Source organism: Syngnathoides biaculeatus, chromosome 14, assembly GCF_019802595.1.
Source record: "Syngnathoides biaculeatus isolate LvHL_M chromosome 14, ASM1980259v1, whole genome shotgun sequence".
Classification (NCBI taxonomy): Eukaryota; Metazoa; Chordata; class Actinopteri; order Syngnathiformes; family Syngnathidae; genus Syngnathoides; species Syngnathoides biaculeatus.
The window spans coordinates 22,759,536-22,831,624 of NC_084653.1; the positions used below are offsets into that span (position 1 = coordinate 22,759,536).

At 45.3% G+C, this 72,089-nt stretch overlaps 2 protein-coding genes and 1 long non-coding RNA gene across 3 annotated transcripts in view; 2 read left to right on the forward strand and 1 right to left on the reverse strand.

The window, feature by feature from the left end:
* Positions 1-11,460: 11,460 nt before the first annotated feature.
* Positions 11,461-16,428, forward strand: pcdh8 (protocadherin 8). The gene is made up of 5 exons (XM_061842277.1): positions 11,461-11,537; positions 12,561-14,943; positions 15,028-15,098; positions 15,447-15,580; positions 16,088-16,428. The coding sequence occupies exons 1-5, from the start codon at positions 11,461-11,463 to the stop codon at positions 16,426-16,428; spliced, it is 3,006 nt and encodes a 1,001-aa protein (XP_061698261.1).
* Positions 16,429-22,158: 5,730 nt separating this feature from the next.
* On the reverse strand, positions 22,159-49,843 carry LOC133512234 (uncharacterized). The gene is made up of 5 exons (XR_009798139.1): positions 49,756-49,843; positions 46,294-46,430; positions 41,129-41,187; positions 34,188-34,361; positions 22,159-22,214 (listed from the first exon to the last, which is right to left on the reverse strand). It is a non-coding gene; the product is annotated as an uncharacterized LOC133512234 (long non-coding RNA).
* An 8,523-nt stretch (positions 49,844-58,366) lies between these two features.
* Positions 58,367-72,089, forward strand: part of LOC133512347 (protocadherin-17-like) — an 18,353-nt gene continuing 4,630 nt past the window's right edge. The window contains exons 1-3 of the mRNA XM_061841887.1: positions 58,367-60,838; positions 63,848-63,906; positions 64,076-64,245. Coding sequence (XP_061697871.1) covers positions 58,367-60,838; positions 63,848-63,906; positions 64,076-64,245 — 2,701 coding nt within the window. The remainder of the gene's footprint in view (positions 60,839-63,847; positions 63,907-64,075; positions 64,246-72,089) is intronic.

Genomic DNA, 72,089 nt, shown 5'->3' on the forward strand with positions numbered 1-72,089 from the left:
GAAATTCAATATGAGGCATGAAATGGGGAAGTAGTCATCCTAATTGTATTGAAAGCCGCGCCGGAGCGGGGAGGAAGTGGTACAAAGCGGGGGAGGGGAAAAGGGGTGGGGGGGGGATGCAATCATTTAAGTGCACAGTCTTCCCAATTTGTGTTCGGAATGTGCTTGTTTACATCTGCCGAGGCGCAAATGTAAACCGGTGATGCCGTTCAACTGTGAAATGCATTTTTTTTTTTTTTGGGGGGGGGGGGGCAACATGTTAAAAAAGGATGCTCTCTCTCTCTCTTTTGTGTGAATGTGTGTCACGTGACACGACAAAGCTTCAACCTGTAGATGGCACTCTCATCCCTGCTTTTGATTCGAAAAACCTCCAGGCGGTCACTCCACATTTAGAATAACAATTTAAAAAAAGGGGGGGAAAAAAAGCTCTCACTTACTAAACCTGTGTATAAAAAAAAAAAAAAAATGTGAGGGTTTTCATCTCCGAAGCGTACATTCAGCTCGGGCGAACGTATATTTGTTCATTTTGCGGTCAACGCTCGTTCCTTAATGTGTAAACATGAGTGAGTGTTGTTCCCCGGGCCTGCCGGCATTATTTGCACGGCGGGGAATGGCGGGGAGTGGAGTGCGAGGGGAGCAACCTGAGCCAAACGTGATTTGTCTGTGAATACTAATGCGGCTTTTCATCCGCCTCGGCCCCCTTTTGTGAGATTCAAACAACAAAATGGCGCTTCCTAAATGTCTTAATAGAGCCGGAGCCTTGTGCGGCCGTCATGTTAGGAAGGCGAGGAAACATGTTTACACGCCATCCATACTAATGTTCTGGTTTTGCTTAAAACATGCGAGCGTGGAGTCCGCGGAGATCTAATTACGGGGAAGCCTGTATTATTCATGCTCCTAATAGACTAATTAATTTATCATTCAAAAAAAAAAAAAACTTGGCTACTTTATGGTTAGACTCGGTCATATGTTATGCATTTATTTGCATAATTGATCATTCTTTTACAAATAGACATTTTTTAAGTACCTTTACATGACATTAACTAACTTAAGACCAAAAAAAGAAAAAAAATCCCACGTATTTTTGAATAAGACCTCCAAAAAGATGTAATATGCATGCAAGATCAGTACCTGTCACTTTCTAATAAAAACAATAAACAGGGATGGGAAGGACAAATTTGGAAAAACACTGAAAATGTCTTGGGGTGGGGGGTTGTCCGTTGAGGGTTCATATCCCACTGGGGCCTCCACTCCCTGAGAAGGGTTGTGTCAGGAAGGGCATCCGGCGTAAAAATTGTGCCAAACATATGTGCGTTCGTCTGAGACGACACGCTGTGGCGACCCCGAAAGGGACAAGCCGAAAGAAACACACACACAATGTTAAATCATCATATTTTGAAAACTTAAAATATGAGTCCATCCATCCATCCATCCATCCATCCATTTTCTTTGCCGCTTATCCTCATGAGGGCCGCGGGGAGTGCTGGAGCCTATCCCAGCTGTCAACAAGCCGGAGGCTGGGTGCACCCTGAACTGGTCGCCAGCCAATCGCAGGGCACATGGAGACAAACACTCACAATCACACCTAAGGAGAATTTAGAGTGTCCAATTAATGTTGCATGTTTTTGGGATGTGGGAGGAAACCAGAGTGCCCGGAGGAAACCCACGCAGGCACGGGGAGAACATGCAGACTCCACACAGGTGGGGCCGGGATCGAACCCGGGACCTCAGAACTGTGAGGCCAACCTCTTTACCAGCTGATTCGTTGTGCCGCCTTTCAAAAGTTCCCAAGATCTTAATTAATAATTTTGCCAAATGTCAGACATAATAATGTCAATCAAATCATAAATCAAATAGGCTACTGTGCTTTCAGGTTATACTTCAGACATTATACTATATATACATGAGAGAGAGAGAGCGAGAGAGATCGATCATGAAACATAAAAGTGAGCGATAAAATGCGTGATCTACAGGGCCATTGCTACAGATTGGCCTAATCGTATTAACAGTTGTCAATTATATAATATTTGAGAAATTTATGTCCAACTTCCCTTTGTGTTTCCAGGTTTGCATATGCTCAAGATATTTTTTACTCCTATCGGAACACGGAGTGCACAGCACTTTGTCGGGAACGTCCACTTTTTGTATGTGTTCGGTTAGACGTGTTGATACCGTTTTGGTTCCAATCTGCCCAGTGACACTTTTTTCAAGCCACGCCCATCTGAAACAGTTTTTTACCCCGCGGTTTTTATCATTTTCCCTGGCACGATCTTCATCTTTTCACTCCAAGACTTTCGCCATAGCGGCAAACGTGCGGAGCGCCCGATAACATATGCGTACATGTGTCTATAAGTTGTAACTATGCTGTAGTAAACAGAATGCATCTCTAAGAAATGTTAAGATCAGAGTGAAAATACTGATGAAATACCACCAAAATGCTGTCGGAAATCCGAATGTTGTCGTTATTCTACACATCAAATTTAATGTAAACAGATAGCAACGCCGTTTTCCGCTAATTTCACAACGAGCGTTGCCGATAGATGTTGGCGGCCGGTCTTGATCAGAGCCTCGCCCCACGTCAAGTCGTACACCTCCTCACCCTCAAATTTTCTCAACGAATTTACATGTTTCACAACAATGACATTTTCAGATGAAAAAATCTCAGAATTCCGCGAATCCGTGGAAAATTCTCATCCCTGAACAAAACAGTCTCCTTTCTATTCAAGGGACTTCTTCCACAGAGTGACAATCCACTAAAAACTGAAAGCGCCCCAAAAGGGATTTCATCCATTTCCATCCATTTTCTTGACCTTATGCGAGGTCAGGTCATGGGGGAGGTGGGGGTCAGTAACTTTAGCAGAGAATTCCAGACTCTTTAAAAAAATATCAGTTGCGCCAACAAGTGGCATGACGGCAATTTCCGTCATTTCTGCAGGTCCAAGTGAACAAATCTGTACATGAAACATCGAGTAAAACCAAATCTGATTTATCTTTTTTTTTTTTTTTTTTTTTTTTTTCCGACAAGGTCGGTGAGGTTCCTTCAGACCCGTTATCATATCTTTGCACTTCTAACCTTCCGGAATGCTGCTATCATGTAGAATAAATCCTCAAACGGCAACATTTTTATCAGTTCTTCCTTTGAAATTTGTAAACGGACCCTAAATTGGCCCTTACTTATCCAATAAATGTAACGTTCAAAGGATGCAAGTCTGAGTGCATCACAAGAGGAAGTACTTGATTAGGTGTGTGTGCGTGTAGTGGTGGTAGTGGTGGTGGGGGCGACTCAAAAGGAAGCCAAATCAATTAGGCCTAATAACATCAAGCCCGCACTGTGATTTATTTGGCCCTAAACACCGTTTAAGAGCATATTGTGACACAATCTTAAGTGTGATTAAGGCGAGGATGTTAAACATTTGGTTGTGTGGATGAGCTGTGATCATCGGAGGGTGGGGGGTGGGCTCGGGTGGAGGTGTCGGGGGTCTTATCTGGAACCTGTAGCGCCGCAGGAGGTGCCAAAAGCAACAGGGACCACCATCCCCGTCTGAGCATTTTACACCTCGCCAGCTGCCGCCACCGCCTCGCACGCCTCGACCGGGACCAGCAGCCAGCGCAGGATAATCTCGTTTTATCTGCCTTTCAGACGCCCCCGCACCCACAAATGGCTGAGATTAAACCCTCCGAGGGGTGACATGTACACCCCCAGTTTAGTCGAGCACGCCGGGTCAAAGCGAGACGCTGAAACTGATAACGGGGGTGACCCGAAAGGACCGCCGAAAGTTTGCTGGCTCTGCAAAGAGCCTAATTCCAAATTGAATAAAACGCCGGCGTTGTGCACGCGTGCGCACCCAGCTGTCGTCAAGGTTGTTGCGATGCTGTTGTTTGATATTCACCCGCGGGCGGTGCGCATAAATGTTTCAATGCCAGAATAGTTGATTTAAAAAAAAAAAAAAAAAATGGTGAGGTGGTCCTCCGAGCTCACAATCACGATAGAATGTTCTCGTTCAAGGACTGAAAAACTGCGGCTTCACTACGGAGTCGAGTGAACCTGCAGCAGATTGTCGCGTAATGCTGTGATGAGCCCTCTGAGAGTAAAATGTACAAACATCCTGGAGGGAAACGCCATCAACTGCATCTGCAACCGCAGACAATGTTTACACTCTTCATCTGTATCAAAATACACGTGTGGCTTTCAGGATCTGAGACGGTGCTTTGTTTTTTCTTTTTTTTTTTTCCAATTTCGCCTCATCTGTTGTTCTATTTATTAGTACAAGTGAGATGTTTAATTGCGCAGGAAATTGCACTCAAATGATTATAACTTCTTTTAGCATTATGTGCATTCCAGAAAATTGCTGCAACATATTATCATAGTGATGTTGAGCTTACTTGCATTTCGCAGGTCGCAAATAATGTGAGATTTAACAACATCTGAAAGTTGCTACTACTGTGGATAAATTTCAAACAAAATCCAACTAAATTCTTACAGTCTGCACATGAACGATAAGTGGCTGGTCGCCTAGATTGGCAGATTGATGGATCGATACAGTCCCGGTCTGCATCCCTACACCCCTATATCATTACATTTCTCCAATTAATATGCACCACAAGAGCGAAATCATGTCACAATATGCAGTGGAACAGTGGAATCCGCCTCTAATTGTGCAAACATAAAAATGAGCTTTTAGTAAAAGATGTAATACTACTCAGACGTTTGTATTATACCCTGATTTTTCACCAGTAAAGTATTTTATCGTTGATTCGCAGGCAAACAGTTCAGGGTGTACCTTGCCTCCACCCAGATGACAGCTGGGATTGGCTCCAGCAATCCCGCGACCCTTGTGAGGATAAGCGGCTCAGAAAATGCATGGATGGATGTTTTATTCCATCCATTCATCCATTGGCTACAGCTTTTCCGGGTCAAGTCGTAGGTTGTAGTCGAAGTAGGTTCAGATGGGATATCCAGACTTCTCTATCCCCAGCCACTTCATCCAGCTCTTCCAGAGGGATCCCAAGGCGTTCCCAACCAAGCCGAGAGGCATAGTCTCTCCAGCGTGTCCTGGATCGTCCTCGGGGTCTCTTTCCGGTGGGACATGCCCGGAACACCTCACCAGGGAGGCGTCCGGGAGGCATCCGAATGAGATGCCCCAGCCAGCCTCTCAATGCGGAGGAGTAGTGGCTCGATACTGAGCCCCTCCCGGATGACCGATCTTCTCACCCTATCTCTAAGGGAGAGCCCGAACACCCTGCGGAGGAAACTGGTTTCAGCCGCTTGTATCCGGGATCTTGTTCTTTCAGTCACGACCCGCAACTCATCCCCGTAGGTGAGGGTAGAAACGTGGATCGACTGGTTAGCCAGAACGGACCGATACAAAGTCCGCCTCACTGCAGACGCTGCACCGATCCGTCTCTATTCTTCACTCACTCGTGAACAAGACCCCAGGATACTTGAACTCCTCCACTTGGGGCAGGATCTCATCCCCGACCCGGAGAGGGCCCGCCACCCTTTTCCAACTGATGACCATAGCCTTGGATTTTGAGGTGCTGATTCTCATCCCAGCCGCTTCACACTCAGCTGCGAATCGCTCCAGTGAGAGCTGGAGATCAGGGCTTGATGAAGCCAACAGAACCACATCATCTGGAAAAAGGAGAGATCCGATGCTGAGGCCACCAAACCGGACACCCTCTACGCCTAGAATTTCTGTCCATAAAACTTATGAACAAAATCTGTGACAAAGGGCGGCCTTGACGGAGTCCAACTCTCACCGGAAATGAGTCCGACTTATTGCTATTTTATTGCTTTTACAGAATATTACGCTGCACACTTGTTAAGAATGTTAGAATACTACTTAAAACATGACTAGTAATATTATTGCTCGGTGTTTCCGAAAAATTCAACAGATTTGAACACATTATGAGCATTTCACTTGTTTTGGGTAGGAAAAATACCTTTCATATCAGTGCTACATCCACTCAGATAACATTTAATTTTCAAAATAACGTGTCAAATGTTGTAGATTTAATGTTTTTCAACCTAACCACAAGCCAAAATAAACGGATATCCTCAACTTGCTTGCAGAAAAGTCGAACATTTTTAAAAGATGGAAGGAGAAACCAACATCCCACCAAATTGCCCACATTTTATCTAAAATTATCCCGGAACGAGGGCAGGAAAACAAAATGGGGGTTGACAATTTGTCAGCAGTAGGTGTGACACGATGGGCCGCACTCCAAAAGGTGGGCTTTTGAGACATTTGCTCCCCGTGGCATATGCCAGGATTACGGCTTCCACAGTCAACAAATGCTTTCCCTCCCTTGCTGTCTGCCTGCTTGGTGAGTGAGCGAGTGGGTGGGTTGGCTGAGGAGGATGTGAAGGTCGCACAATTGGCCTTCAAAAAAAAAAACAAAATTGGGAAAAAATCTGACACTTGACAGGCTAATTTATAACCACCCGTCCCAACGTCAAAAGCAGTGTTCTTTTCATTAATTCGAATCACCTCGGCGAGAGGACAGATGGACCAAGCCGTTCATCCGCTGTAAGGTTCTTACTGTCACCACACACGCGTCTTAATCAAACTGTGATCTGCATTAATCACATGACTTAAAGTGGCAAACAGGTATCACTCCTGCGTTAGCCTGGCTTTGTTTGCCGGCAGACCTCTGCTGACCTTGTTGTGACGGGCAGCGAAGGGAGGATAAAAACAAAACAAAAAAAGAAAAACCCACGTGAGGCAAGGTGGTGGGTTTTTAATGGGGATGTCATTGCCTTAATCGAACTGAGAAATGGACACAACATGTTTTGACACGTTGCACGAATTAACCTTTTATGCTGCAGGGTACTTGCAATTCACACTTTTTATCTGGCGAAAGGTCGTAGCAACCCCGCACTGGTACTAGTGCCTGATTAGGAATGGGTAAAACTCTGCTTGTCTCTCATTTGTCGACTAGCTTTATATTTGGCGCGTGCACGTCGCAAAAAATGGAAAAAAGAAACAAACGTGCTAACGTTAGCTTACCCTGTCACATTCTCCTAACTCTGGACTGTATTAAAATATTAAAGTATTAAAACAACATTCTCCACTTTGTTTTCTGCCAGATTGTGACACAAAAAAGACAAATGCTAATGTGGACTCACCCCGTTAGTTTACCTCTTGAATGAAATCCAAAACGCTAAAAAAAAACCCACATGCTAATGTTAGCTTACCCTGTCGCATTCTCTTAACTCTGAACATTGAAGTATTAAAATTGACATTCTCCACTTTGTTTTCTGCCAGATTGTGACACAAAAAAATACAAATGCTAATGTTGACTCATCCCATTAGGTTACCTTTTGAATGAAATCCAAAATGCTAAACAGTAAAACACATGCTAATGTTGACTTACCTTGCCATTGGGCTTCTATTTCAGAGACTACAATATTTTGATCCACAGTCTCCACTTGGCTGCAGTGCCCCATTTCCTTTTGTTTCTTGGTCTCTGGAATTAAAAAAAAATAAATAACAAAATAAACATGCTAATGCTAGATTAGCCTGGTGCAGTGCACGCTACGCTGCAGTACAAGTATACGGTGTCTTTTTTTGTTTAATGTAATTAAAATGTGAAATTCTGTAAGCTACAGTATCTAATTTGTTACTGTGCCCTCAGTCTCCTCGTCTTCTTTTTATGACTAAATATATCAAGAACTAAAAATTCCTCCGTTGCTGTTTTGTTAGCCTGTCTTGTTCCAAAACGTGTGTTCAATGCAACATTTTTAGCAGTTACAAACTGCGATGTTTCGATGAGTCTTGACTTCCCCAAAAATAAATTCATCTACCTGACCAGAAAAGGCCAAACTGTTGTCCAAAAGCTGAAAACCTGGGACGTATTTTGACCACAGCGTGTATTGTTTTTAACGTCCAGCTGCCACTGTTGCTCTTGCACCATCGCAGCAGTGATTTGAGTGTGAGACATTTGATCAGATTAAAATGTGAATCCTCTTACTGGCAAACAACTCATTTGGCTAATAATTCTGCGCTAGCCACAGACTCATCGTAGCCACGAAATCCTGGCTTTTCAACACGCAGACAGCATCAGGCTGATATGCCCAAAGGCTCCACCTGTCTGGTCAAGGGGCGCGCAAGTCACTACAATGGCTCCAGGTTCGTACATTCAGCCGGATCTCGTTTCCAAAAAGAGGGAGCTCATGCGAAAAGTACTGAGATCGAAGAAAATGAGGAGACATTAGGGATCATGTCATTTCCTGATGTAGACCATTAACGTCGAGATTTCTGCTATTCTCAGTGCCACAGTTAATAATTTCAATACGATGCCATCCTTCCATGTATCACAAGTCATGCTTGTGTACTTGAATTAAAACAGCACTATGCAGTAATTTCACCTTCAAATAACAGTTTTACGCTGTCGGAATGGTTAGCCTAGATGTGACTTGTCCTACTATCTTTGATTCCAAAGGTAAACTTTGCCAAAAACCAACATTTTGTAGACATGATGTTGTAATAAAGAATCCAAACTTGAATCATGCTGACCCAGGTGTGTTAGCATTAGCGTCAACGCTAACATTAAACTTAAACACCGATGGTCAGACCAGCTTTACTTCGAGACATGATGGCATGACAAAGAATCCAAACATTATTCCTGTTGAGGTTGCATTTAGATCGTCAACTTTTTTATGACTTATGATTTATGTTTGAGGGTGTGCTGTGAAAATTATAAAATGTAAAATTTTTGCCTGGGCTAAACAATGCTTGTGAAACATTGGGTTAGACAATGTTTATTTCAAATATCTGTGTTGGCATTGGACATTATTCACCTAAAAGTGATTTTCAACACTATGTTGATGAAATGTTTGTTGTGATAACCAGCCACCTATGAATAAGTTTTTCAATGGTGCTGTAGCTGTTAGCATCATGCATAATGTTACACACTTTCTCTTGGGTTCTGGTTTAACGTTTAATGAGCTTTATTTTACATCAAATTTTGTACATTTATTCATGTCACTTTCAAGATATGACGTCATACAAAAACATTTTGATGCAGTTGTAACTGTTAACGTTACATATCAATAATTTGTGTTATTTTGTTACCACTAGCAGCAGTGCTAACAAGATCCTTCAGAGTATTTTGCACAAGAAATTAATATTTATTCCAAAACAGTATGATTATATACTGTAGGTGGATTTTGCTGCTGCGAAAATAGAAATATTCAACTGTTGCTTTTTTGCAGGAAATTAATTCAGTAATAATCTGTTTACTGCAAGATGGCGGTGGTTCAAAGTTGTTTGCGGTATGTGTACAAAACTGAGTTCTTTTTAATACCTTAATACATTTGCAGTGTAGCAATGATAATAACCAACATACATAATGTTGTGACATTTTCTAAGCGCAAACACAAATAGAATCAATACATTTATGTTTATGCATTTCCTGCTCTGTTAATTAGAAATAATGTACCGTTTTTGAATAAAGCGATAAAAAAATTTTAATCCGACACGGCGATTAAAGAAAAAAAAATCAAAGCTACAGATGAATCAATTCAAACAAGTGTTAGTTGCAAGCCCAAGTCAATACATTAGATTCGGCGCAGCTTTAAAAAAAAAAAAAAAAAACAAACAAACAATGCAAGACGTGTTCTCTTTTCACTTATCGCCTGAAAGAAGGAAATTAGATTTTCACATTTAGTGCATAATCGGCTCGTGTAGCACCTCTCACCTCGCTAGCACAACCGTTCCTTGCGCCGTCTGCGTCCCCCCCCCCCCCACACACTTTATTGTGTAATTTTTAACACCTTGCTTCCCCGTCGGGGGAGGCTCAGACAGATTTAACGCAAACATTTGCGAAGGCGTCGAGGGCCCTTTTGAACGGCCGAGGATGCTTTTTAATCAGCATGGGCTAATCAGCCATATGCTTGACAAAAGTCTGACTCGACTCGTGCTCTTTTGTGCGTCGACGTGTGTACCGGTGCATGCATCTGTGCGTTTGTGTGTGTGCGGTCGGAGGCTACATACACGGTTGGCTTTTTATCCGCTTGTCACCTCCAAAAGCCCCCCCCCCCCCCAACCCCCCTCCTCAACCTGTTTATAGAAGTACTGTTTGAAGGAAATGTTGATTTATTAAACCACGGATTAATTACAGGCCAATTAGCGTGATGTGTATCCCTGCAACAACGCGGCATGCACGACACGTTTGAGGTCGGCAGAGACGCATTAATATTCCTCCCGTCATTTGAAAGGGGAAGACAAAGACACATTCTTGCTCATCCTTTATATTGCTCTCACACTCTGTTTGCTCAGAATGATATGAGTCGCAGAGAGGCTGAACTCTTTATGAATGTCAAGAAGTGGATTTCGTCTTGTGTGCCTGAGAGATGATACAAAGGCGCATTTTTATGAGGAAGCCTCAACTTTCCTCTTTAGCTAATCGCCGAACTAAGCTTTCGAAAAGCCACTTTTTTTTTTTTTTTTTTTTTTTATTATTCTTGACGACACGTTGGGTTATTGAGGTGTATTGATTACTGCTGCTGCTGCTGCCGCCGGTGCTGATTTTTAGTGGTGAGGAATCACTGCGTGGCTTGATTACATGCAGGAGAGGTGGTGAATTATTCGTTTTTTAAATAATGAGGCCCAGTAGAACAGTGACAGATAGTGTCAGCTGAGTGGTCAACATGATCTTGAAACAAACATGAAGAGCATGAAACATGAAGAACAAGAAAATTCAAGAAATAATTGAAAAAGTAGCAGGAATATTTGATGAGTTAACCTTATAATTGCAATTTTTTTTTTACATGACAAGACATAGTAGAAACCCAAATTCTAAAGCCGTTAGGATATTTTTACATTTCAATAGGACGACTGATGGCTCTGTCCATCCACCTAATATAGTATAATGCGCACCCCCAAAGTTGACCTAAAAAAAAATCAGGAAAACCCTTCTACCAATGTACAATGCGCACCACCAATTTTCAGCTATCCATATGCCCAAAGTATTAGGAATTATCTGTATTTGTATTTTTTTTCTTTATTTTTTACATGACTAAACATAGAAGAAACCCCAATTCCAATGACGTTTGGATATTTTAACATTTAAATAGGAAAGTGACAGTGCCAGCCAATCGCAGGGCACATCGAGACAAACAGCCACACCTATGGGCAATTTAGAGTGTCCAATCAATGTTGCATGTTTTTGGGATGCGGGAGGAAATCGGAGTGCCCGGAGAAAACCCACGCTGACACAGGGAGAACATGCCAACTCCACACAGGCGGGTCCGGGATTGTGGAACTGTGAGGCCAACGCTTCACCAGCTGATCGACCGTGCTGCCGACGACACAATGTGATATTGTACCTATGCCTAAATATATTGAAAATATTTTTGGAAAAAATTGCACATTTTTTTTTTCAAGAAATTACGGTATGTTGTCCACCCACAAACAAATTGAAGTTAACTTTAAGGTTTCTCAAATTGCGCTCGTAATGCCTCAAACGGTGACGCTGGTGCCGTTTGACCACCCGCCCACCCGAAATGATATCTGGCCCAACAAAGGCTCGCTGTAGTCAAAAAGCTGTCATGCAGTTGTACTTTTACATCAGATAATTGTTGATTTGACCTGAAAGCTTCTTTGGCAGCCGCTGTTCCCTTTGGGTGGACCACTGCCAGGCCATCAATGGATGGGTCAGTGGGCATTTGAATAGCGGCCTCTAAAAAAAAAAAAAAACAATATCTGTGAGAGCATGTTTTCCATCCATGTTCGACAGCATAATAAAATGTCAGTGCATCTCGAATACATTTATTAGACACCTGCACATATGATGGAATGCAGTGATCAATAATCCTATATTCATGAAGATTATTCACATGCAGTAAAAATGTGTTTGTTATTGTAGCTGCAGTTTGGAGTGGTGTGGAATCGCACCGCACCACATTGGTGGATATTTATAATGCTGTATATCGTAACGCAGTGGGTACAGCCTTCGGTATGACGCAGTACAGCGAGCTCCAGCAATACCATCATGCCATATTTAATGTAATACGTACATCAATCAGTAAATGGCAGCAAAAATAAAGGCATAATTAATGATAGTCTTGCACTGGAACATAATTCTATTGTCATTTTTACTATTCAAGAATTGTCCGTGGTAGTTGATGTCACTTTACTGTAGCTATAAAACGCTGAAAATATGCATTTATTTATTCATTTGTGTCAAACCAATTAAAAATCACTATTTGTCATTTTCCTTTATTTTCCGTTTTTAACGATGTGACTTTTCTCTCAATTACATATATATTTCAATCCCCGCGAAACACGTTTCAAAGTGTTTTCAAATTAAAGTTTTATTTGTGAAGCTGATTTCTACTTAAGTCCACTTTGGGGCTGATAAGGTGCCAGAAGCGCACCATTTGCCCCGCAAACACTCCCGCAGCAGTTTGTCGCGATCCAAAATTCCCCCCTTTTGTTTGGCCTGTGGTGTCAGCCCATTGGTGGATGGGGTCAACTCATTTGCATGTGGCCCAGTTTATAGCCCGTCGCGAGCGCGAAGCCTGCACTCATCCGCAAGCTGAGGTCTGTGAGCAGAACTTTATTTTTTCTTCTTTTGTCCTTTTACAAGATGGCGACACTTGCTTGCCGCCGCTGCTTTGTGCTGGCTTTAATTATTCACTCAGTCCAGTGCACGACGACAAGATACTTCACCTACGAGGAGGACGCCCCCGGGACAGAAATAGGCAACTTGTCCAGAGACTTGAAGATCGACCCCTCCGAAAGCCACGACACGTCCTTCCGCTTCATGCAGGAGAACATTTTCACCGTGGTGCACATGCGGGAGGCCGACGGGCTCTTGACCGTGGCTGAGCTCATCGACCGCGAGTTGCTGTGTCCCCGCACCCCGCGGTGCTTCGTCACCTTCGACGTGGTGGCCCACTCCAGGGAAAAGTTCCAACTGATTCACGTTGAGATTGAAGTCCGGGACATCAATGACCACACGCCGGCGTTTCCCCGCAATGAGACCGCCGTGGAGATTGTGGAGAATGTCCCCCTGGACTCCCGCTTCCCACTGCCAATCGCCGTGGACCCAGACGTAGGCGACAACTACATACAAAGTTACAACATCTCCCCCAGCAGCCACTTCGCCGTGGAGATACGTCAGCGGGAGGATGGTGTCAGGTTTGCCGAGCTGGTCTTGGTGAAGGAGCTGGACCGGGAGATCGAGGACTCCTACCTGGTGGAGGTGACAGCTACCGATGGAGGCGTGCCTACAAAGTCGGGCTCCATGACAGTTCGCATCAAGGTGCTGGACTTCAACGACAACGGGCCCACTTTTGAACACGGCTCGTTAAAGGTGGAGCTCAACGAGGACGCGCCCGTGGGTCACCGCGTGGTGCGGGTGCACGCCTTCGACCCCGACGAGGGCGTCAACGGCCAAGTGATGTACGCCTTCGACGGCGTCTCGGCAGAGGCGGCCCGCGTCTTCCACGTCGACCCGCACACTGGTGACGTGACGCTGAGGGCCCGTGTGGACTTTGAGAGGAGGCGATCCTACGAGCTGCGTGTCAAGGCCTCTGACTTGGGCGCCGATCCCGCGTCGTCCAGCTGCAAGCTGTCCATTGAAGTGGTGGACGTGAACGACAATGCACCCGAGATCAACATAAAGCCCATGACTACCAGCGCGGACGACGTGGCCTACATCACAGAGGCCGCAGCCGCGGAGAGCTTCGTGGCCCTCATCAGCACCTCAGACCTGGACTCTGGCTCCAACGGCTATGTGCGAGTAAGCCTACTCGGCCCCGAACACTTCACCTTGCAGCAAGCCTATGGGGAGACCTTCATGATAATCACCACCTCCACGCTGGACCGCGAAAAGATCCCCGAATATAACCTCACTGTCGTCGCTGAGGACTTGGGCAGTCCACCGTTTAAAACGGTGAGGCAGTACACCATCAGGGTGACGGACGAGAATGACAACGCGCCTCTATTCAGTAAGTCAACGTATGAAGTCTCAGTCATAGAGAACAACATTCCAGGCTCTTACGTCACCACCGTGGTGGCCCGTGATGCCGACGTGGGCGAGAACGGCAAAGTCTCCTACAAGCTCCTGGAGTCTGAGGTGCAAGACGGGTCGCTGATTTCCACCTACGTTTCCGTAGATTCCCAGACAGGGTCTTTGTACACAGTCAGGTCCTTTGACTATGAGAGAATCCACGAAGTAAAGCTGGTTATCCAAGCTGAAGACAAAGGTTCCCCATCGCTTTCAAGCACGTCTATAATTAAAATCCAAGTGGTGGACCAGAATGACAACTACCCGTATTTCACTTTCCCCGTGCTGTTTAACGACTCCGCCGACATCCCGCTGCCCTTGAACGCCCCTGCTTCCTATCTGGCTCTGCGCCTCTCAGCTGAAGACGCAGATGACGGCGTGAACGCCGAGCTGTCCTACCACATGTTGCAAGGGGACCACAAGCTTTTCAGCGTCAGCAAAGACACCGGGGAGATCGTCCTCAAAAAAGGGCTGACGGCCCAAATCGGGGACATCCTGGAATTGGTCGTGGTTGCTAGCGACCGCGGCCGTTCGCCTCTCTCCGGCAGCGCCACCGTACGTTTCGTGGTCACCGATACTGAACCCGTCAAGGACCAGGCCGTGGTGGTCTTGCGTTCAAGTGAAGACGAGGGCCTTGTGGCGGGCTTGGATGGCTCCCTGGTTGTCATCATCCTGCTGAGCGGCGGCTGCGGGCTCCTGCTGGTGGCCATCGTGGCCGTGGCAGTCACATGCAAAGCGGGACGCGGCGGCGCCGGGCCCGCTAAAAGGGAGGCCCGCCTCGGCTTGTTTGACAGCGGGCCCCCTCTCGGGTCCACCCACGGCAACATATACACCGGACAGAGGGGCTTCTTCCTGGAGAGGACCTCCTCGAGCTTGGATGACTCCTGCTTTTACGAAGAGAAGAGCAGCGACTCGGAATCCAAGGTGAGTTTTCCACTTCAAGTGGCAAAGCCTCGACTTCCCTTGTCTCTAAAAGTGAAACAAAACTTTATTTGTTGTTGTTTTTAGACGTTCCTGCCCTCAAAGCACTTCCAACCGTCATCTATATGGCAAGCGGACAAGTATTGCTTGCAAGTGAGGTGAGCGTCACAGTGATCAAATCACATAAAGATACTGGACCCATTTTAATTCTCGGTACCAATCAAGTACAGTATGTAAGTTCATGTTCAAAAGTACTATGCCACAAAAAAAGTCATGTTTTTACCCAGACAAACTACCCCAACACTTGTTAGTTTAGAACGGAGTTACATTGTGGCAGCATGCCGTAGTCGTAGTTGTGTTTTTGTCAAGTTCCTGCTCTCAAAGTGTGCGTGCACGTCCCGGCTCACGCGGAATTAGGTTGTATGAGGATATACTAGGGAGGCATCGATAACCAAGCTAACGTGTTGCACTGGTGGCTCGCGGCGTCCCCCGTTGCTGATTCGCAGTGGCACGGGCAACACCGACCAGCTGAGCGTGAAGGACAGCGGCAAAGGGGACAGCGACTTCAACGACTCCGACTCGGACGTCAGCGGCGACGGCGGCAAGAGGAGCTTCAGCACCTTCCACCCGAGGCTAAAAAGTATGTCATGTGATCATCACCCACCCGACCCACCTCCTCAAAATAATGCTTGCTAACTGCAGAAATATATACAAAGTTTGCAGCACAGAACTGATCGGGTTCTACATTTTCAACAATTTTCCGGAGCTTAACACAGTAACTTCATAAAGTCAATGAAGAGGGTGGAAAAAAAGACTGCGAACCGCACTGTGACTAAAACCGACGACGACAAAGATTAAAGTACTGCAATAATAACCCTACTAGATCCATTTTGTAAGATGAGTTCAACCTTGCGCATTTATACTGGTGTAATTAAACACGGGCTAAGCGGGGATACTTGCGATGAAACGCTCACTTAATAGTCCTCGAAACTGAGCATTATTATTTCGTAAAGGGAAAAAAAATTGCCGTCGTGGATCTCATTAGATGACGACGCTGTCCCCAATGAGCTATTCAATTCCGGCGTTCTGTTTAATGTAACACACACACGTGCAAGAGCCAGTCTCATCCTTATTTATCTCGCTTCAGGTTCGTCCAGCGCCGCTAACAGCTTAGCGGGGGACTGCCAGAACACCTATTGCGCGATCCCGCCGCAGTGCTTCCGGAACACCCGAGACTTGGCGTACACCGTCGGCTTCTCCCCGGCGCCCTTCTTCAACGACTTGCACGGCTACGCCCACTCCTGGAAGGAGTCTGGTTACAATACCAACCCGAAGAAACCACGGAGCGGCGCCGTGCAGACGTACACGGGGAGAACCGGAACCCTCCCGCCTTATCTGTCCCAGTCGCAGAACGGGCCCCAAGTCCACAAGCACAGTCCAAATATTGTAACGGTGGCGACGGAATTAGAAGTGGCCACCATGTTTTGAGTTTTAACCTCATATAAAATTGTAAATACTTGTAAAAAATGATTATTTTTGTGAGCATTTGCTAATTCTGTTTGTATTATTATTTTTGGTCCGATGACTTGCTGCTTTCCCAATATTTGTGTACATGTAAAATCTCTTCACCTCCCATTCACAAACTTGGAAAATTCTCACTGTTACTTCTACCCAGAGTATTGAATTAAAATCAATTCATATTTAATGATGTGTTATAATATCACATACTTACAGAAGCTACACTTATTCCACATGGAGAGAGATTTTCCTCTGAATCTTTCGTCCTCAGACTGCAAGAGAAAAACAAATAGTGCATTTAAAACCACACCAATTGAACATTAATGCAGTGTGCGCCATAACTTTCCATGCATTTTACTACAGTTGCTCGACATGACTACCATCGTTTTGAAAACATATTTAAATGCGTGTCCGCAACGCAGCTGGAGTTACGCTTGTAAAGCCGTTAGCAATGCGTTCCTTGAGGTGATTTATGTTTTGTATCTTCGATAAACTATCACCTTCACATGCCCCCAAAAAAGATTAAAAAAAACAGCAAGATGGGTGAGATCTGTAAATAAACTGGATAATTACCATCCATCCATCCATTTTTTTTTTTGCCGAGGGTCACAGGGAGTGCTGGAGCCTATCCCAGCTGTCAACGGGCAGGAGGCGGGGGTACACCCAGAACTGGTCGCCAGCCGATCGCAGGGCACATGGAGACAAACACTCACAATCACACCTCGGGTCAATTTAGAGCGTCCAATTAATGTTTCATGTTTTTGGGATGTGGGAGGAAACCGGAGTGCCTGGAGAAAACCCACGCAGGCACGGGGAGAACATGCAATCTGCACACAGGCGGGGCTGGGATTGAACCCGTGACCTCAGATCTGTGAGGCCAACGCTTTACCATCTGATCTGCTGTGCTGCCAAGTCTAATGTAAACAAATTTAAATGTATTTGCCAAATTTTTTGCTTCGATTCAATGGCAATCGTGCTGCTCCTCCCTGGGTAGTTACCATCCTACCTTTAATAACAATAATATTAAATGATTTTATTGTACAACAGTCATAGTCATAGGATGCCACACATATAACGCACAACACTCATATTTCAAATAAACTTTACCTATTAAAATAAATTGAAATGCTGTTTCGGCAAGTCAAAAAGAGGTCAATTTTTTTTCTTTCAAGACAAAGTGAGTCAAGGTATGTCTTTATTGTATTTTTTTCACAATACAATATTTATTTTTATCGATTGGAAATGGGGCAGCACGGTGGCTCAGCTGGAAAGCGTCGGCCTCACAGTTCTGAGGTCCCGGTGTGACGGTCTCAGCGCTCCCCCGTGCTGAAAAATCTCCTTGTGAAGTTGTCAAATGGCACGTGTTGAACCATGGATGGGGATGTTTCAGACTGGCCGGAAGTTTACAAAATATACGTGCATGGCCATTAATTATTAATCATTAAGCATGAATAATTAATTAAGGAGACTTTTCAGCACCGGGAGCGCTCAGACTATCACACCGGGTTCGATCCCGGACCCGCCTGTGTGGAGTTTGCATTTTCTCCTCTGTGCCTGTGTGGGTTTCCTCCCACATCCCCAAAACATGCAACATTAATTGGACATTCTAAATTGACCGTAGGTGTTATTGTGAGTGTGGCTGTTTGTCTCCATGTGCCCTGTGATTGGCTGGCGACCAGTTCAGGGTGCACCCCGCCTCCTGCCCGTTGACAGCTAGGATAGGCTCCAGCATGCCCCGTAATCCTTGTGAGGATAAGCGGCAAGGAAATGGAAATGAGAAATTATAGAATACCTCAAAATGAAGCATTCAAGGTCCAATTTAAATTCCCAAGATGCTTCCTTGCCCCATTCGAGAAAAATGGCTTCCCATTTGCCTGCCCCGCACAACGTCCTGCCCCTTCGGCGAAAATAAAAAATAAAATATGGAATTGAAACAAGGGCCGCCGTTTACGCTCCCCTTGTCAAACACGAGCGAGTGACTCGTCCTCTGAAGCGAACGTCTTTTCCACACGAAACTCCTGCCGGAGTTTGCTAACATGCGGAACTCTTGTCCCAGTTGGAATCGACATGATCAAGACCGCAGTCAGCGATGATCAGATGTAAAATCTCACGCTGCTCCATTACCCGGGAGACGGCCTTTGAAGATTCCCAGGTTACTCGGATGAGCGTCTTGCATGGAAATGAGGCCGAGAAGCTCGAGAAGGAGCCATTATGTGCCAGCAGTGGAAAAAAAAAATAGAAGAAGAAGAAATAAAGCTGCAGGCTGCTGTCACTCCAGCTTGCCATCTTTTATGTCATTTACATTTGTGTACACAACTATGAGGCTGATGCCGCCGTGGAGGGCAAAAGTGTAAACCCGAGCGGCGGGTGTGCGGAAGTTTGCGCTTTCATTTGCACGAACGAGCAGTCGGCGGCGGCGGCGACGACGACGACGACGTACACAACGCACGGCGACGAGTGGCAGCCCTTAATCTGAATCATTCAAGGGGGCGGCGCCTGATCCCGCGGTTTACCGGCGCGATTTTATGCTTACAACTTTGTGACGTGCAGTTTTGGGAAAAGGTTTTATTTCAGTCATGGCAAGACTTTTTAGGCTTTTTTTTTCTGGGGTGGAGGGAGGGGGGCGGGATATCATTACCACAACAAAAATGCTAACTCTTCAGGAAAAAAAAAAAACAAGCTTCTTTTCATTTCCAGGAAATAACAATCTTATCATTCTTTTATGTATATCCATCCATCCATTTACGACATTTACGATTTAAACGCTTATCCTCACAAGGGTCGCGGGGAGTGCTGGAGGCCTATCCCAGCTGTCAACGGGTAGGAGGCGGGGTACACCCTGAACTGGTTGCCAGGACCCGCCTGGTTTTTAAAGATAGAGAGTCCAGGTGTTTACTAACAGGAATTCTCTTTTCTTTATTGCCAAAAACAATTTTGTTGTGATTTAAGAAAATTTTGGCTCATCTGATTTAGACAGTGGCACAAAACCTCAATGGAACTGTAGTCTTCTGGAGACACTGCTAAATATAACTGCGTGTCATCTGCATTGCTATGGTGGTTAAAATTAAAGTTTTGAAGAATTTGACCCCAGGGTAGCATATACAGGCTGAACAGGAGAGGTCCAAGAACTGACCCTTGAGGGACCCCATAGGTCTTTGCCATTTGCTGAGACCGAGCACCTCCAACAGTCACGAAGTAGCTCCTCTCCTCCAGGTAGGACCTAAACCATTTTAAGGACCGTTCCATTTCATCCTCCTCACGTTTCCAACCTCTTTAGCAGTATTTCGTGATCTCCCGTGTCAAAGGCCGCGCTGAGATCCATACATAGACTGACAACCTGGACTGGTTGCCAGCCAATCGAAGGGCACATAGAAACAAACAACCAGTCGCACTCGCAATCACACCTACGGGCAATTTAGCCTCTCCAACCCACGTTTTTAGGATGTGGGAGGAAACCGGAGTGCCCGGAGAAAACCCGCGCAGGCACGGGGGAGACACGTGCAAATCACCACACAGGCAGAGCCGGGATTTGAACCCTGGTCCTCTGAACTGCGCACCAACCAATTGTCCACTGTTGCACTAGTCGTGCAACTCATTTGAGAAAAACATCACACCTTCCTCATGAAAAAAAGCAGCCATTTTGTAGTACAATTACGAGGTGGGGGGGGGGGATCATATTCGAGCTGCCGCTTATCCCTTTTCTGATTATACGACGCGTTTCCCCTCCAAATTATCCTCTAAATGACGGTAAGATGATCAACCACAGCATTGTTCCGATTTCATTCAGCGCGCTCCGCGGGACGCGATCCGCCTGCTCGGGCGTACCTGACGCCGTGTCCGGCGAGCGCACGCGTACGCCGACTTAAAGACGCCGTCGGAAAAACCCCGCAGAGTGTGTCAGCGTGTCCCGTCCTCATTATCTTTTAAGGTCACTTCCAAAAGGCGCCCGGCGAGGATAACGAGCATCAGACGAGCGGCGTCACAAATGACATGATAGCTATCTGAGGGCCACTTCGAAAAGGAGATAATCATTTCCCAAAACTGCTGCCAAGGAGCTAAAAACTGATGACAGATAGAACCATTGTGCTTCTTTCCGGGAGGGTGGAGGGGGGGGGGGGGACTCAAATGGGCAAAGAGTTGTATTGCATTGGCATAAGCATAAATAAGCAGGAGGAAGCTGCTCCTCTATCTCGTGATAGCAGTGATAAAAACCCGGATGGGAGCGGATTAGTTGCCTTTTTTTTTGTGTGTGTGTGTTTGTGCATAAAGCCCCAAACAAAGCTCCCACGCATCAGCGCAATATGCTTCAAGGAAATATATATTTTACATCTTCTTCTTCATTTCCAGCATGCAGACTCGCTCAGTTATTAACTCTCGTCCAGTGCTTTGAAGGTGCATCCGCCCCATCCCCCCCCCATCCCCCACTCCCTCTCCCACACATGTACTGTACATCCATATGAAAATGGCAGACAATAAGGAAGGAGGTCATATTTGCGGCCTCGGTGACGTGCAGCCATCTGACAGCTCGCCGATTTCACGCGGAGGGGAAAAAATGCATTTATCAATCAATACGATGCGTGAGCTTTCATTATGCGCTCTTTGTAGGTCAAATCGTTGCGCGCTGACCTGTCAAATTGTGTCACGGCGGCCTGCGGTCTTCTAAACTTTTGCCGCATATTGTATGGTATTTTTTTTTTAATCGTGTGTGCGTCATTGAGTGCACCCACTAATATTAAAAAAAAAAAAAAGACTGGATAGCGCAGACCTTCGAGCGGTACGTCGATTGATTGAAGCCAATTGGCCGCCATCTTGGTACTCCCAAAATGTGTGGAAGACACAGTTCACAGCAATGGTGTCAAACTCAAGGCCCGGGGGCCTTATCTGGCCTACCACATGATTTTAGATGGCCCGCGAAGCTAACTCTAGAATGTCAATTTCCATAATTATTGTAAAAAATCTGTCCGAAAATTTCAAATTGTCATATATCATAAATGATAAAGTTAAGATATTCCAAGCAAACGTGAATAATTTGAAAAACATACCACCCTTGATTTCCCAATTCCAAAACTAGTTCATAAATTGATGACGTAAATATGACGAGGTGATTAAATAGTTTTGTTCCACAGTCATAATGGCCCTCTGAGGCAAACCGGAACAACAATGTGGCCCGCGAGAGAAATGAGTTTGACACCCCTGGTTTCCAGGTTTGATTATGGCGGGGTTTTTCCTCAAAATTTGGCATGTAAAATTATAACTGGTTGTGTGAGCTTGACATTTTTTTCAGTTCTGGTAACATGAAGTATTTTTTTAATTCGACTTGGTAAGCCAAAAAAGGTTAAGTGCAAAGGAAAGACCAAGACCAAGAAAGCTTGCATATTAGCTAGGGCCCGGTTTCCGTGACATGTAAAATTTTCCCAAAATACGCTGTGAAGCACTATCGTCATAACATAGAAAAAAACTAAGCATTTTTTTGTGATAAAAACATTAAATTTTAAGTCAATCAGTTAGTTATATTTTTGGAAATAAGGACTGGCAATGGGAAAATACATGCTAAACGCATTGTTCATTTGTTGCCTCTGTGACGTCCAATTTCAGATTTCAACTTGTTTCCTCGCATTTGAAAATCAAATTCAATTTGCAGAGTTCTGTATTATGAAATTCATAAAAAAAAGCTCACAGGAAATGTATTTTCTTGCTTACCCACGGATGAAGTTTGGGAAAATATTGACAACGCTTTTTCGGGAAAAACCGTCGGCCTATAAAGGTGAAGCAGAGAGTGAACGGTGAACAACAACAACAACTGTAAACACAACTTTGCTCAAGTGAATTAAGCTCATCAGAAAATAATAATAATAAAAAGAAAAACTTTTACAAACAAACTTTAACTGTGTCAAAGTAAATCTTTCTAACTTACCCGTGGAATGTTTTCTCACACCCACGAAACTGGCGATTAACGCACAGGTCGGCACGGTTGTTTTGGGAGTATCAAGATGGCGGAGGGCGACTTCAGTTTTGGTGGCCAATGAGCCATCCAGTCTTATTTTTTTTTATTATTATTATGTTTTTAGATCAGTGAGTGCACTTCACACGAATATATAAGAGCAGCGCCGGAGACGGTTTGGACGTGAGCGCCGGCATCCCGTCGATGCGGGTTTATTCACAATTAATTGTCACCAACGCGGTGTCATATTGCACGCACGCAGTCACTTGAAATGGAGTCGTTTGCTTTGCGTGCAGCAATGAGGCTCGGACGCCGAATTTAAACGGCACCGATGGTTCTAACAACACTTGGCAGTTTCCTTAATGCGAGTGAATATAAAAAAAAAAAGAATTTCAGTCTGCTTCATTCGTGGCGGCTCCACGGAGAGCAGGTCACCGCGGCTGTCTCAATTATGACGTAACGTAACGATGATATATGGATACTTTCTTGCTTGGAGCAAAGCGGAACGAGCTTGCGTCATGCGCGGCATTGTGCTGTGCCCTTTATTGTGGGCGGCCAAAGTCACTCCTGTGGAATAATCGTCTGGACTAATCGACATCTAGATATGGATCTGGATGTTAAAGGAGAAGGTGCTAGCTAAAAGATACATTTGTGAACGGTAATCGAGAGAAATAGGTACAGTACGCCTCGGTTCTCGACCACAATCCGTTCTAGAAAGCATTTCGAGAAGTGATTTGTTTGAAAACCAAATCGATATTTCCCATTAGAATGAATGGAAGAAGAAATAATTGGTTCCAAGCCTAAAAAATTAGGCTTGTATAGTTGAAATACTTCATATAATAAAATAATTTGAGAAATATATTTATTTTTTGCTTAAAATGTATGATTTACTAGTAGATTAGGCCAGGCTGGGAATGCATAGCCGTATCTGTGGCGATTCGGCCCCCAGCCTTGTAAACTTTTTTTTTTTTTTTTTTTTTAATCAACAAAAGTGCAGAATAACTTTAAACAAGCAATAACGAGGGGGGAAAAAAGCAACTTGTTTTTATTTTTACAAAAAGTAACACCCAAAAACGGGTCAGCTGGTAAAGCGCTGGCCTCACAGTTCTGAGGTCCCAGGTTCAATCCCGTACCCGCTTGTGTAGAGTTTGCATATTCTCCCAGTGCCTGCATGGCTTTCCACCGGGCACTCCGGTTTCCTCCCACACTCCAAAAAGATGCAACATTAATTGGACACTCTAAAATTGCCCCTAGGTGTGATTGTGAGTGCGACTGTTTGTTTCTATGTGCCCTCCGATTGGCTGGAAACCAGTTCAGGGTGTACCCCGCCTCCTGCTCGTTGACAGCTGGGCTCGGCTCCAGCGCTCCCTGCGACCCACGTGAGGATAAGCGGCGAAGAAAATGGATGGATGGTAACACCCAACAACAATCTTTGAAACAAAACAAAAATGCAGAAATGCTAATGGAACAGAGCATTGTTAAAGTTCACAAGAAAAAAAGCAATGCAAAACTGACTGCTCAAAAATGTAGTGGATAAACTGCGCTATGCACAAATATTTGGTGCAAAAAAACATTTAAGTTAAAAAGTGTTTAATAGTTCATTTATTTAAAACTGTAATATGTGTTATCAACAGGATTAATAAAATGTTATGCCATCGTTGAGCATTTATTTGAGTTGAGGGATTCTGTTCTGGCAATTGCAGGGACTTGTGGTCTGTTCCGAGATTATATTACCGCAACATTAGGACATGCACAATGATTATTATTAATGATTGCTGCACGGACATTTTTTTTTAATACAAGTACAACACTAACAAAATATAAATTCAGATTATTCCTAATTTTCTGGGCATATGGGTGGTGCGCATTGTACATTGGTAGAAGGGTTCTCCTGATTTTTTTTTTTTTTTTTAGGTTAACTTTGGGGGTGCGCATTATACATCAGAACGCATTATACTCGAGAAATTACGGTATTTCTTGCAAACTGTTATCCCTCTCTCAGTTCAACAAATAGTTCCACGGAACGCTTTTAATTGCGCTTGTTGCTGCAGGCCGCCGTGGTGCTACAGTGAAGCCGGAAACGTCTAAATTTCTAGACGGTGTACTTTCCGCTTCAGACACCATTAAAAAGTGAAAATAGAATCTTTAAAAATCTGAATGGAACATATGCAATGGATTCTCCCTCGGCCCGTGCACATAACTGCACACAGTCAACGGTTTACTGGTCAGACTACGTTAGAAAAAGTCATTTGAATCAAAAAAAAAGTTCAGACTTTTCTACAGTGTTGCACGCAACGTTTAGTAGGAGTTAAGGAGCGTGCGCAATCACCGCAGTGCTCAAACGCGCACGCTCGCTATCACCTGACCGGAGGCAATCTCCCTTCCAAGGCAGAGCAAACGTCCTAAATGAAACAGCAAGTCATTATTTAGTGCTGTGTGGCTCAGCAGCTTTGCAAAGCTTCGTACACAGACTGCCAAATGAGAGGGGAAACAGGTATCCGGCTGGCGCTCCGCCGCAGCGTTGCCCGGCAACCGCCACACAGATACTAGTGGTCAAGAGACACTTGTGTGGCATAACCTCTCTTAACAGCGCACGATGACATTTGCGCAACTCCGTTTTTTTTTGTTGTTGTTTTTTTTTGTTTTTTTATAACAAATTTGTCAAGTGGTGACTTATGTCACGCTGGCTTTAGATTCTGCTCGGGTTGCGTACTTTATTTTCACGGACAAAAATGCGAGTGAGCGCAAGTTCCAGTGACAGAGCAAATATTTGCCTTTCCTAAATATCACACTTGAAAACAATTTTTATTCAACAATCTTCTTCTCAAACACATATTTTTTTTTTTTTTTACAGCTCTCTATTTTATATCTCAGTGATAGCTATCTTATGAGCTGACTGTCAAATGAAACGACCAAATTGAATTCATATTCAACACATCAATGATTCTGTATGTTTTAAAATCTCCATGTCTTATATAGAGAAAATTATTTGAAAATAAAACATTACATTGGCACAGAAATACTGGACTGATACTACTTGAGGATCAACTAGTTACCTAACGATTCACCAAGCTTTCTGGCTAGTTAGCACACCACACAACAGCCAAGTGGAATTCATATTCAATTCACAATCATTGTTTTTTTTCTTAATAATCTATAATAATGCATTGTCACATATACGTTTATCGAGATATATTTAGCTAGCTATCAAGCCATTTAGTTTTATGGCTAGTTAGCATATTTCCAAAACATTTATTTATTCAACTTCCATGTTTTTGAGGACTATCTGCTAACTAGCACACCACACAACAGCCGAGTGGAATTCATATTCAAGTCACTATCATTGTTTGTTATAATTAATATATAATAATGCATTGTCACATATACATTTATAGAGATATATCAAGCTAGCTATCAATCATTTAGGTTGATAGCATATTTCCCGAAAATGTATTTATTCAACTTCCATGTTTTTGACGAGTATATGCTAACTAGCACAGCACACAACAGTCAAGCGGAATTCATATTCAAGTCACCATCATTGTTTTAATTAATATATAATAATGCATTGTCACATACATGTTTATGGAGATATATCAAGCTAGCTATCAAGCTATTTAGGTTGAGAGCTACGTGTATGGAGATATATTAAGCTAGCTATCAACCCATTTAGGTTGATGGCTAATTAGCATATTTCCAAAACATTTATTGATTCGACTTCCATGTTTTTGATAGGACTATATGCTAATTAGCACACCACACAACAGTGAAGTGGAATTCATATTGAAATCACTATCATTGTTTGTTTTAATTAATATGTAATAATAGATTGTCACATATACGTTTATGGAGACATATCAAGCTAGCTATCGAGCTTTTTAGGTTGATGACTAGTTAGCATATTTCCAAAACATTTATTCATACAACTTCCATGTTTTTGATAGAGAACTATATTAATATATGACTATTATTCCATTGAAGTATATGAAGATTCGTCCGTTTATTTATATATTGATCCATCTAGTGTGCTAGCTAGTTTACTGACATTTCCAACCCTGATAGATTAATTTATTTAACTCAATTTATTCAAGTTGTTTTTTTTCCCAATCATTCTTTAAAAACACGTGAAAGATTTGTTTGACATGCACTAAGGTAGAGTGCCTGTAGCGTTTTAATGGTTTCTAATTTATGGATTGTATCATACACAGTATTCTTCCTTTATAAAATTAATCATGCACGCTTAAAAATGAGATCAATATCAATGAATAAAAACGTATTTGGTAGTTTGCAATGGCGTAGAACTGCACCGCAACTGAGAGCGGTTTCTAATATAATGTTCCTTTTTATATGGATTCATAATTATGTACACACTTCGGTGTAAGGACAGTATTCATAATGCATATTGAAAGTGTGTTTGCTGTGTTTTTGCTGTCAAACAATGACCAAGGACATACAAAAAAAACACCAAGCAGAAAGAATAAAAACATTTGACTGCACTTATACAACTCAAGCATGCGGGCATCAGTCAATGCTATTTTTAAATAATTGCCAGGCGCATTAGTGGATTTTTATAAATGACTCAAACTGGGCCACAGGAGTGAAAATGTCAGCATTCATTAATTATGAATTCTCCAGGTGATTTAAAAGGGACAGTGCACCCCCCCCCAAAATAAATAATTAAAATACAAATTGCGCTAATATGCCCTTTGAAAAATCAATCTTCATTCATGAACTGTTTAGACTTGGACAGAGCATATAAAGGCTCGAGTGTACTGCAGAATTGAACAAAACACAGACTCCTTCTCAGGTGAGAAAGCTTCGGCTCTCTCGCCGCTAGGGGGCGCCGTTATGCTGTGAGCCCACTCCAGCCACGCACACGCCAGCACAAAGAAAGCACCTCAAGTCAATGCAATTTGAAGAATGTGATCAAAGAAACTAAATCGCAATTTATAGGGCATTTCATTAAAGTTCATTAGAAGAGGGACGTTTCTCCCTCTCTCCCGCAGATAAAAGTTATTTCATGAGTTCTTGCTATTACGCAGGGTCACTTTTTTTTTTTTTATTATTTTAATGGAGTTCTGTTAAACATCCCTGCGCTGCTACGTGCTCGCTATTTCAAACGGAGCTCCACATTGTGCTGCAAGTTCTCCACACGAGCTACCTCATCACACGCGCTAAAAGCGGCTGAATGCTGGAAAGTGGGTTTTGATTGCGGTTGGGTTTTTTTTTGCAGCCCTTGCATGTCTCGCGGCTGCCGGTCCAAGCCATTTTCCAAAGTGCTCGTTCTCGTCAGGGTTGAGGGTGAGCTGCAGCCTATCCCAGTTGACTTCGGGAGAGAAGCGGGTGGACCCTGGTTTTGGTTGCCTGACTGATAGTAGTCGGGTACCGGTAGAACACGCCCTTACAGCAGGGGCGTCAGACTCATTTTTGTCACGGGCCACGTTGTACTTGCGGTTTCCCCTCAAAGGGCCGTTACGGCTGTGAAACGATAAAAATCCTTAACCGCCTCATCATATTTACACGTGAAATTTATGAACTACTTTCCCACTCAGAAATCAAGGGTAATGGGGTTTTCCAACTATTGTTGTTTGGTAACACAAAAAAAATGTTTGTCATATCTCAACGTTATCATTTATGATAGGACAATTTGAAATTTTGGTACAGGTTTCAACAAAAAAAAAAATCATGGAAGTTGATACACAGATTTGCCTCTGCGGGCCACATAAAATTATCCGGCGGGCCAGATCTGGCCCCCGGGCCTTGAGTTTGACACCTGTGCCCTACAGTTTACAGATGGGAAAAGATGTGACTGCCACAAACACTAATCGTAACCCATCCAGAACCACCTTATAACCAGTCCTAGCCCTAAACATAAGCATAGTAAACTTCCATCCATCCATTTTCTTTGCCGCTTATCCTCACAAGGTTCGCGGGGAGTGCTGGAGCCTATCCCAGCTGGTCGCCAGCCAATCGCAGGGCACATAGAAACAAACAACCAGTCGCACTCATAATCGCAACAACGCTTTACCAGCTGCTCCACCGTGCCACCCCGTAGTAAACTTGATTTGTAATTTGTACAAATGTGCTAAAACATTTAAAAACGGAATTTCAATATATCTCCGTCGCCTCCCCTTCCCATGTTGCAGGGGCCAATCATGTCGCAGCGGGGGCGTGTCTTGTGCGATTCCTAATAACAGCTACAGGCAAAGCAAATGAATTAAAAGCTATTTCCATTTTTGTGATATTTTATTCGGAGGAGTGCTGAGAGATTTCTTTCTTTGTTTTGGGAAATACAGCCGAGTGTTAGCTAAAATGTTTGCAGGAAATGTAGCACACACCAACTGGGTTTATGACCGAGAGTGCGACGACACTACTGCAAACGTCGGGCCGGGGATATTTGGCCTTTGAGCCAAATTTCGGGATGAATTAAAAACGCACTGTAAATCTTTCCGGGTCAGGGCGAGATGGCTCACGCGGTCGAGCGGTTGTGGCTACAAACTTGTCGAACTGTGTCGAGCAAGACTGCGAACACCTCCTGCTGCTCCTGTTGCATCATCATCAGTCGCTGAATGAGGAGGAAAGGTTAAAGCACTTTAGTAGAAAAGCACAACACAAGTGGAAGCCCATTTACAAGGTGAACTTCATTTGACCTTCACGAAACCTTTGAATTCGCTTCACGAACAAGGAGCCGAACGGAAAAATTTGCAACCGTTGAGCAGTCAGTAAATGTACATTTTTAGCGGTAAATGTACCTCACAAAAGTTGTACGACCCAAACTCTACATATGTTCGTGGTATCGGGCATTACGCTGGGGCGCTGGGTGTGCTTTGGCACATACAGTGAAGAAAATAAGTATTTGAACACCCTGCTATATTGCAAGTTCACTTAGAAATCATGGAGGGGTCTGAAATTTCCATCATAGGTGCATGTCCACTGTGAGAGAGAGAATCTAAAATCAAAATTCCAGAAATCACAATGTATGATTCTTTAACGATTTATTTGTGTGATACAGCTGCAAATAAGTATTTGAACACCTGAGAAAAACAATGTTAATATTTGGTCCAGTAGCCTTTGTTTGCAATTACGGAGGTCAAATATTTCCTGTAGTTCTTCACCAGGATTGCACACACTGCAGGAGGGATGTTGGCCCACTCCTCCACACAGATCTTCGCTAGATCAGATAGGTTTTTGGGCTGTCGCTGAGAAACACGGGGTTTCAGCTCCCTCCAAAGATTTTCTATTGGGTTTAGGTCTGGAGACTGACTAGGCCACGCCAGAACCTTGATATGCTTCTTACGGAGCCACTCCCTGGTTTTCCTGGCTGTGTGCTTCGGGTCATTGTCATGTTGAAAGACCCAGCCACGACCAATCTTCAGGGAAAGAGGTTGTTCCCCAAAATCTCACAATACATGGCTGCGGTCATCTTCTCAATAATACAGTGCAGTCGTCCTGTCCCATGTGCATAAAAACACCCCCAAAGCCTGATGCTACCACCCCCATGTTTCACAGTAGGGATGGTGTTCTTGAGATGGAACTCATCATTCGTCTTCCTCTAAACACGGTTCGAGGAATTATGACCACAAAACTTTCTCCCATGACTCCTCTGTATCATCCAAATGGTCATTGGCAAACTTAAGACGGGCCTTGACGTGCCATGCATGATTTCAAATCATGACGTCTTTGAGGGACAGAATTCTAACTGATAGACAGGTGTTCAAATACTTGTTTGCAGCTTGATCACACAAATAAATGATTAAAAAAATCATACATTGTGATTTCTGGATTTTTCTTTTTAGATTCTCTCTGTCACAGTGGACATCCACCTCCGATGAGAATTTCAGACCCTTCCATGATTTCTAAGTGGGAGTACTTGCAATATAGCAGGGTGTTCAAATACTTATTTTATTCACTGTACAGTAATGATCAATACACAGATTTTTTTTTTTCGGGGGGAGTTTAGATCCATTTTGTTTTGGAAATGTAACCCCAGAGAAATGCTTGGATGGCACTGTGTTACTTTTCATGTTATCAATTTTTTTTTTTTTTTTTGTCACTGTGCTATATCGCGCACATAACTAATATTTTGACATCAGACACACGTTTACGCTATCGTGCATCACGCGGTCAATTTCCATCCAAGAGGGATTCTCGACTGTGGGGTGCAACCCTTGATGGTGTCGGTAATGTTCATGCATCGCTCAGTCCATCGTCATTCCATATCGTGTAGGGCTCTGTGCATGTGCGTTTGCGGGGGCTCGTAAATGTAACTCACAAAAATAATGTTTGGACGACAGACGACATCCGCGGCACACCTCCATTTGTTGTCCGCCATTTGACGTGTCGTTTGGATGACAGATTTTTCCTTTTGGAGTGACAACAACTTGACAAATTACACAGACTTCTGCAGCTGATGTTTTTTTTTTTTTTAGGGTTGGGGGGATGAAAGATTACCGCAGCCCTCAATTGCTCGGCACGACCGACGGGGACTTTTAATGAACGCAAGTGGAGAAGAGCGAGGAAGTCAACCTAACTAAAACTTGTCGAGAAAGCGACTTTATTTGTCACGCATTTAATATCGAGCCACGTTTCTTTGCGTTTCAAGCTATTGCCGAGGATCGGTGATCTGTGGCGGCATCACACCCCCGGGGGCCAAATTCAGAACCAAATGGAACTGTCATTGAACAACAAAGAGGTAAATTGAACCAAGGACCGACTGCCAAGTCTCGACTACTTTTTAAATATATTTTCTTATACCCGGCGGCGGGAGGCGCACTCGATACCTGGTCCCTCAGCGGGGATTTACCCAACTTAATCCACCTCTAAATACCACCGCTGTCATCTTGCGGTGATAGAAACCATCGATACCGTACAAAATGCAATACAACAGCACGCATCCTCATCGTCTAGCGACAGTTTACCAAATGATGACAAAACAATTACAAATACAGTGATGATAATAAAACACATAAGAGACACCAGCGATGCTGATGATTAAGGTCGCGTTAGATGTGTTTTGCTTATCAAACTTGGCTTGGCCAATCAGAGAACAGAAAAAAGGTGCCAAGTCCAGTCACAAAAACAGCTTGGTTGGTGCATGGAAATCATCCATCCATTTTCTTCGCCTCTTATCCTCACAAGGGTCGCAGAGAGTGCTGGAGCCTATCCCAGCGCTCAATGGGCAGGAGGTGGGGTACACCCTGAACTGGTTGCCAGCCAATCGCAGGGCACAAGGAGACAAACAGCCACACTCACAATCAGACATAGGGGCAATTTATCCATCCCTCCATACATTTTCTTTGCCGCTTATCCTCACGAGAGTCGTGGGGAGCGGTGGAGTCTATCACGCCTGTCAACGGGCAGGAGGCGGGTTACACCCTGAACTGGTTGCCAGCCAATCGGAGGGCACATGGAGACAAACAGCTGCCCTCACAATCACACCTAGGGGCAATTTATCCATCCCTCCATCCATTTTCTTTCTTTCTCAAACTTGGCTTGGTCAATCAGAGAAGAGAAAAAGCTGCCAAGTCCAGTCACAAAAACAGCTTGGTTGGTGGATGGAAATCATCCATCCATCCATCCATCCATCCATCCATCCATCCATCCATCCATCCATCCATCCATCCATTTTTTTTGTCGCTTAACCTCACGAGGGTCGCTGGGATTTCTGGAGCCTATCCCAGCATTCAACGGGCAGGCGGCGGGGTACACCCTGAACGGGTCACAAGCCAATCGCAGGGCACATCGAGACAAACAGCCGCACTCACAATCACACCTAGGGGCAATTTCGAGTGTCCAATTAATGTTGCATGTTTTTGGAGTGTGCCCGGAGAAAACCCATGCAGGCACGGGGAGAACATGCAAACTCCACACAGGCGGGTCGGGGATCGAACGCTTTCCAGCTGAACCACCATGTCGCCCTAATGAATATATTTGTCTTTTTTTTTTTTTAATTCCAGTACATTTTGATCGAGAGAACTAATCTGAGCGTCTGTATTCGATTTCAAACTAGCATTTGCAGCTTTTGTGCAAAACGAAGGCTACCGCTAATATTACATATATATGTAAGAAGAATATACATATATATATATATACATATAAAATGAGCCCCAGCGAGACACGCAACCTTTGTAACACGATGAGTAGCCGCTTCAAGTGTTGAACAGCTGACACTCAAGCTAGCGCTCGGTATCCACGCCGGTTTTGCCCCGAGGTGATAGCGAAAGGCTTGAAGTGCTCGGGAGATAAGCAAAAAGTCTTTGTTGCACAATTTGCCAACAACCATGCTCTTCTCCACGTCACTCAGCGTTATCACCGTGCCAGGAATTATGGCACCGAGAAAGGTTCTTTCTCGCTCGGAGTGCAGAAATAGAAAAGTCAGATTAAACGCCTTATTTCTTTTAAAACACTTTCCTCCCCTCCCTCCGCGCGATTAATTAATCGACATTAACGTACGACAATTAGCCTCGCGCGCCTTTGCATTCCTTCCTTATCGCCAACATGCTAACCCACGCTCACGGCCGAGGCAAATTAATATTCTCCCTCCCTATTTTTTCCCGTCGCTGTTGCAATTAATCATATTCACGAGGCGTGAGACGCGGGCGCCGCCTAATTCACATTCCTATTGAGCTTATTTACAATGGCGGCTGGCAAAAAAAAAAAAAAAATAATAATAATAAACAATAATAAAGCAGGACAATTCAGGATGATCTGTTATTACGACATCAACAACAAACACAACACCGGGTGTGTTTGCATGGTTGAGCGGGCGTGGCATTTTGGAGCGTTACAACGGTGGCGACGAGGGAGACATGAAATAATAATAATAATAAAACGGTTAGGATGCGGCGCGGTGGGTCAGCTGGTAAAGCGTTGGCCTCACAGTTCTGAGGACCTGGGTCCGATCCCAGTCCTGCCTGTGTGGAGTTTGCATGTTCTCCCCGTGCCTACGTGGGTTTTCTCTGGGTGGGCACTCCGGTTTCCTCCCACATCCCAAAAACATGCAACATTAATTGGACACTCTAAATTGCCCCTAGGTGTAATTGTGAGTGCGGCTGTTTGTCTTGATGTGACCTGCGATTGGCCGGCAATCAGTTCAAGGAGTACCCCGCCTCCTGCCCGTTGACAGCTGGGATAGGCTCCAAGCACTCCCCGCGACCCTCATGAGGATAAGCGGCAAAGAAAATGGATGGATGGATGGATGGATGGATGGATGATTTCCATGCACCAACCAAGCAGTTTTGTGATTGGACCTGGCAGCTTTTTCTGTTCTCTCATTGGCCAAGCCATGTTTGAGAACGAAAGAAAATGGATGGAGGAATGGATAAATTGCCCCTAGGTGTGATTCTGAGTGGGGCTGTTTGTCCCCATGAGCCCTACGATTGGCTGGCAGCCAGTTCAGGGTGTAACCCGCCTCCTGCTCATTGACAGCTGGGATAGGCTCCAGCACTCCCCGCGACCCTCGTGAAGATAAGCGGCAAAGAAAATGTATGGAGGGATGGATAAATTGCCCCTATGTCTGATTGTGAGTGTGGCTGTTTGTCTCCTTGTGCCCTGCGATTGGCTAGCAACCAGTTCAGGGTGTACCCCACCTCCTGCCCATTGAGCGCTGGGATAGGCTCCAGCACTCTCTGCGACCCTTGTGAGGATAAGAGGCGAAGAAAATGGATGGATGGACCCGAGCCAGTCTCCTGTTTTAGGACCCCCTTGTTATATGTGGCCCACGTGAAGTCACGGATGCATCACTGATGAATTTAGTTCATCAGGGCGCACGGCACCATTTGACCCCTACCTCGTCAGTGACTTCACACGGGAGCGTTTGGCTCCTGATGATGATCAATCGGCGTCGGGGGAGGGGTTGAGCGGTGCTGTGTGGCGGTGGCGGTGGTGGTGGGGGTTGGGGAGGGGGCGTCGTCTACGGGTCTCCTTGGCGGGGGCGCCTGCCAAATGAAGCCGCGTCCTTATCCTATATATGGAAAGAGCAAATTAGAGCGGGAGGACGGGACGGCGAGGCCAGCGAGAAGGCGAGCGGCGGGATAATAAGTTGCATCAATCAGTCTAAATGGCTTGCTTATGTAATTAGCGAACAATGTTTTGTTTCTCCAGTTCCCCAAAGTTATTAGTGGATCACAGTTAACCTTGAAGTAATTGGAGAGGCCCCGCGCCGACGCGGGCCCGTGCCGATCCGTTCGCCGATGACACTCCATTCCTCTTCTGTGGGTGGCTTCCCTCCTCTTTGGTGTCGCCGCAGTATTTAGGAATTAGTTCGCGTCACTTTCCTGTACGGCCCGAAGCTAATTGCTGCTGAGATATGTGGGTTAGTCGCGTCCCACTAGGTGGCATCCCGTCTTCCTCCCTCCCTTCCCTCCCTTCCCGCCCGCCGTTGACGTGACTGAGGGTTGTCAAAGTTAATAACACGCCGTTGCTGCGGCAACGGGGGCGGGGGGAGATCGCGCAAATTACGCCCCGGGTGGAAACGGCGCCCGCGACGACGGCGGCTGGCTGTTTCGGAGTCCGTGAATCATCTGCAATTACACGCGCTGCGCATTTGCATCCGCTTGGTTTTATTTAGTCCAGCTATCACTCTGACTCACTCCTGTTCAGAGAAGAGCTCGGCAGTCTTGGACCTTGTGTCTCGCAAGACAAAAAAAAAAATGATGACTAACCCAGATTTTGCGGGCTACTTAGCATGAAAGGCAAAAGTATTCTTCTCCCGATCTTTCTCGCGGTGAGTCAGTCCATCTGTCTTTTGCACCGCGCACTGAGACCACAAACAATGAATCGCAAAGCAGCTCGGATTTTTTTTCCCCTTTCTGACAGTTGCTAAGCAGGATTCATGGGGGGTCAACCACTACTGCCTTTGAGGTCACTCTCATGAGTATGGGATGCAATTTAATCACACATCTGTACAATGAAGCCAGTGAAGAAGTACACGCTGCCAGAAATGCAGATGAAGATTTGGTTCTCGTCACATGATGCGTGGCAGAATTCGTGGGGCAGCCCCACAACCGCCCCACAGGCCAGCAAAATAGTTCGTGTTTGAAAATTCTGACATTTATTTCCATTCCTAATTGAAGTTAAAAAAAAAAAACACAAGATAATTGAAATTTAAATTTAATCAAAGAACATAACTTCTGAAAGTCTGTGAGCTTAAAGCTAACATTCAATGCAAAGCGCCATATATGGGCTAATGAAACTAGCATTGATGTTGCTGTAGCTACAACCTACAGATACTTGAACACAAATGGTGCAGCAACACGTCAACAGACAGTATATTACACAAAAACCGGATCGTATCACTGCAGCTTACTGAGTCATGTAATTGTCTCCATTATACTGCCCCCTGGTGACCAAGGTGCTTACTTCCAAAGGAGGTGCACGATGGTCCTTTCCGACCAATCAGCCGCATTATCTTAACCCCTGGCTTGAAACGCCCCTCTCGCCGTATTGTCGCACAAGCAATGCTGGTTGTCGGTAGCGTGGGCTTGGAAAAGTTAATGTTACGAAGAAAATGGTCCTCAGATGCGCTTGTGGAACGTTTAATTCTGGTACGTAAATGCCCGATGTCATGCAAGAGAAATTTGTATCCTATTTGTATCACATCGGACTTTGAAGACAGAGCACTGGGTTCGATTCCGAGCCAAGCCAAATGAATACACCCACTTACTTATAAAGACTGCTATGATATTACTCGTGATCTTTCCAAGTAAAAAGTACTCACCCTGCTTTAAACGCGCAGTACGGTTCCACTATTTTATCCTGTCGGATTTCAATATGAAGTGAAAGTATGAAGTCAAACTTTTTTGCATCGATCGCCAACATTTCGCTGTCACTCAGACATTGCGTCCTGCTCCTTGTAAAATCTTAATACCGTGTACATATCCTTGCGTGAAATATTTGAGACCTCTCTGTAGAACTCTCTTGGACATGTCTGACGCATTTGGCAAAAAACATACCCCAATATTATCTGGAATACACGATAGAGAATCGACATGAAACCTGTTCTGTTCAGTCGCCATTTTGAAAGCTTGTGGGACGTGGCTAAGGGGGGCGGAGCTTAAGGTCCCCATCGGAAAGGTCCTGGAATCAACTTGCCTTGTAGGCATGTCAGCAAAGTTACACCAAATTCCATCTCTGGCACGTCACATCACCACGATTGATATGTGGAATCGTCACGCAAGTAAACGTAAGATCCCTTGGAATCAAATAACTGGAAACCAGTTCCCAAAAAGAACCAGTTTTTTGATTCCCATAACCTATATACCAGTGTGCTATCATTATCTTTCACTGTATTTCAATATTTGTAAAGTGATGGTTGGCACGTTTGCCTAACATTTCTGTCATTCAGGATTTCAGGATCTGTTGGATTTCAATATGAAGTTTGTGAGCCGTCAAACTTTTTTGCATCGATGGCCAACGTTTCACATATCCTTGGGTGACGTAGTTGAGACCTCTCTGAGTCTGATGCATTTGACAAAAAAAAAAAAAAAATACCCCAATATTATGTGGAATATGCGATAGAGAATCAACTTGAAACATGTTCTGGAAGCTTGTGGGACATGGCAACTGTAGCTAAGGGGGGCGGAGCCATCGGAAAGCTCCATTGAATTCATTCTGCAATCTGATTTACATACCACGAAACCTCTCGGGGCGACCTTTGATTTGTTTGAATTACAAAAAAAAATCGTGAATAATGACGGAAATAGAACGAATCCAATCAAGCAAAGTGAGACCACGCACGACGACGGTCCAAACGCCGACGTGCGGTTCTGCACGAATGACTGACGGTTTCGAGGTCGCGTCCACCACGGCGCACGAAAAAGAGTTTCGGTTGACGGAGCTCGCCGCCCTCGCCATTGAATTAACGAGGAGCGTTGAAGCATCCAATAAGACCCCAAATAATGAAATTAATAAAACACAGTCAATAAAAATATAAGCCCAATCTGTTGGGGAACATCTCGGGAGTGTTTCATTTTGTCCCATTTCAATTTGACGCGCCTCCCTCAAAACGGTTCATTTTCTGATAGTCTGTCGCGTGTTTGCCACTTTGCTGGATACATATCTCCCAAGAAAGTTCATTGCAATACATTTTCCGACGGCTGATTGGGCCGTCGCCCACTAAAGCAACGTTTTTGGGCGCAGATAAGAAAGAATCGGGAAAAGGATTGACGAACGTTCGGCGCTTTACTGTCGCTATCGCACCTTCGAGTAATTAAACACACATGAGAATAAAACAGTTTGCAAATATGAAAGTGAATCAGAGCACGCTGAAAAGAAAATGTATTATCGCATTATTGAGGAATTTTTTAAAAGATATAAGACATTGTTATAAAACATTATAAAATGCCATTTCGAGACATGTCTAAAAAGAACAATTCTTCTAATATCACACCTTTAATTTCTAATAACTTTTTAAAGATGCGCTTTCTTGTTGTAATATTTTTTGCATTCATTTATGGTATTTTCCTAAATAGAATTGTTTTAATTATCCTCCTTTTTTTTCCACAAAAAGCATAACTTTGGGCTTGTAATAATCAGATATTAATAAATTGTATTTTATTGCATTGGTAATATTTTGACTCTTTTTAGATTTTCTTGCAACATTATGACTATCATTCAAATGTTATGAACATTTTTGCAAAAAACTTTTTTTGTGTAATAATAAAACCATTCTAGACTTGGATAACTTTTTTTTTTCTTGGCAAATTTGAACTTTAATCCACCCAAAAACGTTTTATTTTTTTGCAATATTTCATCTTTTTTTAATGAAAAAAAATCTTGTAACATTCTAACGTTAATATATTGTATCATTGGAACATTAATATAAATTCCCTGATTCCGAGTGTAACATTACAACTTTTTTCTTTTTCTTAATCTATTTTATTGGTAATATTTTGACTCCTATTCGAATGTCATGATTGCTTTTGCAAAACAAACTTTTGTTGCATAATAATAAAACCACGTGAAATTTGGGTAACTTCCTTTTCAGGTATGATTTTTGGATCTTTTTTTTCTTGGCAAATTTTGACTTTAATCCACCCCAGAATTTTTTTTTTTGCAAAATTTCATCTTTTTGTTAATGAAACATCCCGACATTAATATATTGTACAATTGGAACTTTAACAAAATATCCATGGTTGTTAGTGTAACGGTACAACTTTTTCCTTAGAATTTATTTTATTGGTGGCAGGCCACATAGAGACAAACAGTCGCACTCACAATCACACCTATGGGCAATTTAGAGTGTCCAGTTCATGTTGCATGTTTTAGGATGCGGGAGGAAACCGGAGCGCCCAGAGAAAACCCCACGCAGGCACGGGGAGAACATGCAAACTCCACACAGGCGGGGCCGGGATTGAACCCGGGTCCTCAGAACTGTGAGGCCAACGCTTTTCCACCGCACCGCCCATCTTTATATATTGTTGTTGTTGTTTGTTTATTTTTTTCTGAAGGATTAGAGGCTTGATTCTCATAACATTCTGAATTGATTCCACACCTTTATTCTCAAAGTGCTCCGATTTTATCCTCATTATTGTGCCATTTGCTATTTCACCATTTTCCTGCTCTTTTTGGATGGAAGTCTCTCAGATCACAAATAAAGTCCAAACCAGCATTTTAAAATGCTTATTAAAGAAAGCAAAAAAAGAAAAAAAAAAAAATCACACTACATTAGAAAATTCTCCATGCACACGGCTGAACAAAACTGTCACGCAAAGAATGAATTGTGAAATTCTGACCTCGTCTTAATCCACTCCCAAATGCACTTAATGTGAAACGCGGGGCCCGTTTAATTGAACATAATCGGATCTACTCGCGGGATATGTGACGGTAACCTGGGTCGGTGAGCTCCTTTCTTATGCTTCGTGTTATTCCCCCCAAAAGTGCTCTGTTTGTTGTTTTCTTGATGGGGGGGTCAGAGGCCGCGCAGGCTTTGTTTACCCGCAGACGACCACAGTCTGGGGTCACGCTACACACGTGGACTCCTTCTGTCAGAGGATGAAGTTGTAAATTTGAGCTCGCAGGAAATGAAAGGTGTGGCGGCACGCTGAGAGCAGACGGCGCCGTGATGTCACCTTGAGTGAGCGCTCCTCGCGTCTAGACTGGCAGCTGATATCGCAGGATAAACTCCATTTTGACCTTGCGTCACAATAAAAACACGGCGGGGGAACAGCTTGAAGAAAACAGAGGGGGAGGAAAAAAAAAATCTAAAAAGCATTTCAAATATTATTGCTCCAGTCAGCTGATAACACCTCACCGATAACTGCGGCTGCACTTCATTGCGCCGGGGGGATAATGGATGGCCCCGTCGCCGTTTGAGCGCTGTTATTTAAAAAAACAAATAACAAACAAAAAAAAAAAAAATCGGCCTTAAACGCGTCGTTATTTAGATTCAGAAAGTAACATGCGCAAATATGATTGATTCCCAGTTGTTTTGGTGGCCGGCGCAGGAGCATCAGACAACGTGACCTCCATTATTTCCACCTTTGAAATTGCATTCACTTTGCTCTACCCTGCCTGCATTCATTTCTCCCGGGAGGAGATTTTATTTATTTTATTTTTAGTTTTTGCCCCTCAATCACCCCCCCCCCCACCACCACCACCACCCTTCGCATCTCGTCTCCCAACCTCCTCCTTCAGTTTTGTGGCTCTCTTCAACTCCGTGTGGGACAAAAGAAGCACCCACCCAAGACAGAAAGTGGAACACATGATATATTTATCTTAATAATATATGGGTCTATGGAGGCGCAAATCAAGTTGCCTCCACAATAAACAGTTTATATATGTTCATGTAAAAAAAACTTTCAACATATATATATATACATATGTATGTAAAATTTTACGCTGAACTTATGAACTTGTGTATTTGGTTGACACAATTTCTATTCAACAACTATGTTTATTATTGCTGTTTTTTCTAATATTTGTGTTATTTACGGTACCAAGAGAGGAAACATTATTGACAACCAGGAAAGATGTTTGACGCATCTCTTGTTTTGGAATTAATTATTATGCAATTATCCAATTAACTAATGTTGTGGGCGGGGAAAACGTCTGCCAAAAAGTTAAAGCAAATTATGATGTTAAATGCTGTAAATGTCTGAAATGATATCAGACAGTTCAAACCACACAGCAGCGTACTCTACTTCAAATTTCATATTTTTTGCCACAAAATTCAGAGTTCACGTGTTCCATCCATCCATTTCCTGAGCCGCTGATCCTCACGAGGGTCGCAGGGAGTGCTGGAGCCTATCCCAGGTGTGAACGGGCAGGAGGCAGGGTACACCCTGAACTGGTGGCCAGCCAATCGCAGGGCACATTCAAACCAACCATTCGCACTCACAATCACACCTATGGGCAATTTAGAGTATCCAATCCATGTTGCATGTTTTTGGCATGTGGGAGGAAACTGGAGTGCCCAGAGGAAACCCACACAGGTGGGGCCGGGATTGAACCCGGGACCTCAAAAGTGTGAGGCCAACGCTCTCCAGCTGATCCACCGTGCCGCCGAGTTCAGTGCCCCCCCCCACCCCCCAAAAAATAATGGAGCTACTAAATGAAACCGCAATTGGAACATGCCGTCGTCTTCCACTAACCTACGCTAATGGAATGGAGAAGTCATAGTAAATATCCATCCATCCATTTTCCGATCCCATCTTTATAAAAAAAAAAAATGAAGGCCATAATCGTGGGGGGGGGGGGAGAAAAAGCAAAAATAAAAATAAAAATCCTTACCTTGACTCCTTGTGGTTGTCTTGTACACCGGATGGGAAGTTTCTCAAGACAGTCGTAAACTGTGGACACGATGCACGAGAAAAAAAAGAAATCAATAAAACATGAAACAATTTGAATATAAAAGTTAATAAAACTATCAACTTGACTATGATGAGCAACGTTTTAAGGTTCCTTTGTGCAAGCTGTAAAAACCACAAGTGGCTACCTTGATAAGGTGGCAAATTTGGAGTTTTACAGCTTGAAATTGAATTCACCTTTGTTGGATACATTTTCCTACTCAATTCTCACAATATTTTCTCTTATTGCTCTTCGCCGGGCTCCTCCTCCTTCACTGCCACTAAAAAAGTCAAAGAAAAAGCCAAACCTAAACAGCGTTAATCCTTTGACACAGAGGTCTCGTGCAATATGTTGACATCCTACGTGACGTAATCCACGACGGCGGTCCTGAGAGCTTTTGTGGCACATTTCTTTTCTGAGAAATCTTGGCAGATTTCAGGCTTGCATGTCAATTTTTTTTTTTTTAGATTTTGAAAGTCCATCCATCCATTTTTGTACTGTGTAGCGCTCGTCCTCATTAGGGCTTGTGGGTGAGCCGGAGCTTATCTCGGCTCTCTTTGGGGGAAAAAGGTCGTCAGCCAGTATGCAGCGCATGTATTAAAAACACCGCACGCTCACGTTCACACCTACGGACAATTTAATCCCTGCACGACCTCTCGACTGCGAGGCCGACATGCTAACTGCTAGTTCCCTTTGCTGTCCCCTTGTTAAAAATCCCTATAAATACCGTCTTGGAACAATTTTAGATTTTTAACTAATTACGCTGCTCCTTTTTGTGTCAAAAGCTACTAAATCCTCACGAGAGCAGACATAAGGCTGTCAAAATGTATTAAACGCCCACGCAGGCACTAAACCGTGGCATGAGCCTTTTTTCTCCTATAACAGAGAATTTGTGGGTCTGAAACAATCTGAGTCTCGCCGTTGAAAAATAAGCTCGCGGAGAGGAGAGAGCCGTCCTGAGGAGATGGACGTTTCTCGATCGTCGTATTGAGGCAGAAGAATGCAAGTTTGCGCGGAGCTCGACTTTGTCCAAGGGAGCTGCTCACTAAATTGCATCCTTCATTTTTTTTCCTCCCCGTTTCTCCTCCAGCCGTCCACTGACTCCGGGTCAATGACTTTGACAACTTCCAAGTCGATGCCGTGATTGCTTTTGTCTCCTGTTTTGTGTCCCTGCCATCTCATCAATGCACCAGTCTCCCCCCCACCCACACAGCCGATGTGCATGCCCCTCCTCCGAAACGTGAAAATCCTCAGTGGGAAGCACCAACGAAAAGCTCATCTGGACGAACATGTAACGTGTTTATTTATGAACGTGCGTTGTAAAAAGTGGGTGTGAAATGTGTCGGAGGCCGGGTGACAGGCTGATGGGCACCGGAGTCTAACAGGCCGAGACATGAGGTCATTACCGAGATGAATAATCAATGAAACTCTCGGAGGGTGAGTCTTCCTTACGGCTGCACAAACGCCGGTTTTCCAGCTCAGGCCATTTACAATTATATGACTAATTTGCAAAGCAGGCGCCAACTTCTTTAATAAAACTCACTCTGTTGGTAAATAGTATGGATTTGTAGCTACGCTGGCTCGGTTCCTCCTCCAACAGCTCTCACTTGGAACTTATCTGACGGAAAACACTGATGGCCCGCTTGATAGTAATCTAGCGTTGTGTCAATCTGTTTGGTTTCAGTTAACAACCAAAGTGCAGCGACGTGTCGTGTTCAATGTAAAGATAGCTTCTTTCATATCGGGCCCAAAGAGAAATGTTTTGTTTATGAGACGAGGCTACCGTGTTGGAGAGTCTGGCTCTTTGGTGTTGTGCTCAACGGTGTCAGAAGAGGGACGGCGGGGGAGGTGGCGGGACGGAACACGTCGTCACCCCGGCTGTGTGAGCAATCTGGCTACGTTGCTGAATGGCCCGGTTCTTTGATGTCATGGTCAGTGTACACGATTTTCAAGCCAACAGACTTTGGCTCCAATGCCGGTCCGGGGTTGTCATTGTCAAGAGTTCTGTGACGAACTGGCATCACAGGTGGGATGGTTAGATGTCACGCCATGGGCGGTTTGGTAGGACCCTTGGGACGGGTGACCCCATTTGTCGTACAAAAAAGCAGAGATGGGTGATGCACTGTGATATTCCAAATATGGCACCCACACGGAACGTGGGCCCGACTCCAGAATTGTGTGAGGGGCGCTATGCCAAAGACTCCAGTCCTTCTGTGTCGTGTTCGGTGTCCAGACTTTTCAAAACCAATAGACCCCTGCTGAAATTGAAGTTGAGGGTACTCCTCTTCCTGATGAATTTGGCAAATAGGCATCAGAAGTAGGGGTGGATATCTGTGATGCCATCTGTGGTGTGGAAGGATCCTCTGGGATGGGGACTCCTGTTTGATACGACCCAGAGATGGATGACGCGCTACAATCAGGGGAACGGGTTATCTATGTGGGCGACATTAGGGTTGTGTGGCTCTACTGGTACTACCAATCTTCCAACCCAAAAGTTGTGGGTTCAAACCTCTGCCCCTTGTAACCTTGCTGAAGTATCAGGGAGCAAGATACTGAACCCCCCACTTGCCCCTGACTCTGCATCCTCTGTAGCCAAATGATGAGTCACTTCCTTGTAGGTCGAAATGAGCCATGAAGAAGTTTACAAGCTTGTTACTATGTTAAAGAGCTTGTGGCCAGTGGAAAATGTGTTTTGGACCCAACGGGCCCCAGATCAAATTGTAATTCAGGGTACATGTGCTTGGAGTTCCGTGACAAATTGTCGTGAAAAGAGGGATGCTATCTGTTGATGCTATCTGTGGTGCGGACGAACCCTTGGTACTCACTCCCGTTTGATAGAAACCAGAGATGGATGATTCGCTACGACAATCGGGAACGGGGTAATATTCACTACATGTAGTCACTGCAGTTTTGTACGCAATCTGGTTTCCATGGTAATGACCCAAACGCAATAGTATTGTAGTCAGAGGAAAGTGTTTTTTTTTTTTTTTTTTAAAACCAATAGACCCCTGCTGAAATTGAAACTGAAGAGAACCTTCCTTATAGACAGAAATGGAATTAATATCCGTGATACCATCTGTGATATGGAAGAACACTGACGACCGGTGACCCCTGTGTGCAATAGATCCAGGACTTGGGATTTCCTACAGAAGGTGACAAATGAGTTGCTACAGTTGAGTAAGCACCACGGCTACCATGCTAAAGACCTCAGCTCCTCGGCGGCGCGGTCAGTGGAGTGTTTGGGGTTTTCAAGCCGACAGAAATCTGGATTTAGGATTGTTGGGGACAAAAGAGACCTGGGGTGTTATCATCACTGGGATGAGTGAATCCTCAAGCCTGGTGACCTTTGTTGGATAGAACCCAGAGATGGAGGATGCATTATTCAAGAATGGGGTGCCCACGAGGGACAGGCTTTCCTCCGGAAGGGAAGTGGACTCACTAAATGCTCTAATCAGGGGCACCCTGGGAAGGAGTCTGGCTCTTTGGTGGTTAAGGAAAGGTAAGATTAGGTAAGGTAAGGTAAGGTAAGGTAAGGTAAGGTACGTGCCTTCCCCCACGACAATGTATGGATAATTCAACCCGGCAGCTCACATTCGGGTTGTGGACTTCGACCTCGCCGACAGTCCTGCGTGATTTTACGGTTGTCCACTCCAAGATCCCTGTTCCTGTTTCAGTACTTAGCCCCAGTTTAGTACTGACCTTCTACAGACCTTCAAACCGGAGTTGTTTGTGTTAATTGTGCTGTGTTTGAAGCGGCATCTGTTGTTTTCCAATTTTGAATGACCCTCAAGACCTTTAAGCAGAGCAGAGGGACCTCGGGAAGTTGAGAGCATTCGGAAGCGACAGAATTAGAAACATTTTTGCTCCACGGGTAAATTTATCGCCTCTTTTCGATATTAAATTGATTTTTTGTGACTTAGAATCACAACTGTGGACTTGCACAATGTTTGAAAACCACGCTTGTGCATGTTAGTGCCGTCCGTGGGTTCGGTCAGAAATTCAGGGTTGGGGGATTTATGAACTGAGACTACATTCAAAAGCTGTTCGTAGTTTTTTAATAATGCTCACTCCCTTTGATGTTGAATGATAAGAAACTTAGTTTGGTACTGAATGTGTTCATTTCTGAGACATAACAACTCACAGCTCTGCTCCACATGAATTGTTGTCCTGTATCCCAAAGAACAAACCTTTGTATTTCAATGTCTGAGGTAAACAGTGCTGGGATTATTTTCTTTCCTTAGAAACTCACTCCCGAGTGCACCATGTGAGCCCAAAAAGGTTCTAAATGTCACCGGACCACCCGCGTTCTCTTGAGCGCTCGCCCACCCGCCACAATTTTTTTTTTTTTTGACCAGTCTTTCCAAAACATTGTGCTGTTACCATCTGACGGCATGCCAAAAATCACATTGCTTTCTTTCACGCTATACGACCACTGCAATTATTTGCATATTTTTCCTCAGCGCTGGTGATTCCGTTGACTTTGATGACACACAATGCGCCACAATACTTTCTTCCCCCCCTCTCCTTTCTTCACCCTCCGTAGCAAATTTAGAAATGTCTTTTGCTAACCTTGAGCTTCAGATCGTGTGCGTCGCCCCTCGCAACATTCCCCGAGATCGTCTGTTGCCACCGGTGTCTGATGTGAATAGCATGTGAACTGTTGAGATGATGCAAGCGGACTGTTGAGCATGTACCTTGGTGCAAATTTGCATAACTCATTTATAAGGTGCGTCCTTAACGGCGAGTGACACTAGTTATGTGCTCAAAAATGCAAATTAGGCTGCACATGGTTGAGTTTAACCAACCAAACGAAAAAAAAAAAAAAAACATCTTAAAACAATCACACACAGAAACATCAAATCTCTTCCGCATATACTGGCAAGTGCGAATTTTTGACTCCGAATTGAAACGTTGGAGAAATGGCGTTTCGACCCTTGAGGATTGGAATTTGCATGCAAATCCACAGCTGGTCGCTAACAAAAATAATTTATTCTACACGTCTCCTGATAACAAGGCTTATGAGATGCATGAGGCCTCTTTTGTTAGATGCACCGTCGGGCCTGCAGCTCTGCCTGTGGATGTGCTCGAGCGACATGACAAGTGTTCACCTCTGAGAATGCACTGAGCAACTGCCGCTGGTGGAAAGCCAAGGTCTGGTCCTGCGGTGCCACCAGGAATGTCACGAGAAAGTACATCTTGGTCCGATATGCAATATCCTTCCTCGAACAGGCAGCTAAATTTGACGCTGAAATAGACAAGACGAATAAGATACACGGTCAATGAGACGAGTCCAGAAATAAAAAGTCTGCAAATACAATCCTCATCAAAGCCGACTGCAGGTGCGCAAATGATTTCAAGGTTGTTCAAGGTGGCGGGATTTTAATTTGCTCAACCGAACAAACCCCTAAAAAAAACGTCTACTTCTGCAATCCCAAACACAAAGCGAAACGCTATTTATTTCCATTGCATCGGGAGCACAGATAACCTGACACACCAGATGGTTTGTTTCGCAAAAGACTTTCGCAAATCCATCTGGGGAGGTGCTGATAGAAACTGTTGGGAAAAGGGGTTAGTCCTTTGGAAGAAAACAAAAAAATAAAACAAATACGAGGAAGGCGATGGGATGAAAATTCTGCCTGTCACATCCATTACGGGCCAATCGGATCAACGAGCGGAGAAGCAGTTGGGAGCCATCGACGTTTTCGGCGAAAAAAAACAAGAGGGAGTTTGTTTTCCTCAAAGGGAAAATCAAACTTTTGAAAATGTGCCTCAAAGTTAATGTTTTGAAAACACCTTAGCGCTGTAAAATGCTCAGCACAAGGTTTTTGTGATCAAAGAAAATATTTTCAAAACTATTTACACCGTTAATTGGAACATAGTTTTCAGATGGGAAATAAATATAAACTGAAATAATGTGGTTGTGCTATTGTACACTTGTCCAACTAGAATGTGACGTTTCAGAACTAACCAAAAACATTAAAACCCATTAAATGGGAGTAATGATACACCGGCTACCATTTCAAGTGCCTCTGACACCCCCCCCCCAATAAGGTTCGAATGTTCTAGTTGGCTTTCTACCTGATGCCTTACACTTTTGAGTTAAGACTGGCTCTTATTCCAAAATGTTTGTAATGCCTTCCACCTTGACTGAGGCCAGAAGGAAAAACAACATTCACACTCACATCTTTACAGTTTCTTCTTCTTCTTTTCCTTTCGGCTTGTCCCGATTAAGGGTTGCCACAGCGTGTCATTTTTTTCCATCCAAGCCCATCTCGTGCATCTTCCTCACTAACGCCCACATTCTTCATGTCCTCCCTTGCAACATCCATCAACCTTTTCTTTGGTCTTCCTGTCGTTCTTTTGCCTGGCTGCTCCATCCTCAGCACCCTTCTACCAATATACTCACTCACTCGCGTCTGGACATGTCCAAACCATCGAAGTCTGCTCTCTCGAACCTTGTCTCCAAAACGCCCAACTTTGGCTATCGCTCTATTGACCTCATTTCTAATCGTATCCAACCTGCTAACTCCGAGGGAGAACCTCAACATCTTCATTTCTGCCACCTCCAGTTCTGCTTACTGTTGTTTCTTCAGTGCCACCGTCTCTAATCCGTACATCATGGCCGGCCTCACCACTGTTTTATAAACTTTGCCCTTAATCCTAGCAGAGACTCTTCTGTCACATAGAACACCGGACACCTTCCCCCAACTCTTCGACCCCGCTTGGACCCGTTTCTTCACTTCCTTGCCACCCTTTCCATTGCTCTGGATTGTTGACCCCAAGTATTTGAAGTCTTCCACCCTCGCTATCTGTTCTCCCTGGAGCTTCACTCTTCCTCCTCCCCCCATCTCATTCACGCACATAAATTCTGTTTTACTTCAGCTAATATTCATTCCTCTCCTTTCTAGTGTCTACCTCCATCTTTCTAATTGTTCCTCCACCTGTTCCCTGCTTTCACGGCATATCACAATATCATCTGCGAGCATCATGGTCCAGTCCAGTCTAACCTCGTCTGTCAGCCTATTCATTACTACCGCAAACAGGAAGGGGCTCAGCACGGAACACTCATGCAGTCCCACCTCCACCTTAAATTCTTCTGACACACCACTGGCACATCTCACCGCTGTTCTGCTGCCCTCATACATGTCCCGTACTATTCTAACATATTTCTCCGCCACACCAGACTTGGGCATACAGTACCTCTCTTGGTACGCTTTTATTAACGATACATGTATATATTTGAAGTATGTGAACAATCCACAGTACCTGTAGAAAATCCATGTTGAGGACAGAGAGAAAATGCAGAGTTCAGAGACGGAGGCCTGAGTCAAGATAGGAATCCCAAACTTCTTGGCCAGATATGTGATAGACGGTAGATGTGATAACCACTACACAACCGAAATAGCATGTACACCTGGTAAAGTATTCAAAATACAGTACAGTGTGTTTTGAGATGAATCTGGCAACAAGCAGTTAGTGCACATGTACAGTATGCTGCCATATTTGTTATGTAAAATAAAGTTTTTTTTACGTATCTGGGCCAGGGTGTACCCCGCCTCTCGCTCAAAGTCAGCTGTTGCCTGCTCCAGCTCACCTGTGACAAATAATGACGACTTGCGCTATGGAAAACGGTTGAATGGATGGGTGAAATTCTGACAAAAGTGCTGCGGCGGCAATACCACCGCGTCGCTCTCTCCGGGGGACCCTCGTTGTTTACAAGCAATCAAGTTCTCCCTTTTTTGGGCCCATTTAAAGCAAGCTTCCATCACCTTAATCTCTATAAAGAACTGCGACTGGTTGTGTACAGTTTGAAGTTGGCCAAGATGGATTTGCGAGATTACATCGCCTCTTTCTGCTCGACCCATCCGACCTCTCAAGGATAGATAGCTCCAAGTGGCTGGAGAGGGAGAGACGGAGAGGGAGTAAAAATTGTGCACTTTCTCCTTTTGCCAGTCAAATTTGAACACTGGAAGTCCTGCGCAGAATCTCAATGCGTGCAATTCCCTCAGAAAGAGGGACGCTGTCACCCAGCTGAAAAGGAGAAATGATTCGGGGACAATCTCATACATCACACGCCGCGTGTCGTAACTCCTGTTTCCATATAGTACATCGTGGTTCTGGCTCGGTTTCCAGTGCAAGTCATGCAAATAGTTTGACATTAAAGCAGTGCGACGCCGCATAAATTGACAATCAATCACACGGATAAGATAAACTCGACACTCTCGTGTGTGCTGACATTACCCCAAAACAAAAGAAGAACACAAACAGACTCAGATTCTCTTATTTGCTAATCCACGCAGTTGTTGTTTTTTTTTTTTCAAACATGAGTTTTCTCTTTTTAACATTACACAATCAATAAAATAAAGTCCCTGTTCAAAAAGACTGCATTGTCAGTGGCGCCTTGAGAGTTTAATTCATTCCGTGACCTCGCTTGTATCTCAAAACGCTTGCCTCTCCCTCCCCACAGAAATGAATGGAAATGCCACTAATGTGTTCCAGCCCTCCAAATAAACCCCCAGCAAAAATTCATTTTTTGAAATGCACTTTAAAGGCAACTTAATCCACTCAACGGCATTGTGCTCGATGCAAACGCGTTCGCTCTCCGCGTAACCTCCAAAGCACAACTCACTGCTGCACACGTTTCGTCCTTCCTTGTTCTTCTTCTTTTGTCAAATTTAATGATGCAACGGCGCCACCAACTGATATCGCCCTACCATTGCGTGATGGTGCTAAATATTACATTTCCCGCCGCCATCTAGTGGTGGGGGTCTGAAGCGCAATCGGTATTTCAAGATGAGATATCAAGCAATGATTGGTTCCTATCTTGGAAGACTTCTATGTTATTTCAAGGCACTACTGTAGTATCAACCAATGCATCCATCCATTCAATTTCTACCAATTCTCCGGGTCGGGTCGCGAGGGAAGTAGCTTCAGCTCGGATACCCAGACATCCCTTACCCCAGCCACTTCTTCCAGCTCTTCCGGAGGGATCCCGAGGCATTCCCAGGCCAGCAGAGAGACGTAGTCTCTCCACCGTGTCCTGGGTCGTCCCCAAGGTCTCTTTCCGGTGGGACATGCCAGGGAGGCGTCCGAATCAGTTGTCCCAGCCACCTCATCTGGTTCCTCTCAATGCGGAGGAGCATTGATATCATTAACACTGACATTTAAATGCTAACACTATTGTTTCTAATAACTTCAACTGTTTTGAAATGTGCTTGTTTGTTGTTTTAGTCTAAATTTCAGTAATGTAAATAAATCTCCATCCATTTTCTATTCTGCTCAAGGGTCTCGGGAAGCGAGAGGCTGCAGTATCACAGTCCACGTAGCCCAAAAAGGCAGACTACAATCTGGACTGCCTTCCAGTTAATCAGGAAAACATGGCAGTTTCTTTTTTTTTTTTTTTTTTTAATCAATTTAGAGCATATTCCGAACCTCCCCCTCTTCGCCACCTTTGAAACTGCACCGTCAGCACAGTTGTGACAATCCCGTCAACTAATCAAGGGACAGGCAGCTCGTCTAATGAACGTTAGGTATCCATTTTTTCCATTGTTTCCGATACAAAAGCATCCTTTCGTCACCCCTGAACAATTGAGGCGGAAAAAAAAAAAAGACTAACGGCGTATTGTTTGACGGAAATAGGCCAGACACCAAGTAGAAGTACCAACCGGAGGCTGTGATAGGGCATCACAGCGATTCTGTTGGACACTTGCTATATGCTTTCAGGCAATGGCGTCATTGCGTTAGCAGAGACAAATCCACTATTTTGAAAGCGTTTTATTCACAGTCGAGAGATTCTGGGTTGGCGCCTCGAGTCGAGCCCGCCGGGTGCGGCGTTTGCACGCTGTCCCCCCCGTGCTCGGATGGGTTTTCCGCGGGTGCGACAGCTTCTTTCGCGTTCCAAAAAAAACGCGCAAGTTCGGTACAACAAAAGCTGGAAATTATGTGTGAATGTTATTATGGATTGTTTGTTTTCGTGTGCCCTGCGACTGACTGGCAACCAGTCCGGAATGTGTCCTACCCCCCCCCTCGTGCCCAAAGTCAGCTACCCGTGACAGCAATGAGGGAAAAACTGTGCAAGAAAATGGATGAAAGTTATAGCCCACGTGTCCTTAAATTACAAAATCATTGTTGTGATCTCATTTCACAATATATAGTTATTTCTTTATTTATTTGTACAACTGTCCGACTTTAGATTGTGTTATTTGTCTGCTTTTCAGCCTGGCCCTAATATTGTCATCTGGAGCCGATCCAGGTTGTTCTTTCCGGCAGCTCATTTCGGTATAATGTGGAAAATCCCATTTGACATCATCAAAAGCTCAACTGTATTCTTCTGAATGTTTTAAGCCCAGTTGTTTAGATATCTGTGGTCTTTCAATTCCAATCCGGTTAACCTTTTCTTTTCTTTTTTTTTTTTTTTAAATGACACTGATGGACCTTTCCTTTGTTTGTATGGGGAAGCATATTTTTCCCAGTTGGGAAATGAAAATAATCTCTTCCAGGTCATGAGTGAAATTATTTTCGAAAGCTAAGTATACAAGCAAGTCACATTTATATTGTAACTATTCTTGTAAATGTTTTTTAACCTCACAATATTACCTTGTAAGAGCCATCCATCCATTTCCTTTGCCGCTTATCCTCACAAGGGTCGCGGGGAGTGCTGGAGTCTACGCCAGCTGTCAACGGGCAGGAGGAGGGGTACACCCTGAACTGGTTGCCAGCCAATCGCAGGGCACATAAAGACAAACAGTTGCACTCACAATCACACCTAGGGGCAATTTATTGTCTCTAATTAATGTTGCATGATTTTGGGATGTGGGAGGAAACCGGAGTGCCCAGAGAAAACCCCTCATCAACCCACACCCCCATCATTCCCCTAATTTTACCCCAAGTGCTAACCACACTTGTGGGCATTCATTGCATTTAGTGTTGTAGTCACAATCCATTACGAACAAGACGCTTTTCCCACGAATGATTGACACCTTGTCAGTCATTCCTTCTGATTGGTTGTTTTTTTTTCCTCAGGTGCGGTGATTTCTTGGATATGAAATTTGAGGCACAAGATGAGTCCAGAGATGCTTGATATTTTCAGAGATCATATTTATGATGGTGGAACGGTGGATCAGCTGGTAAAGTGTTGGCGTCACAGTTCTGAGGAACCGGGTTCGATCCCGGACCCGCCTGTGTGAAATTTGCATGTTCTCCCCGTGCCTCTGTGGGGTTTTCCTTTCCTCCCACATCCCCAAAACATGCAACATTAATTGGACGCTCTAAATTGCCCCTAGGTGTGATTGTGAGTACGACTGTTTGTCTCGATGTGCCCTGCGATTGGTAGGCAACCAGTTCAGGGTGTACCCCGCCTCCTGCCCGTCGACAGCTGGGACATGTTCCAGAACTTCCTGCAACTCTCGTGAGAATAGGCGGCAAAAGAAAATGGATGGATGGATATTTATCATGCACTACCATCAAGTCAAAGTGAGTGTTTTACCAAATGTGACTCACGTTTTTTCTTTAACGCCAACTCCACATCAATTCTTGTAATTCTCCAACCTGACCGGGTCTCCGACCTGACTTGTGAACTGACGTCCAGGGTCCACTGACAGGGTCGCACGCTACGGCCGTGTCGCTCCTCCTTCCTGCCGACAACCATCAGTATTCCACCGTCGACGGCGCAACCAGTCGCCGGAGCAAAACCCCAAACGATAAACGAGTTCATCTCTCCCGCAATCAGGCCGAGCGAATCGGCGGGGAAAGATGAGCCGAGATGTTAAGTCGACTCCGCCTTCCGCGACCCGGTCCATTACGACAGGTACGACGTTACCCGCTGCGGGAATAATGCGCTTTCCGGTAGAATTCAATTTGCGGTGAAACGAGCGGAGCGTCCCGGCGTTTTACTGGCAACAACCCCGCTATTCATTTGAGGGCGGCGGCCTCATTAGAGAGCTCGCTTTTAGACGAGTACAACAGTCAAAGTCTTACATTAAAGATCTGGTCTATTTATTACGGCCACGAAGCAAAGTTTGGAGTTCAGATCCTATTAAATAGTTGGCCTGTGTCAGTACAGACGCGGCTGTTGATAGCCGCCCTTTCTCCGGGTCTTAACACGCGCCGAATGATAATTAGCTTCTCCTTCGGGCCTTATCTCTTACCTGCAGAAATGGACATTTTATGCAGTCTGCACCCCCAGCCAGGCAAAGTTGACGCTCCCGAGAGGAGTGCGGCGGCCATGTTGCAGACAATGCAAATGAACTCTGAGACAAAGGCAAGGCGGGGGGCGGGGGGGTTGATTTAGACGGAGGCCGACACCAAATTAAACGAAGATCCGGGCCAGACGGGGCTCGCTCTTTGGCCCCGCAGACTCGCGATGACGCTCGCGAGGAAACCCCCAGCGCCGAATCCGCTGAAGAAAAAGAGAGAGAGAGGGGAATGCAAATGTCATATTGTTGAGATGCTGAGAGCAAAATGTCAGTCCATCTTTTCAACGTTGGATATGAGCTTGACGCGGGCGTGTGAGGGGGTGGGGGGATATTGACGTTTGATAGCGGGCAAAAAGGCGGGTTATGCTAACATGCGTGATATTTGAGTAGAGAAGAAGCATTTGGAATCTCCTCCGACTGAACGCATCCTGCCTCGCAAACCTTTCACCGTAGCTTTCGAAAAAGGACACGCGCGTAACGCCACAGTCGCCGGACACCCGACATCCAACACGAGAGGAACGCCGGCCTTATTTTCACACCGATAATGTTGCTGTTTTTGAAGGGCCGCAGTATGAATACAGAGAGTCAAGGACCTCATTAGTTATTCTATAAACGCATTTGTAGTGCGCATAAAAGCACTATCGCTCAAGGATTGGAACAAAAAAAAAAAAAAAAAAAGTGCCTCGGATGAGGTATTGCGCTTTTCGCACCAAACACTTAACGCGCCTAAAATATTGCAAAGATTAAAAGGTGACATCCAGCGCGGGAAAGCGGCGACGTCGACGCGTTCGCTCAAAGCGACTGTTGCAGATTGTTGTGACGTCACGCAGTTCAAATGTTGACATCTATTCCAAGTTGGGTTTATTTGATTTTTTTTTTTTGTGGGGGGGTGTGTGGGAACATTTCTACAGTTCTTGATATAGCATCCTCCATTTTTTAAGGACGTGTTGCCGCGCACAGCCCTTATGGCAACGTTATCGTCGTGTACTCTTCCACCCTTTCATATTTCGCACCCTCACATGATGTGTTCTTAAGTCGGCAACGCCATTAAAATTCCTAAAATTCCAAAAATTGGCTATATTTTGATTTCACACGAGGGGTGTATGAAGTTCTACGGCCACACTGAAGAGAAAAAGCACAATTATGAGAAATGAATGTGACAAAAGAATCATCAGGTGAAATTCAGGTTGTAATATTATATAGTTTATATAATAAGTATTTTATTTAAAGTCAGGAAATGTGTAATATTTTCGCAAAAATTGAAAATTACAAGAAATTGACAGTATCCAATAAAATTTGTTGAAAAATTTGAAAAGTTGGAAAAAAAAGGGAAATAAAAAAAGGGGAAAAAAGGAAAAATACGAAAAAAAGGGAATAATACCGGTCACAAAATTGCACATTTTTCTGACAATATTTTAATATTATTCTATTTAATCATTTGGAAATTTGTAATCAATTTGTTGTAGGAGAAAAGCTTTATTCTCATAAAATTAAAAACATTTCCCAGGAAAAAATTCTTGAGGGATAAAAATCCAGAATGATATTTCTTAAAATTTGTGACTTTTGTAATGTTACAACTCGATTATTGTACACGTTTGAATTATCCCTTAATAATTTCAATTTATTCTCTTAAAATTCTTCCTTTTCTCCTTGTAATATTTTGACTTCATCTCACGAAAAATTGATTTTTCTCCTAGGACTAGTCATATCACTTTTTTAGGTACTGCTTTGTGAATCACCTTTTATTTCTTTAATAATATCATGACTTGATTCTCATTCAGAATTATGACTTTCTTTCCCGTTCATATATTTTAAATACTGCCCTTTTTTTCCCCATGCAATTAAAATCTCTCTCTAGGTAAAACTCCATCCTTATTCTTGTAATTCTTTGACCTGACACTATATTGTTTGTCTTCTTTATTCTTTTTAATCCACGTTTCCAAGTGTGCACACGTAAGGTCAAACACGTGTCACTCGGCTGCGATCCAGGTTGCGCATCCCTGCCAGCGATTTTAATAGACCGCGGAAAATCCCATTTGACATGATCACAAGCTTTATATGTATACATCTGAATATTTTAAGCCCTGGTGGAGGGCTTTGCGCTCCGGTTATCTTTGATGCGGCTCTCGTATTGGATTGCATTGTGCATAAGGAAGTGAATATTAAAAAAAATGTATCTTGATTAGATCCATTTTTGTATCTTAACCGGTGTAAACGCATGCCGGTTTAACGTCGTATCTGATTTTTAAAATGTGAGAGAAGACGTCGAGGAAAAAAAACAATCGACATCGCGGACCGCACTTGATGATGATCGACAATTACGAAACCAGCCGTAGTACTAATGGCGACCTGTGGGAGGCAGGATGGGCCCACAGGGCATAAAACACTACTGAGAATTAAAAGAAGAAGAGAAGTAGAAGAAAAAAATAAAAGCTAACAACACGACTTGTGAGGCACATTATAAAAAATGCTCAAACAACCAGTTGCGGGCGGCACGGTGCCTCAGCTGGTAGAGCGTTGGCCTCACAGTTCTGAGGACCTGGGTTCGATCCCGGCCCCGCCTTTGTGGAGTTTGCATGTTCTCCCCGTGCCTGGATGGGTTTCCTCCGGGCACTCGGCTTTCCTCCCACATCCCAAAAAACATCCATCCATTTTTCTTAGCCGCTTATCCTCACGAGGGTCGCGGGGAGTGTTGGAGCCTATCCCAGCTGGGATGTGGGAGGAAATCGGAGTACCCAGAGAAAGCCCACGCAGGCATGGGAAGAACATGCAAACTCCACACAGGCGGGTCCAGGATTGAACCCGGGACCTCAGAACTGTGAGGCCAACTCTTTTCAGCTGAACCACCGTGCTGTGCCGCCTCCCAAAAACACGCAATATTAATCAGACACTCTAAATTGCCCCTTGGTGTGATTGCGAGTGCGGCTGTTTGTCTCCATGTGCCCTGCGATTGGCTGGCGACCAGTCCAGGGTGTGCCCCGCCTCCTGCCCGTTGACAGCTGGGATAGGCTCCGGCCCTCCCCGTGACCCTCGTGAGGATAAGCGATGAAGAAAATGGATGGATGGAGGGGAGGGACAACCAGTAGCTTTTTTTTTTATTAGCGTCTAGCAACAGCGCAAGCTTCAGGTGGCGTCCTAACCGGCTGTCGTTCCATTTTAAGTCAGCGTCACGGTCCGCGGCGTCGACCGCACACGTGCCGTCGGAAATATTGAACGAGTTTCATATTTGTGACTCTCGCGGAGAGCCGGATCACACGCACCCAGAAGAAAGCAGTTAAACAGGGCTGGTGGTGAATATGCCTTGCTCAAGGGCACCTTGGCAGGAGCCAGACAGCAAACTGCTATCATCATTTTTTTTTTTTTTTACATCGATTCTTTTACTCGTCATATTTTTGTTGTTGTTGTTGTTCTGAAGTATCAAGTGTGACTCCATTTTCCGTGGCTGTCAGTCACTCAGTGCCAACAGGTGAGAGGGAAAACTCCACGGCCGGAACATTTGTTACGCCCGCGCAACCTAACGACGTCCATCCGAAATACGGAGCCGAGCTTTAAACGATCAATCTTTTTAATATTGTGGTTTTTACCCGGCTGCACTGCATTTTGTCATGTTTTGAAATGGGAGGGGGTGGGGGGTGGGATTTAACGAGATCCATTTTAATTTCACATCTTATCCCGGCTCTTCACTGGAGTGACCGCATGTAGCGTTCACTGATCCAGTCTTAATACCCCGACCCGACCCACCACCCCCACCTCAGTTTTTTTTTTTTTTTTTTTTTGCATTCCCTCCCCGCCCATCAGTAAATGAATCACGTAGTACTAGTGCTGCCTTTCTTCCCCCCCCCCCCCCCCCGCCATCCATGTGCTCCACCTGAGACGGCGCGATATCTGTCACCGCGCTCGCTCGCCGCGCCTGCGAAGGGAGCACTAAAGTGCGCGCACGCAACGCGCGGGAGTGTGCTGCAAAAGAGGAGGGAGGGACGAGCAAGAAGAAGAGGAGGGGAGCAGCTTTCAACAGTTGAGGAGGAGACGCGACTCATTCTGATTATCTTCAATCATCTCGCACCTTATTTCTCCCTCTCTCTCTCTCTCTCGCTCGCTCTCTCGTCTTCTGCCGCTGTGCAACAGATAAGCGCGGCGCCTGATGGATGCAAACAGAAGCGCCTTCGAATCGGACTGGATTACGGGATTAGCGGACTGATTAGTGGAGCACAAAAAAAGGAGGAGAAAAAAGGGAGGAGGAGAAAAAAGTAACCGCTGTGAATGCTCCTCGGCGAAAGGAGCACACAAAAGGTTGCGCCGGAGGAAGGGGAGGGCGAAGCGAGCGGCTGCAGCCACGCTCGTTGGCTCAGTGCACTTTACTGGAGGAGGCTCACACAGGCAGGCAAGGCAGGCAAGGCAGGCAGCCCCCCCGATGCAACAGTGTGCCGCACCGGAGACTAAAGTCGCACAATGCACCGGCGGTGGTAACGCGGAGCGATGGTGCAATTTGGAGCTTTGCAGCGTGCAGATGTCGCATGAGGGCAATGCGCCTGCTTTGCCTTTTTTTTTTCTCTTCACCTCCTCCTTTTTCTTCTTCTTCCTACTGAAAGGCAAGCTCTAACCTTCACCATGCTTTAACCTTGGACGCAGAGGGGAATATTAATACTTTATTCTCATCGATTATTCATTGCGGGAGCCCCACAGACCGCGTGGGGAAACAAAGCATTCCAATGTTGAATTTGATCTTTAATTCATGCATGGGGTGTCGTCGGGCGGTCATCTTTGTTTACAGAAAGAGTTCATCATCGCGGAGCGGCATGTGAGAGAGAGAGCTAATGCCCATTAAAGAGGGTTCACAAATCGATTTGATGTCCAATTAGCAGGGCAGGAACATGCCTGCTTTGGGTTTTGTCCTCTAAAGGTTTTGTGGAATAATCAACAGGTTGAAAGTCAGCTTTTCTTTTTGCTTTTTCTCCCGTGTGCCAGTACCGCATATCCAACAGAAGGGATGCGTCTCTCTGTTCCCATCTTCCTTTTGCTGTGGGTTAAAGCCCTGACATTGAAAAACCTCAGTTATTCCGTCCCGGAGGAGCAAGGACCCGGCACCGTCATAGGTAATATCGCGAAAGACGGCGGATATGAGACCCTGGAAAGAGGGAAAAAATCCAACTTCAGAGTGTTGGAGAATTCTGCACCACACCTGGTGGACGTCGACCCGGAGAGTGGACTTATTTTCACCAAACAAAGGATTGACAGGGAGACGTTATGCAGGCGGAACCCAAAGTGCCAGCTCTCCATGGAAGTGTTTGCCAATGACAAAGAAATATGCATGATCAAGATCGACATACAGGACATCAATGACAACTCGCCCAATTTCCCCTCGGATCACGTTAACATCGATATCTCGGAGAACGCGGCCGCGGGCACGCGCTTCCCGCTGACTATTGCACATGACTCGGATACCGGGGAGAACGGCATCAAGACTTATCAGGTCACCAGAGATGATTACAATACATTCTCGCTGGATTTAAAAGTACGAGGCGACGGGACTATCTATCCGGAGCTGGTGGTTCAGCGACCTTTGGATAGGGAAGACCAGAGCCATCACACCCTCCTGCTCACTGCCATAGATGGCGGCGAGTACCCGAGATCAGGCTCCATGCAAATCAATGTCAGGGTGACGGATTCCAATGACAATAGCCCCGTTTTTGAGAAATCCTCCTATACGCTGGAACTCCCGGAGAATTCCCCGCCCGGAAAAGTACTCATAGATTTGAACGCCACCGATCATGACGAAGGGAGCAACGGACAGGTGGTTTACTCCTTCACAGGATACGCATCTGAGCGAGTGCAGGATTTGTTCTCCATTGATCCCAATACTGGAGTCATCAAGGTCCAGGGTGAAATTGACTATGAAGAGAATCCAATTATAGAATTTGATGTGCAGGCCAAGGATCTTGGGCCGAACCCCATACCGGGCCATGTGAAAATTACTGTCAAAGTGCTTGACAAAAACGACAACTCGCCAATAATCAGTTTTGTTTCTGTGCGGCAGGGTGCCATCAGCGAGGCGGCACCCTCCGAATCTGTCATCGCGCTTGTCAGAGTGACGGATAAAGATTCCGGACGAAACGGTCAGCTCCAGTGCCGCGTTCTGGGAAATGTTCCTTTTCGGCTGCAGGAGAACAATGACAATTTTTACACGTTACTCACCGACAGACCTTTGGATCGGGAAACCAAGGACGAATACAACGTCACCATCGTGGCCAGAGACAACGGCATCCCCTCTTTGAACTACACCAAGTCGTTCACTGTGAAAATCCTGGACGAGAACGACAACGCACCCCGTTTCACGAAAGTCGTTAATGTGCTACAGGTGCCCGAGAACAACATCCCGGGCGAGTATCTGGGCTCCGTGCTGGCCCACGATCCGGATGTAGGCCGCAACGGCACGGTGACCTACTCCATTTTGCCGTCGCACATCGGCGAAGTGTCCGTTTATACGTACGTGTCTGTCAACCCCACCAACGGAGCCATATACGCGTCGCGCTCTTTTAACTACGAGCAAACGAAGTCCTTCGAGTTCAAAGTTCAGGCTAAGGACGGAGGCACCCCTCACATGGAGAGCACCTCCACCGTCAGGGTCAACATCCTTGACGTAAACGACAATCTCCCGGTGATCATTTTACCGCTCCTTCAAAACGACACGGCCGAAATCCCAGTGCCTCGGAACGTGGGTATCGGCTACATCGTGGCCACGGTGAAGGCGGTGGACCACGATCACGGAGAGAGCGGCCACTTGACATACGAGATCACGGAAGGGAACGACGACCACCTGTTTGACATGGATCCGATAGGTGGGGAGGTCCGGACCACTCACGCCCTGTGGGAAGAGGTCTCGCCCGTGGTGGAGCTGGTAGTTAAGGTAACCGACCACGGGAAGCCGCCCTTGTCCGCCGTGGCTAAACTGGTCATCAAGGCGAGCGCGGAAGTGGCAGCAGGTGGCGGGGGCTCTGGCATGAGCGGCGAGCGGCAGCACTGGGACGTATCCCTACCTCTCATCGTTACCCTCTGCATTATCTCTGTCATGCTCTTAGCCGTCATGACCGCCATCGCCGTCAAGTCCAAGCATCAAGATAAAGAGAGCGGGAATTATAACTGCCGCATGCCCGAGTACTCCAATCCTCCGGTGGGGAAGGGCAAGAAGAAGCGGATCAACAAGAGTGACATCATGCTGGTGCAGAGCGAGATGGAGGAGAGAGATTCGGCTAGCCGCATGAACGTGGTGAGCAGCCCCTCGCTCATTACCTCGCCTATTTGCTTCGACTACCAGAGCCCCCTGCCGCTCACGCTGCCCAGGTCCGAGGTCATGTACCTGAAAACCACCCCTAACAGCCTGACGGTACCCAGGGCAGGTTGCCACTCCAGCTTTGCCGGGCTGAGCACGGACACTCCGGCAAACAGGATGTCGGTGATCCAGGTAAGACGCTGTGTGCTCACGTGGTGGCCTCCGTTTGGCTGTAGAACTCTTGGGGGTTGGGGATGGGGGAGGGGGGGCAATCTCACATCATTATCACTTCAGCTTGCTAGCTTAAGGCAAACACTTTGCAAATGAAGCATGATATGAGAACTTTGTTTTGGGTGGCATTTTATTAATAAGGTTAATTTTTTATCCACATTTGTTCTCGCGCAAAGTGCTGTGCCTGCAGGCCACCTAATGAGGAAGTGCTCTCTCTATCTCTCTCTCTCTCGCTCTCTCTTTTTCTGTGTGGGAAAGGCAAACAGCGTGAGTCTTGAACAAGGCCGCTGTGACCCCCAGCAGATCCCGGGTTGTGGAGAGAAAACAAAACCTAGCCGGAGATGTTGGCGCAGACAGGTGTTTGAGCAGCTTGTCCGATCGCATTACCCAACCGGCGCGCGCCAGACAGCGCGACGCACGCGGCGCAACCCCGACAATCGCAAATTTTTTTTCCATCCCAAATATGGGTCAGATCCACCCAGCCTGATCCAAAGTTGTCACAAAGCGGCCCTTGACGGGGTCCGTTTCGAGAACTCGCCAGCTAACATGCTAATTGGCCAGCGCGGGCTTGTAGCGCCGCCTGGAATTTTGTGTCCGTACACGATGTAAATATCTGGGTCAGTCTCACATTTGGAGATGCTAGCACAGATGACAAGGCCTGGCGCTGTCACCAGTCGCCGTGCTAAGTGGGTGTGATCAACACAAACACATTATTCTCAAGATGAAGGGAAAAGGGCAATAATGAAAGCGGCTAATGCTTTCCCTTGCATGCCTTGCCAAAGAGGCGCATATGGCCACAATGGCGCCGCCGCGTTCTAATCACATCCTCATCTCTGCCAGGTGATGCAAAATACACAAACCCATTTTGACGCAGAGATCGTGCAAAATAACCGGCATCAGAAGACCTGCTAAAAAGCCAACTTTGCTTCTTCATGTAATTTTTTTTTCTTTTTAACGCAGTGACAGGGCATCTAGTGTTGGCAATCGCTGAACTCTTCCTTTGAAAGAAGAATCGGGCCCGTAACAGACACAGTACAAAAGGCGGGACGGGGATTGTTAAGTCTGACAGCTGACATTCATTTTTTTTTCCCTGCCCTCTTACATTGCAAACAGTGTGTCAGTCCAACAAGTGTTCTCGCGCCAGACGCTGGGGCTGATTTCAATCGCTGAAGCATTTGATGCGAGGTTGCTGTATCGGTGCGCAAAAGTGCACGTAGTTGCTGCAATATCCCGCTTCGCTGGGTTCTGTGTAAAAAGCGAAAGCGGCTTAATGTCAAATTTTCCGTTTTGGCCCAGGTTGTGGCCTTTCTTTATAACGGGCTTATAACTGATACCGTCGTGTGTCACTAAAGACGCCTTTCACCACAACACAGCGCTCACAGAATAGACGTGGTATCTGTAAAGCTGCAGGTTACAGGGAGTTTAAGGAGAGAAGAACGCCGGAGAAAGTGATGATACACGTATTGTGGAGAAAGCATTTTAACCTTCACTTACAAATAGCGGTGTAAAAGTAATTTATGAGTGATAATGATACTTCAATTACGCAGTAATAAAGTGAAGTATTGGAGGAAACCCCGGTCTGGTGCATCAGTTTCTTAGCAACTGATGACGGTAAAACTTAGCGGATTAAAAGATCAAACAGGTGGTTTTAACAGCGTTAAAAGTCCCTCCATGCATTTTTTTACACCTAGATTTCGTCACGTGGCACAGGAAGGCACACATGCACTTAACTACTATAATTTCAGTTTTTTTTTATTTGATAATTTTACATTTATAGCCTATAACTGTTTTTCATATGAACATCTGGAATGCCTCCGTTAACCGAGGTCCCCAAAAAGTAACATCAATCCATTCATTTTCTTAGCCGCTTATCCTCACAAGGGTCACGGGAATGCTGGAGCCTATCCCAGCTGTCAACAGGCAGGAGGCGGGGTACACCCTCAACTGGTCGCCAGCCAATCGTAGGGCACACGGAGACAGACAAACAGCCGGACTCACAATCACCCCTAGGGGCAATTTAGAGTGTCCAATTTATGGTGCATGTTTTTGGGGATGTGGGAGGAAACGGGAGTACCCGGAGAAAACCCATGAAGGCACGGGGGAGAACATGCAAACTCTGCACAGGCGGGTCCGGGATTGAACCCGGGACCTCAGAACTGTGAGGCCAACGCTTTCCAGCTGAGCCCACCGTGTAAGTAATATTTAAAAGTAAATGTAGGAATTAGGGGCTTTATAACATAATAACAACTACAACACTAATATGCAGTTTAGTTGTATCAATAACATATACTACGATATCCATATTTTGTCTACATCACAATCAGTGGTTGAATGTCACAAAGAACCATAATTTCTGCAAACATTTTGCGTTTTTTGAGTTTTGCATACAGGTGATTAAAAAACAACATTCCCACCGAGCTCTCGTATTCAATTATGTATTTTGAATATGCTATGATCTGAATATTTGGGTTGGCAATTAAGCTTGCGGGACTCAAATGTCATAGCTCATGTAGTACCAAGCTCGTTATCACGAACAAGTCAAAAGACGTGCCCTTGTTCTGTGTTTAAAAAAAATGTCTTTCACCAAGATTTTTAAAAAGCGTGAAAAACAATTAACGTTTGCAAAAGTTTGCCTTTTTTTCCTCTCGTCGTGCAAAGCGGGTGGCCTGCGTGACGTCGGAGAGCGCAGTTGCTTTTAACACAACGGGGGGAGGCAGGAGTGAGTGTCAGGTCTGAAACTTCACTGATAGCATCTCGAAAGTCATTTAACGTCGTTTTACACAGCGCAGCGACCCGGGAGGGGGGAAAAAAAAGCCGGCTAAGTCCACGGCTTGAACAGGCTGCGTCAAAGAGGCTTCGCGGATCATTTCAATTCACGCCTGTGTCTAATGTCATCACTGAACAGTGTGAAGCGCTTTTTTTTTAATAAAAAAAAAAAAAAAAAAACACAATTTTCATTGTCATTTTCAGACAGAAAACTTCCCCTCTGAGCCTAATTACGGTGGCAGCAGGCAGCCGTTTGTTCAAAGGTAAGAGCTCGCGTGCAGACAGTTCCTGACCGGGGTCTTTTGTAGCTCCTTCATCCCAGTATCGAGCTTACCCGGCTATCAAACAGCGGAGCTCGCACAGTGAGAATGGCAACTTATATGTGTGTTCCCCCCCACCCCCTCCCCGCCCCACTGTCTTTTCCCGCCGCAGCTCTACATTTAAGGATGCAGAACGGGCGAGCCTCCGAGACAGTGGCCATGGTGATAGCGACCAGGCCGATAGTGACCAGGATACTAATCGAGGCTCCCAGTGCGACGCGTCTGCCAGGGAGGCCCTCAAGATGAAAGCCACATCGGTTAACGGGCAGCCTTTCGAGCAGGGTGAGTGGACTCTTCCCGACGTCGGCAAGATGCCGCGTCGCTTTCTCTCCCCCCCGCGGCGCCACGTTGTTTACGTTTTTACGCCTTTTAAGTGCGGCTTCACCTGGGCGAGGTAGACAAACGTTTACCGTGCAGGTGGTAAATCGGTATTACATGTTTGGGTTTTTTTTTTGTGTGTGTGTGTGGCTGGGATTGCGACTGCTTGCTTGCTTTACATGGCAGGCGCCTTGAGCCGGTGTTGCTGAGTGCCAGGTAGAAAGCGGGCTTTTAAGGGGGTACTTTGAAAGGATAAAAGGGTCCGCTGCGTGAAGGTGGAACGTTCAAACATCCCGCGTCTGATTTGGGCATCAAACAAACGCGCGTTCGAGGCAAAGTGTACGTCGTCTTGCGTCTGTTTTGATCAGGCCTCCATTTGAACGCGCTTCACGCGTGCCTTGACTTAACATGACAGCGCGACAGACGCTCACAGATATTTGTGGCAGCTGTGCTTCCACCTATCACCCCCCACCCCCAACCTCCAAAGTACTTCTAAGTTATTATTGGTGGGGTTTACAACTAAAAATAGGAATCTAAAAGTTTAATTATGACTGAAATGACTGCCAAGAGTGCAATCACAGATGATTGCCAAGCTGCTGCGAACCCCCCCCCCCCGACCTCCTCGGGATTGATATATTTAGCGGCGTCGGAGACAAAACAGAAAATATGGAAGCCAGCCTCACAGGTGAGATAAAGGCTAACGGCGGGCTCGAGCAGGGGAAGGCCGTGGCTTTCATTTTTGCCCGTACGAGCCTTGGAGGAGAAGGGCTCCGGTCATCAGCTCCCTACGCGCTACTTTCCGCACCATTTGCATCGCTATGAACTGCCTCGCACGCGGCCGGGCTCGGGAGGGGACGGACGGAAACGCTCCGGTGGCTGCCGGAGGGAGAGAACCGGAGAGCGAGCGCGAGCGTGAATCCATCCCTCCTCCCTCGTGCGCGCGCTGCGGGGAATTATAGCGGGCCGCGCTCCGTAGGAGGTGTAAATTCAATCACGATTTTTGCAGCACGTCGCTTCAACGCGACTCAGTGTCGACGTCTGAGGCCAACCGCGCAGGGAGATATTGAAAGAGATGTCTTGCGCCGTTGGTGCCGGCCGAATATTTCCACGCACTACGGTGCCGCTCGAGGAATTTTCATTTATCCGTCTGTATGTGCAAGATAAGTGCAATGCAAAGAAGGTGGCGAATTGGCGTTTAGAAATGGGGGGCCGGGATCCCTCTTTTCCTTTTGGCTGGGGGGTGGGGGGAGGTCGGGGGTTGAAAAGGTAAACCTTGATCAGATTACCGTTTAGGTGCTGGGAAAGGAAGAATCTAGCGGTAAGGCAAAACCTCTGAACCCGAACACAATCCAATTTGTCCGAGTCGCGAATCCATTATTCCCGTCGAACGTCACAAAAATGGAATTCATCAATCCCTGGGTCAAACGGCATCTATCCATCCATCCATCCATGATAGTGCTTGTCCCCATGAGAGCAACAAACCATATTTAATAACTTAAGATGAAATGAGGCCATGCTTTTGGGTTGTGGGAGGGAGAAACCCCGTGCAAGTACCAGGAAAAAATGCCAACTCCTCACAAGGAGTGCCAAGATTCAAATCCTGAATGACAGAAATGTTAGGCAAACGTGCCAACCATCACTTTACAAATATTGAAATAGAGTGAAAGATAATGATAGCACACTGGTATATAGGTTATGGGAATCGAAAAACTGGTTCTTTTTGGGAACTGGTTTCCAGTTATTTGATTCCAAGGGATCTTACGTTTACTTGCGTGACGATTCCACATATCAATCGTGGTGATGTGACGTGCCAGAGATGGAATTTGGTGTAACTTTGCTGACATGCCTACAAGGCAAGTTGATTCCAGGACCTTTCCGATGGGGACCTTAAGCTCCGCCCCCTTAGCCACGTCCCACAAGCTTTCAAAATGGCGACTGAACAGAACAGGTTTCATGTCGATTCTCTATCGTGTATTCCAGATAATATTGGGGTATGTTTTTTGCCAAATGCATCAGACTTGTCAAAGAGAGTTCTACAGAGAGGTCTCAACTATTTCACGCAAGGATATGTACACGGTATTAAGATTTTACAAGGAGCAGGACGCAATGTCTGAGTGACAGCGAAATGTTGGCGATCGATGCAAAAAAGTTTGACGACTCAGAAACCTCATATTGAAATCCGACAGGATAAAATAGTGGAACCGTACTGCACGTGTAAAGCAGGGTGAGTACTTTTTAATTGGAAAGATCACGAGTAATATCATTGTAGTCTTTATAAGTGAGCGGGTGTATTCATTTGACTCTGCTCATAATCGAACCCAGTGCTCTGTCTTAAAAGTTCAATGTGATACAAATGGGCAAATAGACATTTCTCTTGCGTGACATGGCGCATTTACGTATCCCTAACCCGACTCTTTGGCATAAAACATTGTGATACGCCAACAAAGTGAAAATTGTTCTCCTGCAACATATAAAACACTGATATTAATTCAATCAAACTCAGAAGATACTTCTCCCTCAAATACCTTCGAACATACAGCCTTGTGTTTGTTGATATTGTCCATATTTAGTTGTACGTGCACTCTTCCGCGAGCCTTAATCCATCGTAGACACTTCGTCAACCATGTTTTAGGCTTTGGAAAATTAATCAAGTGGGTCCCTTGTAACCTAGTTGGATATCTTTCATCAGAATTGCACGTTACCCAAGTGCATCTGAGCACCATTTTCTTTGTAACATTAACTTTTCCAGGCGCACGCTAGTGACAACCAGCATTGCTTGTGGGACAATACGGCGAGAGGGTTAAGACAATGAGACTATCCGATTGGCTATTATTGTACGAGTGATTGACAGGTCGTAAAGGTCAATTTTGTTAATTCCCTCTATAAGCTCAACGTATAGAATATCTACTCCCAAAACTAGAAAAATGGAGACAGTTTTGCACTTTTTTTTTGCTCCAGCACAAAAAGCTTGCAGGTTAAGTTGTATTGCTTTCATATCTTTCTTTACCTTTGCCATCCCTCCAGTCTCCTGGCTGCTTTGATACAGGTAATATATGCACCTGTGAAGCTCCCGCTATCACGCACGCTGCATATGAATATTCTCTCTCGCAGATGCCAGATGCACTCTGGGTATGTTGCTCGGCGTTTCCCTGTTCCTTGTTTTCCACGACTGTTCGTCATTACCCGATCGGACCGAAAAGATTCTTACGCCTGTTTTATGTGCGCGTTAAAACCAACGTAAAGCTTTATAATTTGATACCTACATGTTTTTTTTTTTTTTTTATTGTATTCAAATATGAACGAAACAAAACGAAAGTAGCCAATGGCACGAACAATGGATGAAAGCGTCCCGGTTTGAACATGACCTTCCTTCTCCACTTCTAATCAAGGACTTCATAAATCTAGGGTATGATTTACATTCCTGAAGGCGGATGATTATTTATTAATGTGCGGCGTGACCATAAAGAAAATAACATGACTAATTTAGGAGGGATAAAATATAAACACGTCCCCCGCTTTTGTCGGCCAAAAAGGATTTCATGTGATGCGATGACTTAACGCGGGCAAGAAGTAGAAGAGAACAATCACAATACCATCGTGCGATTTCCTGGAGTGTCCAAGCACGCGCATCTCTTCATCAGGACCATCGGCGAGGCTCGTCGCCAGTGCTGATGGCTGCCATGGAAATAGTCGCCGCATCTTCCTGCCTCGCTTATCGTTCTGCTCTCGTGTTTTGGAGGGAGGAGGGGAAAAAAAGGGGGGGAAAAAGAAATAAAATAACCATCCCGTCTCCGTGGAAGAGAAATGGAGAAACAAATGGCGCGGAGGCATAATCAGGCCCCGTGGATGCTTCAAAGCCAAGCGCTGAAATATCTACAAGTGTGGGCTCGCCAAATCAAAGCTACGATTTAGTCCGTCCTTTTGATGTAAAATGCATTCTGAACCCACAAATGTATTTTGTCTTGATCTCGGTCACATAAAATGTAATATAGCAGTTGGGAGTGGAATGGGGGGGGGGGGAATCAAAGACTGGTCATTTTGGTTTAGATGGAGCTGCAGGTCAGTTTTCCCAAATTGTGTCTCATAAAATTCATAGGGCGGCACGTTGGGTCAGCTGAAAAGCGTTGGCCTCATAGTCCTGAGCTCTTGGTTTCGATGCCGGACCAGCCTGTGTGGAGTTTGGGTGCTCTACCCGATTTCCTCCCACATCCCAAAAACATGCAACATTAATTGGAGACTCTAAATTGTCCCTAGGTGTGATTGTGAGAGCGGCTGTTTGTCTCTACGTGCCCTACGATTGGCTGGCAACCAGTTCAGGGTGTACCCTGCTTCCAGCTGGTTGACAGCTGGGATAGGCTCCAGCAATCCCGTGACTCTTGTGAGGATGAGCGGCTAGGAAAATGGATGGATGGATGGATGGATGGATGGATGGATGGATGGACAGACAAGTCATAGCAATGACTTACGACTGAGATTAGTAGCCTAAGAGTTGGAATGACAGGCACAACCGCTGCCAAACTAAACAAAAAAAATTCAAACCCCAAATACTTTATCTGAGCTGCTTATCCTCACGAGGGTCACAGGAGTGCTGGAGCCTATCCCTGCTGTCAACGGACAGGAGGCGGGGTACACCCCGAACTGGTTGCCAGACAATCGCAGGGCATAAAGAAACAACCAACCAGTCGTACTCACAATCACACCTTGGGGCAATTTAGAGTCTCCAATTAATGTATGTTTTTTGGGATGTGGGAGAAAATCTGACTACCCGGAGAAAACCCACACAGGCACGGGGAAAACATGCAAAAGAGGTGAAAGAAACTCAATACTTGCAGTAATTTTGTGTTAATCAGGAGAAATGACGTCATTTTAGCCGTTGCCATGACACCCTTGAGCCAGCATTGGTTTTCTGTTTGTGATGTCGAAAAAAAAAAAATCAACACTAATAAGTGGTTAGATTGAAAAAAAAAAAATCAAATCAAAGAATAACACTTTCCAAAAGAGCCAACTATTCGGCTTGTCGAGAATTCTTTTTGACGTTATGTCAGCCTTTGATGCGGATGCCAGATTGGAGCGAGAAAATTGTTGCGCGGGGCCGTAATTAACGACCTGGCACGTGTTTCTTTGTTTGTTTGGCGTTTCGTGACAATTGGGAAGTAACAACGTTGGCTCAAATTTCCAAAAGAGACCAAAAATAACAAGTGATAATTCCACCGCCCCCCCCCCCCTCAAAAAAAAAAAAAAAATCTTCAGCCTTTCTGTTAGTCATAATGAGCTCGGGGCTGACGTTAACACGATTTCTGAATTTAAATGGGAGTGATGTATGTTGCCACAAGTGTGATGTGGCTTTTTGTTCAACACATTAAGTCAGACAGGTTTGGCTCGTTTCCAGAACAACTACAGTGGGCCGGAAGGGTCATAACGTACACTATCCTCAATAGAAGCAGCGTAATGAGTCAAACGTTGGGGTTTTCCTACATAGAAACGGAAGACAGGAGAATATAAGGCAGTTCAAAAATAATAGCAGACGACAAATAAATATTTACTGGCTTAACTGAAAGACTTTTTTCGCTGTTTAATCTTCAGGCCAGCAGGCCTTGTCTGATATAAAGTATTACTTTTGGGGCTATCGTTTGGCATCTTTGGGTGAAGGAACTATGGTGAAGTGAGTTGAGGTACTTCTTATCGCGCTTCGCCACCATCTTGCAGAATCTTTCGATAAATCTAAACTTGTTTGCGGGGGCTTCAACGACTTTATCCGGAGCAGGACTCGGTCCATATTCATAGGTGATAGCGGGTAAACACTCTGCTCCTACATCCATCCATCCATCCATTTTCTTTCCCTCTTATCCTCACAAGGGTTGCGGGGAGTGCTGGAGCCTATCACAGGTGTCAATGGGCAGGAGGCGGGGTACACCCTGGACTGGTTGCTAGCCAATCGCAGGGAACATAGAGACAAACAGTCGCAGTTGCAATCACACCTAGGGGCAATTTATCCATCCGTCCATCCATCCATCCATCCATCCATCCATCCATCCATCCATCCATCCATCCATCTTCTTTGCCATTTATCCTCACGAGGGTCGCATGGAGTGCTGGAGCCTGTCCCAGATGTCAACGGGCAGGAGGCGGGGTACACCTTGAACTGGTCGCCAGCCAATTGCAGGGCACATTGAGACAAACAGTCGCACTCGCAATCACACCTAGGGGAAATTTAGAATGTCCAATTAATGTTGGGAGGAAACCGGAGTGCCCGGAGAAAACCCACGCAAGCACAGGGAGAACATGCAAACTCCACACAGGCGGGGCCGAGATTGAACCCGGGACCTCAGAACTGTGAGGCCAACGCTTTACCAGCTGATCCACCGTGCCGCCCCCACATATACTTATTACCTAAAAATGTAATTTCACTTGTATTTTCGGGCCGCAAGACACTTTTGCAGCGTAAACAACAGCCAAAGTGTTAATTCTCAATTCCGGAACACAATCACCTGTGACAGAAAACCACAGAAAATGAGAGCGCGATCACAAATTGTGCTGTCAACCGTTAACGAGTGTCAAAAGCAATCAGGGAGGAGACGACGTTTGCGGTGTCTGCGGACCCGCGATGCCAAAGACAACATGACCCAACAAAGCAAACGGGATTCGGGATCGCCGTCAAATTCATGCGATGGTTGCACCGGTAATTCCTCGTAACTGCGCCGCACCGTTGCGGACGCAATCGGCCCCCCGATGCAACAATGAGTGAGCCCCAAACAGTCTCAATTCAGACAGGAGAAGGATTGCGGTGTTGTTTTGAAAATTTTGCTACACCTCTTGTCACTCAAACTGTCTAACACAGTTCTGGGTTATTTTGTTGTTGTTGTTGTTGTCAAAACGGCGTTTCGTGAGCAGCCGCCGCCGCGGCTGGCAAATTTTTGAGTGTGTGGTTGTCCCTGGACCGACAACTACTTGTACTTTCCTGAAACTGAGCTCGCCGCATGAAGGAGCCCCCCACCCCACCCCCCGCATCTCCTGTCACGCTAGTGGATTCTTTCAGTCTGTTGGCGTTTCCCAGGCCGGCTAACCAGGAGGTTGGGAGTTTCCTTTCGAACGAGAGGAAAACCCGCACGGAGGCTCGCCTATCCGGCTCCGTGTTTCATCCATTATCCGTCAAGTGTCTCATTCATATTTTCACGAGATCCTTTGTGAGTAAATGACACCATTCCCGCAATTAATTGATCATTACGGGAAAAAAATTAAAGCAGGCGGGCAAGCGGTGACGGAGAATAACTTTGTGCTTTTGCAGTCGGAATTGGGCCGTTTCATTTTTTTTTTTTTTAACGTTATGGAGCAAAATAAGAAAGGAAACAGAATCAAACTGTTCTGGAATGCTTATTTCGGCGAGACATTTGCGCAGGCATTTGCGACACGTCGCCTCAAACCAATAATACTTATTGCGGCGGCGTCAAATAAATGTTGATTGCGGTGTAATTGCTGCAATAACAAGTGGCTCGTTGCCGTGCGCTTATTGCGTTTGCGATCCCGCGGCTGCGCGAGGAATGCGCCGACGTTCATTTTCAACCTGAGATCAGATCACTTCTGCTCTTCGCACCCGGACGTAAGCATCCATTCATTCATCATTCATTCGCTTATTAAAAGCGTATAGTTCAACGGCAGGTGCGACATATCGAGACGGACGAGTCGCACTCTAGCGCCCCCCCCTGGGCGCGTTGCAATCACCAATTAACCCGACATGTTTTTGGCTACGAGAGGAGTCACATGAAAACACTCAAAGGCTATGAGACAGCAAGAAGAAGAAAAAAAAAGCA

Bases quoted from the DNA above. Each gene is read 5' to 3' on its own strand.
- pcdh8 (XM_061842277.1), top strand. From the start codon at position 11,461: ATGCCTCAAACGGTGACGCTGGTGCCGTTTGACCACCCGCCCACCCGA. The intron at 15,099-15,446 runs GTGAGCGTCACA...GCTGATTCGCAG, and splicing joins AAGTATTGCTTGCAAGTGAG to TGGCACGGGCAACACCGACC. The intron at 15,581-16,087 runs GTATGTCATGTG...ATCTCGCTTCAG, and splicing joins CTTCCACCCGAGGCTAAAAA to GTTCGTCCAGCGCCGCTAAC.